Genomic DNA, 72,089 nt, shown 5'->3' on the forward strand with positions numbered 1-72,089 from the left:
GTCAAGATAAGGTAGGCTATGTGTTTCTATGGGGTGGGTATTTATACTCGCAGTCCATGCTCAAGTCTAGGGATTTTGGACAGTCAACAGGTTCTGGTCACAAAAGATTCTGGTCACCGGATGCGGACTCTGCTGGTGGCAAAAGACAGCTGGGCAACATCTGGTCACCAGATGCTAAGGTTCAGCAGGCATGCAGGTAGTGGCAAGAAGCCGGTCTGGTTTCAGGATGCTTAAGGTACCACAGCTTTCCCCTTTTTAATGGGATTCAGTGGGTTTTTCTGGATCAGTGGCCTTGCTGGGAGAAAATCAGCTATGCGTTGGTCTTGCTGGAGTAGGGTCAGCAATGCTTTGGCCTTGTAGGGAAATCTGGAATCAGCAGGATGAAAGGAGCAGATCAGGAACGCTGGCACAGGAAATTCTGGAGAGAGTGTCTGTAGAGTCCTGTCTAGGACTCTTATTTATAATGCATAGTGACATCATAGAAGTATATGGTAGGGCAGGCTTAGCTAAGCACGCCTCTAAACCACTGGATGGTCACGGGTGATAGTCCTCACCTCACTCTCAGATGGTTAGATTTCAAGGGCAGGATGCCAGATTTATGATGTGAGTTTTACAATGTTCAAAACCTCCCACAGTTACTTTAGATAAAATTCAGTTTTGCCACAAATGGTACATTTATACAGTTGAAGCATCTTAACAAATTACATAAGCAGGTTACATATTGTATTGACAGCATAGCATTCCAATCCCCACGATGGTAGGACCTTGTTTCGCCCTTCTACCAGTTTTCTGCCCTTTTCAGTGAGAATTATATTACTTAAAATTCTACAACTTTACACATGTATATCGATTATTATTAGACATCTTTGTATTAAATTTTACAATGGCACCCTGCACCCTTTACTCAGAATATCCACTTCTTTGCCATTTCTATTTCCAACATGGCAGTGAAGGCTACCATGTCTTAAATGAAAACCAACAAAATTACATTAAAGCTGTTAATTTTTTACATTTCTGCAAAGTCTGATTGCAAAGATAAAAATCTTACAAGTTTTATTTATAAAATAGTCTTTGGAAACAGATGTTCAGTATTGTTCCCCATATACGGGCATAGCTTCCAAGCTACCCTCTCAATCCAGGGTTGGCACAGAGATTTTCTTTGAAGCTTCCTTTGGAAGTCACGAGTAGGTGTGATTATTCACTTTGCACATCCGTGTCCTGGAAGTTCCATTGTATGATGGCTCAGCCCAGACCCAAGTCTGATTAGTATGTGAAGTTTTATTGTCTTGGTCAGTCAAAGTTTTCCAACGTAGCAATTATCACTTTCGTGTCCTGAAAGTTTATGGTGGCTCCATTTGGGGGAAGCCTTAGCTCTGACCAACAGGAAAAACCTGTTTGTGTAGCTTGCAAAATCCAGCCCATGCAGTTTAACAGTTTTATTTTCTTTTATTTTGTCCTGGATCAAAACAAACCAGTTGGATAAAACATCCCCTATATATTGCACAACAACAAACCCCTTTACATTGCTAGGCACAAACACATTTTTGTTCATGTTCAACATGGTACTGTTTAAAACAGGCATTTTCGTTACTGCTTTGCAGAAGCTCATTTTTGACACATGGTAATTGTTGCTGGGATTTCTCTTCCATCTACTTCCCAATGTTGTTCTGTAGCTGTAGTCAGCTTATTTTACACAAGAGTCTGTACAAGGCAAAGGTCTCCTGAAATTGACATGCGCACAGAGCTATGATTTCTTTTGCAGGGTTTATTTTTGACACTTTGTAGCACAAAGTCAAGCGCTTTTCCGTATGGCCGAAGGAAAGCTCTTGTTATTTTCCCAGCCTTGGTCTGACACAGCCTGACATTCAGGGGTCATGTTTTTTTTCTGCTGAAGCACCATGGGGATATGAATGGGCATGGCAGGGCCTTATTAATAACAGTAGTGTGATGTGGAATCAGAGGAAAAGAGTATCAAAGAGACACATAGCCCTGGATGCGCACTGGGGCGGGGGGCTTGGGTTGCAGCAAAGTAAGACATAGGGGGAGAAAGAACACCCGAGGTCTGAGGCACTTTATAAATGAATAAAATAAAATAAATAAACAACAGTAAACGGCAAGCGGATGGTGGTAAAATGGCTGATTCCATGTGTGAATAACATATCACAATGTTACTAAGCCAGGAACATTCACTAGGTTTTCATATAGAACCTCTGCACTAAGAACTATGCATACACAAATGTATACTTACATAATTACTAACAGATTAGACCAAATAATGCCCTATCTTGTAGACTGTGAGCAATCAGTGTTTTTGCATCAAAAGGCACGTGTTTTATTATACAATGCTTACTCTGTTTGACAAGGCTATCAGAATGCCCAGTACAACCATGGTTCATGCGATAGATTTGAAGAAGGCATTCAATGCGGTAGATAGGGCATACCCTAAAGTGGGTCTAGAGAAATGTACTTGTGCCCTAAGAGGATAATCATGTTTCTGGCTAATTATAGGGACTCCAAAGTGATTGTGGGTAAGGTATGCACCACAACAAATCAGTTTATTTGCTGATTATGTCATGGTGTCATTAACACACCAATAACAATTATTGAAAAAATTACTGGCAGGACTTCATGATTTTGAAGCTGTCTCCAGACTTAAAGTCACTGCTAATAAATCAAAAAGTGCTAAACTTAACAGTCCCAAAATACATGAAAATGAGATTGGAGTCACACAATCCATTCCATCGGGCGAAGAAATCTATAATATATCTCAGAAAAAATATTACCACAAAAATAATACAGATTTATAATGAAAATTATCCTAAGCTCGTACTGTGCATAAATTCGGACATGGCCAAGTGGAGTGGGCTGTATTTGCCCTGAGTAGGTGGCATTTCTGTAGTTAGAAAGCACATTTCATCTGGTCGTCTCTACTTCTTTCAGGCGATTCCCGTGATTAGACCACACACAACACTTCCATAGAGGTACATTTCATGAAATTCATTTGAAGAGGCTTGAATGTAAAAATAAACAAGTAATATGATGAATATTTTTTCCCCAAGGGTAAAGGTGGCTTGGCCTGCCAGATTTTTACAGATGCTACCAAGCATCTAAAATTAGAGTGATATCTGAATTGGAAAGAACTGTGGATGAAGAGACACCAAAGAGCCTCGAATTTGTCAGTGAAGCCAGTATTGAAAGACACACTAGAAGATGTGGTGACTGGGTCTTCTGCCTCATCCTTTCTGTCAGACCAAACCAAGCAAATAGTTGATTCACCTATGCTATGGTAGATTCGAGCATTAACGTGTAGGCAGAGTGAGCACACTTTATCAGGTAACCTGTTTACAAATGATGTCAGATCATTTGAGGCATGTAGGAGGGACTTTGGTCTAGCAGAACAGGAAAGATTTCAGTATTGGTAAATTCAACTTTGGGTATTATATCCCACGGAAGGAGTGGTAGAGGGCCCTCCTGCTCTAGAACGTGCTCTGCAGCACAACAGGTAGTAGAAAGGCCTAATTTATGACTATATAAGACGTTAGTAAGATGGGCGGCTCATATGAGCTGGTCATATAAATCAGCATGGCAAAAAGAACTTAAGCTTGATATTACTGATGGGGAGTGGGGACCTATTTGCAATCAACGTGCACACTACATAAAGAAATGCAATTTAAAATAGGGTGCTGTAGGAATTACACCACAACTAGGCTTTAGAAGATATCTCATGCCCATAGAGTTAGGTGCTGGAGGAGATCCAGGGGTTGGGGGGAGGCTACCCATTGCCATGTATTATGCAGTGTCCCTTTACATAAGGTATTCTAGCTTGAGTTCAGATTTATCATAAAGGAATAGCTGGGTTTGACGTTTCAAATGTTCCAATCTATATTCTACTGGGGGTATCCCATGATCATTACCTCCCTCAATCCCCAGAAGAGGGAATATTAGCCACTCCTTTACTGTTATAAGATATGCTTGCACATAGCTCAAATATTGAACACAGCTCCATCCTAACTACTCAGGTGTGGTGGACAAAGGAAAGGAAGACACGAGCAATGGAGAGATTAACTCCAAGTGCAAGAGAGTGCAATAAGAGTTTCTACGCAGTATTGTATCCATTCTTGGATTATATGAAAAACGAGTATTATGCACAAATGTATTGACAGCCTTAAGCATGCTTGGATAAAGGAATTAAAACAACATAAACAACATAAATGCATGTCGTTTTGTGAAAGTACTATTGCCCTGGATAGTGGAATATGCCATTTTAGCTAACAAGCCGCACACACACAGCACCATCTAGTAACTATTATGGCAAATTCACCTCTGGATTAAAATCACACAGCAATGCACTAGGGGTAAGCAAATGAGTTGTATAAGCTTCATTTGTACCCCATATGAGAAAATTGCCACTTTGTCACAAGGCTTAGCTTTAACAAGTTAAGGCTGACAGCTCTCAATAACACAACAACCAAACACATACACATATGCTACTTTTAAGAGAGAGATTGGAGTATTAGGGAACATTTACCATTAACTATCAATATTATGGTGGATTTTTTTTTAAAAAAAGCAAGAATAAATCCCTTCTACCTGCAATCTGAGAGCAAAATAGTTTATTTCAGCACAAATGGCACACATTTCCAGCTCTACCTACTAGCCAGTGGTGTAACACAAAATGTGGGTGCCTACCTGCTGGCCATGCTGTGGGCCTGCCCCCAAGCTCCTCAACAAAGCATGGGATGTGCCACACTCCAGGCTAGCCTGGAATAGTACACGTGTGCAGTCTCAACGATGATCATGCTACTGCAGGAGCACACGTGCACTGCGCTAGGTGAAAGATGTAAATATGTTTTTAATCACTTAAATCTTTCACCTAACACAGAAACAGGGTGGATATGCCAGGCCGCTGGCAGCCAAATGTACAGCCACCATTGGTGGCTGGTGATTTTTTTAATTGGAGGAGCTTAAATATTTGCCACAAATATATAAGAGCGACCTAGGGAAACGAGGGTGCCCAAACTAACAAAAAGTGGTATTGGCAGAGGGTTCACCATCTATTTCTGTTTGTTTGTTTTTTTTTTTTTTTTTAAATAATGGGTTAAAATTGTACTTTATACAGAACACTTTCTGTAAAAACAAATGGTTAAAATCCAGACAGTTTGCAACTGGTTTGAAGGGTAACTCATGAAAAAATCCAATATATGGAAGACCCCAAATTTGCACACTAGCATTTCCCAACACATGTTTATTCTTTTCCCTAAAACATGTGCCATTTCCATGCTGGTTGTGCCATGATATTGTAGTATTCCCCTATCAGAACACACTTATGTTTGCTTTGCATATTATGCATATTATGCTAATAATGATACTACAAACAAAATGCCCAACCTGACTCACCCAGTATATGTCAGTACCCCCACATAAAAACATGCTTCTGTTGCCTTTACCATTAATATTTCCATGCTGCAATAAGAATACATTTCCAAACTTACTCCAATTTAGGCCAGTCTAGACACATAAGAACACTTATCATGTTTGGCTTAGCATAGATACTCAGAATACAATGTCATGGCGCAGTAAGACACGGCTAGGCTGGCTTCACCAAATTGCCACTCTAACCACGTAATAACATATCCTATGCTTGCTGTATCATGGAAGAACATTAATGATATGATATGATATTATATGATATGGCATTTATAACGCGCCTATACACAAGTGTTTCAAGGAGCGACGAGGCAAGGGAGGGGAAAGATAGGGAGGACAGAAAACGATCCTACTGGGCCAGGTGTCATTCAGATTGTGCAAGTGCGTGGGAAGGGGGGCAGGGAAAGTGCAGTACATGGCAAGATAACAATAAGTAAGTAGCTGCACCCGAAAGTGTCACGCAAGTGGGCTGTTGGGCTAAGACTCTACGTTGAGGACGTCGGATCCCTTCATTCGAGCGAAGTCCAGTCTGTTTTTTGTGTCTACCCCTGAGATCCCGCCTCCCGCCTCTCACCTGCTTATTATTCCTAGTGCTAGCGCACCCGCGCGCGCACCCAGAAGTGGCACGCAAGTGGGCTGTTGAGAACGTCAGATCCCTTCATTCAAGCGAAGTCTGTGAGTTGAGTCGAGTCGCCAAGAGTTAGCACAGTTGCCCCTTTTTCCAGCGTAACGTGCTGCTCTCTGAACTGACATTGCCAAAGCACCACTGTTCAGTGCTGTGTATAGTGACTTGGGGAATTGGGGACTTGTCCTGCGAGCTGTGCTGGGGCCTGGGACCTGGGACCTGGGACTTGGGACTTGAGACTTGGGTTTTGGGACTTGGGTACCTGGGAACCTGCTGCATGTTGCGTGAGACGTGAGATGTGAGGGGCTGTATAATGTATCACTGACCTCCCCTGTCTCTATTATTTGCAGTGTCCGTTTTTTGTGTCTACCCCTGAGATCCCGCCTCCCGCCTCTCACCTGCTTATTATTCCTAGTGCTAGCGCACCCGCACGCGCACCCGGAAATGCCACGCAAGTTGGCTGTTGGACTGTTTCGGTGTGTGGGGGTGCGGGGCGGTAGGGTCGCGGGTTGGAATATCTCGTTTGTGATTAGTAATTTCTTATACTGACTTTGTGGAAGTCTATTGTAACAGCGTGTTTGTGTACGAGCCCTGTGTACTTACTGTATTGAGTGCCGGACAGTCAGCAGCTGGCAGTCGGTGGCCGGCTGACACAAATGAGTAATTGATAGCTGCTAATTGTTTTTAGAGGCTGCTTGGAATTTGTCTCACTGTTTTAATTGTTCTAAGGTTTAAATGTCTTAACTGCTTGGATTTGCTAAATGTTACCTATAACTAGGTGCTTGGTGACTGCGCGCTGTCTGCTTATTCAGAGGCTGTAGTAGTCTGCGCAACAGTTGGCTAATAGATGTTGACTCTAATCTCCTATTAGTGCCCTCATTTTTATCACACAATGGAGATTGTGTTGTATTGTTGCATTGAGTTGTCCATCCCATTCCATCCCTTTGCATCTTACTTCGGACATTTATGTCAAGGTCAGTCCCGGAAGTTGTTTAGTGATGGATGAGTATAAGCGAGAGATTGCGGTTCATAAAAATCTCAGAAATCGCAGGATATGCATACCGAAAATTATATCCCATCCTAAGAAACAGTTACCAATGTCCAAACAAATAACAGAATATTATAGTAAAAAGAATTGTACACCCATGGATGTCAGCTCAATTGAATCAGCAAAAGATACCCTTATTACGGAACTGACATCTGACCTGGGATGTCTTAGTACCAAATTATTGAGTGATATGCTATGTAGTGCAGATGTCATCACTACCATTTCAAATAACGTGGGCTGTAGCAAACCTTTAGATATTGTAAGTGTGCCCTTACCTCAAATCAAGTCCTGTGATACCAGCACTCACCTTAATCTGAGCGCAAAAAATGATATACCAGCACAAGATGTTAAAAATAAAATTGCTTATGGGCATGAACACACTCCTACTACAGCCTTAATTCATGATATTCCAGCAACAGGAGTTAAATTTAGTATTGTCTTGGCTGCCTCCTCCATGGATGATCCTGAGGTAGAATATATGGGCCTTGATCCCGATCAATCCCTAATGGAGGTAGTATCCACCCCAATGTTTTTCACACCACCGACTAAACCATCTTGCACATTGGGCAATGTGAATCATTCTACCTGGCTGGCAACAAATTTAACTCCAGTGAAGATCGAACGCCCAGAGCATGTCTCCTTCCTCCCGATCTATCCCAATGATATCAAGGCGGACTCTATTTTTCACTTTCCCATGACAAAGCCTATTGATGAACACGATACCACTCAGCCAAAAAGCTTAAACAACACTAGTATGAATTCCGATGATATGTTCTATGCTATGGAAAACCTATTGACACTACTCATCTCTAAATGTGAAAATTTAGAAAACAAAATCAATATTCAGTCACTGATAATCCATAAAAATATGCGTGGATGTTGTCATACCATTCAGAATCGCCCTATTAGTGATCCCCAGAAAAAAGTATGTACATCATCACAACAAGTGCCCAAAAAACGTAAGAAAAAGGCACAAACTTATTTGCCTCCTCTAGTCCATCATGCCTTCATGTATCGTACCCGTAAATCGAGTAGACGTATGTCCCATCACAAAGATAAGCATGTTGCAGTGAATCGAAGCAGTGGGAAAAGTATTAGTCTAGCTACTGACTCTCAGCACCTTAATATTGTAACAATAAATTAATTACTAGATGAGTCATTAGTAGTCGTTGAACACACCACTTATCCTGTAATCGATATCTCAGAAAAATTGCCAGTCACTAACATCACTAATAAACCAAAAAAAATACAAAATAAAAGCCCTTACGAAATCAGCGAAACAAGTAGCCTGTATTTCTAAAGACTCGAACAACCAACCGACTCTACCGACCGTGTGGGCACTGCTTAAAGCAGGTTGGTTGAACCCACTGTGCCAACAATCGGAACTTGCTCTGAAGAAACTAAGAAGATGGCACCTGCTCTCCAATTGGTGCAATTATACCAAGAATTGATCCCCATTCCTTTGAACCGTTCAGTGGTGCTGTGTATATTTAAATCTATTGTTCCACTAAGAGTTATTACATCTAGTGACATACGCATTGTTGACCAAGTTGAAGCTAGGAACCAATTTATAACCAATATCTGGTTTGAAACAGAAGCTTCCTTAAATTATGTCTTGAGTTTTGAAGAAGATTTCTTGTGCCTGGGTTATAATATTTACCGTGCTGAAATTCCATTACCGAAAGCTGCCATCGTCACCCCGGTAAAACCTAAAAATAAGATCCAACAAGGTGCCCCGACACCGGTAACCGATGACAAATCTTCCCCTTCAAATATATTGGAGGAGACAATCACAGAGGCGTTCAAAGGGCCGTGTAGCTTCCCATCCGAACCCACTCTACCATCCACTGAACCGCAGCCCAATCAATGTCTGGATGGTTATTGGCAGTGGCCCCAGTAGCGTTTAAGCCTCATTTTAGTACTAAACAACAGTGATGTTCTAAGGTGGATATGCTCTATTCCTGGAATACCAGAGGGCATACCCGCCTCTTTGAGAATGATGGCATGGTGAGCATTTTGGACATATTTAGTTTGGTTGCATTGCAAGAAACCTGGTTGCTGGCTGAAGTGCAACTAGATGGTCGATGTACCGTGCACCAGAAGGCCACTAAAGGTCCATTGGGTAATCCAAAGGGAGGCCTTTTAGTGTCTGTCTTACCTCCATGGCAGATTGTAAAACTCGAATATTCTTCTGAAAACATCCTGGCTACGCGGTTATCCATACCCACAATGGATATTGTACTAATAAATGTGTACAATCCACCTAACATGGCAATGTCAATGGTTAACATAGGGATTGTTAACACATTATTATTACAATATAACCATGAACTACCGGTATGGATTGTAGGTGACTTCAACGGTCTCATTGGAAATCTCCCTTTAGGGAATGATGGTAACTGCAATTTCTTCCCCTTAGCTGCACCTGCGCGGAAGGTTAACCATCAGGGATCAAAATGGCACTCCATGTTAGCCTCACATGGGATTGTGAAATTGAATGGTATCACGCCTAGTGATCGCGATATGGCATTCACTAGAGTCGAGGGTCGCTCTGCATCCACTATTGACTTTGCTCTCTCTAACAATTGTGGACTTGCCTACATTAAAGACATTGGTATAGTAGTTAGAGATGAGAGCGATCACCTCCCTATGTGTTGGCTCCTAAAGTTACCTATTTCAAAGGAGTTGGAAATCGATCATGACGAAAATGGGCAGCTATTAATGAATGAAGGTAGAAATCGTATTCTTTGGCACCCGCGAAATATCGATAAAGCCAACAATGTTGCAGTTACTCTACTACCTGGTTTTATAAAGACCACATATGGTGGTGATGACATCTCTGTAGACATGTTTCTGATTTCTCTAAGATCATGTCGACAATCTCATCAGAAGTAGCCGAGAAACGCAGACACATCGGCATGAGTGAACAATCGAATATGCCGTTTAAGCGACGTGTCAGTTTTGATGCCGCAATCAGCGCGGCAAAAACAAGGATGAGAAACGAGATCTAAACTGCGTTAATAGAGAACACAACTTGTCCTCAATCAGAGTGTGTTTCCTCCCAAATTAAAACTGCTAAAAGGAAATACAAAAAATGGCTATCTGCACACAGGTTGGCATGTGGTGCCCACCTATGGCAGCAGATTGCCGTAAAGGCTAAATCTAGTGACTCTGTTGGCATATGGCAATTACTCCGACAGGCTAAACAGCGCCCACTAGCCATTAATTGTATCACTGAAATACAATGGCAATGTCACATTAGTAACACCCTAGGTTGGGCTATCTCATCTGAGACTTTAATATCCATTCCTACTGAGCTTTGGGTTTGTCTAGCAACGATTTATGATATAATGGAGATCATACCTAGCTGAAGAACTCAAGAGCTACTGGCCCTGACAGGGTCTGCAACATATTAATAAAACAACAACCCGAACTATGGACCGCTGCTTTGCACAAATTATTCACCCATATAGGCACTTCAGGTGTAATACCCCTGTCGTGGCAATCCAGTCACATATTAACTGTCCACAAAAAAGGAGCATGGGAATGTCCAGGTAATTTCAGGATGCTTGCAATGTTGGACACCTCATCGAAAATATTTGCAAAAGTCCTATTACAAGAACTGAATATGTGGATTACCGAGAAAAAAATATTACCACCCAATCAAATTGGCTTCCGTGCAAATTCAAGAACGCTGCACAGGCTCCTGCTTTTATCCACTGCAATTGGACTAGGCATAAACTTAATGTGTACTGTGCATACATCGATTTCTCTGCAGCGTTCGATACTGTGCAGAGGACCGATTATGGAAAAAGCTGTCAGACTGGGGTATACCATTAGGTATTTTGAGTGAGGATGTTGATGCTGTTGCATTCAGACACAACCGTACGCATTCGTCTGAATGCTGCTGGTAGATTGTCAGTACCAATGATGACATCCAGCGGAATCAAACAAGGGTGCATGGTTGCGGCAATACTATTCAATCTGTATTTGGCTGATATGGATAATGTATTTAGTATTGCCGCAGCAAATCCCGTAAAGATCTCAGAAGTGATCATTGGATGGTTGGCCTATGCCAATGACCTCATTTTGCTCGATTATACACCTGCAGGTCTCCAGTTAATGTTAGATGCACTCAACAGCTATTGTATTCTTAATGGCCTGCTGATCAACATCGATAAGAGCAAAGTGATGGTCTTCACAAAGAAACTCTGCCCTAAAAAAATATGTGTGGTCTATGAACGGCAAGACATTAGAACAAGTCAAAACCTATAAATATCTAGGCATCATTGTAGATGACCGCCTAACATGGCACGCTCGTTGGTCTGCACTACAGGCCCGTTGTTTGGTTGCCACCAACGCTTTGAGTATCTTCATTGGAAGAAATAGTGGCTACTCGGTATCAGCGGTATTGACTATCTATATCGCTAAGATTAGAGCAATATTACTGTATGCCATAATTAAATGGGGGCATAATTTTACCAAATTGGTTGTGCGATTCGAAGCCTCTCTACTTCGGAAATTGTTCCGCTTCCCACAATGTGTAAGTGTGGAATATATGTACCTAGAATTTAATCTGATAGGTCTATCTCATCTATTCGTTAACCATTGTGTACTAAACTTTGAGAAGCTGTTACGTCTCAAGACTGAAACAATTACTAGTGTTTATGTGTCAGCATACATGAAAATTATGAGCAGCACTGCGTTTGGAATAATGGGTGAGTTGAAACAACTACATAATAAGTGAACTTGTCCAATTCCTTCATATAGTCAATTGAGTCTGTATTCTGTGAAGTCTACTCTGAAAAATATATTGAAAGATGTAAGTTATGAACAGCAGATTATTGACCTATCGACTAAAATCAACAGTGGGATATACTGTAATTAGCGTATATCCCGAGGGCAGATTCCAAATTACATCAATGCTTATCCCAGCCCACAAACAGTGTGGCAATACCTCTTATTGAAATTCAATATATCCAAGGCATTGGAAGTAAAAGGATCCCAACTGGGTATCCCACGTGATAAGCGATACTATCGTCTGTGTGGTAATAACGTTACTGAGACGCTACATCACTTGTTAATTGTGTGTGAAAGCCTACAAGCACTTCGGTATCGACATATGAAATCATATAATAACATCTTCAAGCCTGATGAAATTGAGACATTATGGTCAGTATTTATGAGTGGAAATGATATAAACCTAATGTATTTTATGGCGTTATTCTACAACAAAATTGCACTAATCCTACAGTGTATTGAATGATTATGTGAGACAATTCTAAGCGACACCTTATGAATTATGCGCCATTTTATGAATTATTGAATGAGTAATGTAATAGTAAATTATATGTTTTTATTGTAATAGAGTCTTACTAATTCTGTGTTTTTAAAATTGCTTAGAATTGTTTGTTTTTTGAGACTGTAATATGCGAAAGCAAAGATATATAAAACATTTGTTTTGTTATATGTATATCAATAAAAAACTATGAAACTATGTAAGTAGCTGCCAGCAAGTGGCAAGAGCATGAGTAAGTGCGGACATGAGGTATCAAGGCTGGGAGGGGGACTGTAGGGATACAGAGACAGTCCCCAAGTGCAGGGGTTGCCAGGTAGGCAGTGCAGTAGTGAAACTCTGCCGGGGGAGGACCTGGTCCCGAGATCAGTGGGAGTCCAGGTAGCCGGTGCAGTTTCCAGTTGCATTAAGAGGTCAGCAGAGGAGGGGAGGAGAAAAAGCAGAAGCAAACAAAAAGTTTTGAGGAGCTTCTGGAACTGGAGGTAGTTCTCCTCGAGTTTAAGGGAGGCAGGGAGGCTGTTCAATAGAGAGGCACCAGCCAAGGAAAGAGATCTACCACCAACTGGATGCTTGGAGACGCGACTGACCCTGAGGGAGTTGGAGGCGGATGAGCGAAGAGCTGGAGAAGGGAAATATTTAGTAAGAGAGAGTTGAAGGTATTGAGGCCCCTGGCCCCAGAAGGCCTTGTGGATGATGCAGAGGGTTTTGAACTTAATCCTCGCAGCCACTGGAAGCCAGTGCAGAGATTTCAGTCCTGGAGAGATACGAACTTGCAGTCCTGTTCTGGATAAGTTGCAGAGGTCGGAGAGTGGAAGCAGGCAGATTTATAAAGAGGCTGTTGCAATAGTCCAGCCTAGAGAGAACCAGAGCTCTAGAAACAGTGAGCTTCTGGGGGAAGGAGATGTAAGGTAGAATATCTCTAAGGAGGTGCAGCTGGTAGTGTGACTTCTTAGAGACGTCAGAGATGTGAGGAGAGAAGGAGAGTGTGGAGTCGAAGATGACCCCAAGGTTCTTAGCCTTGCAGGTGGGAGCAGGAATAGGGCTAAGCGAGGCCGGCCAGGGAGCTGCAGGGAAGGAGGGAGTGGCTGTGCCAAGGTGGAGAATCTCAGTCTTACCGGCATTAAGGCAGAGGTCATTGGTGGCACACCACTCCTGGATAGCACACAGACAGTCAGAGATGAGAGAGGGAGCGGAGGATGCCGAGGGTAGCCTGAAAATGAGCTGGGTGTCGTCGGCATAGCACTGAAAGTTGGGGCAGAGCGGCGATGCGGTGGGCGAGGAGTGCCAGGCATTGACTGAACAGCCAGGGAGAGAGGTTATACCCCTGGGGGAGACCATAGGCAGAGAAAAAGATAGCAGAGAGAAAGGACCCAAGTTGGACCTGGGAGGGTCGGTCAGAGACTAAAGAAGTCAGCCAAGCCAGAGCCTGACCAGTGTTACCCAGGTTATCACAGAGACGGTTGAGCAGGATGGCATGGTTGACCGTGTCAAAGGCAGAAGAGAGATCAAGCAAGATGAGGACATGGGGGTGTTTGTGTCAAGGTTGGAGAGCAGGTCTTCGCGGATGTTCAGGAGAGCAGTTTCTGTGCTTCTGGTAGCTCTGAAGCCAGACTGATGGTCATGTAGACAACCAACAGATTCAGTGTGGAGATTAAGCTGGGAGATGGCCAGTTTCTCCAGGAGCTTGCACAGGAAGGGAATGATGGCCATTGGGTGATAGTTGGCCGGGCAGGAGGGGTTGGCAGAGGGTTTCTTAAGAAGAGGGTGCACAAGGGAGTGCTTCAAGGCAGATGGGAAGCTTCCAGTGGTGAAGGAATGATTGCAGAAATCAGCCAGGGCAGGATCCAGGGAGTCAGTGTGGTCCTTGATAGTTTTGGAGGAACAGGGGTGAAGCTGTTTCGATAAGACTTTCATAGATCAGACTTGTCTAGAAACCTCATCTGCAGAGAAAAGGGGAAAGGCAGAGAAGGAGGGAGGGGTGGTTGCAGAGGGGCCAGAGGAAGAGCAGGGAGTAGGGGGAGGGAGGGTATAGGAGGAGAGTGATGACAGGATGTCCTGAGCTTTAGAGATGAAGTGAGAAGCCAGAGCCATACAGAAGGCCTAGGAAGGGACAGGAGAGGTAGAGGCCGTGGAAGGATTGGCCAATTCCTTGCAGATTTTAAAGAGTTCAGCTGAGTTGTTAGGTGCCAGAGAGACACAGGCTTGGATATGTGCTCTCTTCTTGGTGATGACAGAGAGCCGGTATTGCCTTTGGAACAGGCGGCAGGCCAGTTTGTCAGAGGATGTACATGAAGCACGCCATTTCCTCTCGCCCACCCTGCACTTGAGTTTTAGGGTGACAAGGTCAGAGCCATACCAGGAGTTACACTTGGCTTTTGGCTTCAGGCGGATTCTCATGACAGGGGCAATGATATCAAGAGTATCAGATATTGCAGAGTGGAGGGTGGAGAGTGCTGTGTCAGGGTGAGAGTCAGCCAATGGGGGAGGGGGATGAGATGGTGGCGGCGAAAGCCTCAGCTGACATGCGCTTCATGGGTTGGATGACCGAGAATGTGGGTGGCAGTGATGGAGGTGGCTTGGCATGAGTGATAGGGAGGGTGAGATGGGAAGAAAGGAGAAAGTGATCACTCCAGGAGAGAGGAGTGGTGAGAGGGACAGAAAGTGGAGATGAGGACATCCAGAGTGTGCCCTGCAGAGTGAGTTGGGCCAGAGGGGAGAATAGTGAGTGAGAGAGAGTCGCAGAGGTCGCGGAAGAGCCCAGAGGGAGGACAGGTGGCATCCAGGTGGATGTTGAAGTCTCCAAGAAGGAGGAGTTGAGTGGTTGAGGCCAGGAGTGAGGAGAAGAGATCAGCCCACTTGGAGAGAAAGGAGGAGATCTGACCAGGTGACTGATAGATTGTAGCCACCGTAAGGGAATGGCTAGGGGGGAGAGAGAGAGCCTGCAGACAAGGCATTCAAAAGCGGAGTAGGCCTGCGTAGGAGTGACAGAGGCAGGAATCCACTCTGGGAAGATCAGGGCTACCCCCACACCAGAGCGGTAGGACCTGGGCGTAGAGAGGATCTTGTAGCCATCATGTAGGAGCGTGTCAAAGCTGGTGACAGAACTGGCCGTGAACCATGTCTCGGTGACACCAAGGATATTGAGGTCAAGTTCTTCCAGAAGGCAGCAGATATCAGAGGAGTGTTTGATAGCAGAGCAAGAGTTAAGAGTGGCAATGTGGAGAAGGTTGCCATCCTTAAAGGAATTCTGGGGAGGGGTACAGATCAGAGGTGCACCTTGCGCAGGTGTAGAAGGAGCCCAAGAGGGAGGGGGAAGGCGAGGTAGCCAAGGAAAGAGGAGAGGGGGCAGCTGGAGAAAAAAGGACGTTGATTAGGCGCGGGAATCATCTATCAAAGAGGTGAAGGTTGGCCTGAGGGCTTTGGACCAAAACGGTCCCATTAGAGCAGACATTAATGATGACCTTAGAGTAATGGAAGGAGGCCAGGAGGGTGTCCCAAAGGGTGCCACCATTAATGGGAGAAGAGGAGAAAGGAGAGAGAACAGAGACCATACGAAGGGTCCATAAATCAGGTGAAGACATGACAAAGAGGATGTCGGTGAGAGTTTCCTTGGAGGAGGCACTGGTGTAGGTATCAGTGATAGGGAGGCCTGGGTTGGAGACCAGCATGTCCTTTTTAAACTTCTTCCTACCAGATTTAGTGAGGAGAGCAGGATAGTCAATAGAGAAGCAGTTAGAAAAGATAGGAGAGACAAAGAGCAGCATAGAGTAGGTGGGAGAGGAGGGGGTGGAAGGAGAGGGGGAGACACTAGAGTAGGCAGCGAGGACAGCGAGAGGCAAGTAAGTTGAGCAATAGGGAGAAGACACACCTAAATTAGAGAATCCTGAAAGGGGAGAAAAAGGCCTAGTTTTAACAGTGGAATTTTTATTATTATTTATTTACTTGATTTAATCAAATTCATTGATTTTTACAAAACATTGTAGAAAAGAAGAAGACGAAAAGGAGATGAAGAAGACAAGGAGAGAACGGAGAGAAGTGGAGTAGAAGGGGAGAAAAAAGAGTAGAAAGTAGAGGAGGAGAAGAGAAGGTAGATTAGATAAGATAAGATAAGTGGTCAGAAAAGTGGTCAGATAAGGCAGCGCAGCGAAGAAGCTGTAGAACAATTTCAATTTCATTTTTGGTTTCAAACCCGAACAGGGCGATTCTCAGAGAATCAGTATATTAGCATCTTTTCGAAGCAAGTTTCTGCTGACTTAGTTTTGCTGTTTCACATTGCAAGTCTACAAGGTTTAAATTTCTGAGGCTTCTGACCACGTTGACAAAATAGATTACAAAATAGATTTAAGCACTTGTGTTGTGGCAATAGTCCAGGTTGTTTTTTCCCCGCTCATCAGGCGGCTCCATCATACTTCCTCTTCCTTTGTGTAGGACGCCAACAGGTGTGGTAACAAACATTTCTCACCTGCTGCTCTTCTGGCTTGGCAGTTTAGTAACAGATGACGTATCGTTTCCATCTCTTGTTCATTTTTGCAAAAACGACATGTATTCGTAGTGCTTTGTCCTCTCAATTTTAGAATCTCGTTTGTTGCCAGCAAGTTAAGGCGTGCTCTCAAAAACAGATTTCTGGCCGGTCTGCTAGGGAACTTGGCCAGATAGTTCGGGACCAAGTTCAGTTTGGTTTGATAGGGCGGGAGATGGCTGACTGATTTTGCCTTAGTAGCAATGTCCAAGGTTTTGATCCAATCAAGCTCAGCCATTCTCCTTTTTATTTTTTGCGGGTGACAAACCAGGTCTTTCTCAGACGACTGAATTTCTGACAGTTTTGTTTTGCACGCAGCTTCCCAGGTGTTTAGGACTTTGCAGCGCTCCGATGTAGTTTCTGCGCGTATTATGCCGAGTAACTGAGAAAAACCAGGGAGCAACGTTTTCCTATAGAGTGCCATTGCTTTGATCTCTGTGGTTCGTCCCAGAGATAAAAGACCTTACTCTCTTCTGATTAAAGGCATCGATGTAGTCTTTGGGAGACCTAGTACCGTACGCCAGAAAAGACCTTCTAGCTACAACCAAAAGTTCGCAGGAGTATGCGGCAGGGCTTCCGCTGCTTAGGTGAGAGAAGGCACCACTTTTGCACGATAGAATTTGAGCACCGGAAGCAGCGAGAAGCGGCCAAATTTGTTGTCCAGAGTGCGGGCTTGGGCCGCCAGTTTAGTCGTTTTGGCCAACAGCGATCTTTGTAGAGTAGAGTTTATGCTTGAACAGTCGAATATTATTCCCAAGTATTTGAAGTTTTATACTTGTTCTAAGACGCTCCCCTCCAAATACCAATGCAGTTTTTCTTTGGGTCGCTTCCTTTTTTCTAGGACCAGAATTTTTGTCTTTGATGCATTTATTGTGAGATCATTTCCTCTGATGTATGTTGCCAGATTATTAAACTGGCGCTGAAGGCCAATCGGCGTCAAGTCCATTAATATAAGGTCATCAGCGTAGAGAAGTCTTGTAGCTTTCTGGGATCCCATGGACGGTGGAAAAGAGCGAATGGCTAGTTCAGATTGTTTAAAGTCGCCAAGATAGGCGATAAAGAGGGCTAGGGCTAATGGACAGCCCTGTTTTACCCCTCTTTCCACAGGGATTTCTGCTGAAAGGAGCCCGGCTTGATTTAGCCTTACGCGTAGCTTAGTGTCTTTTTGGAGCGCTTGAATAGGTTGAAGAATGTCCGATGGACAATTCCAAAGACTCAGCTTTTTCCACAAGGTTGCTTGGTTTACCTGATCGAAAGCTTGCGCTAAATCGACAAACGCGAGGAAGACTCGAGATCCCCCTCCAAGGACTTTGTCTTTCAAAGCACTAAGGAACAGGATGTTAGTTGCCGTTCCATTGTCTTTCGTAAAACCCATTTGGAACAGGTCGGCACACACCGCTTGTTTAGCCCATTGCTGGAAATGTTGGAGAAGAAGAGACCCAAAGACCTTGCCGATGGTATCAAGCAGCGCTATGGGGCGATAGTTTTTCGGTTCTGCCTTTTGGCATTTTTTGTAGATTGGTACCACAATAGATGTGGTCCATGACGCCGGAATTTGCCTAGAGTGTTTGCAACTTTTCAAAATCTCACTAATTAGTGGTGCCCATTCTTTTACATTTTGTTTTAAGTCCAGATTAGTGATACCATCTGGACCCGGTGCTCTTGATGGTTTGAGCCTTAGGAGGACCTTTGTTATTCTAGCTGTGTCACTCAAATCAACCCAGGGCTTCAATTTGGTGTCAGGTTCCAGAGGGGATTGTGCCCATGGAGCCTGGAACAGGCTTTTGTAGAAGTTAGTCCACTCTGTTTCACTTATAGGGTTGATTTGACTTATTTCTAAAGGGATAGATGAGGACCTTAACAAGGCCGAAAAAACTCCTGTGGATGGTGTCCGCATACCAACTTTAACATTTTTTCCGCGTCCTGTTGATACAGCTGAAGCCTGTGATGTCGAATCCAGGCTTTGTAAGCTTTCGTGATCTTCACTAGACAATCTTGAGTCTGTGGCGAGGTAAACTTTCGCTTTGCTTGTCTCACAAGTTGACTCTGCTCCACAAGTTCACGACTGTAATCATGCAAGTGTGCTTGATTTCTGCGTCCTAAACTGTTAGGTTTTCGTAGAAAAGGTATCAATAAAGGTTGATAGTCTGGCGCAGTTGGTGCTTCCCATCCACTGGAACCCATTCCTTTCCTTTGATAGTTGTTGTCTTTGATTTTTAATATTGAGGCTGCCGAAAGCTTTAGGAGGGTTTGCTGATTGTTTGTTCCTACTTGCGCAATCATGTGCAAGTTTTCCTTTGGGGCCGTTTTCCACTTTAACATCAATAAGTTATGGTCACTGGCTGTGGACTTTAAGATATCGAACGAAATGGTTTGAGTTACCAGTTGTCTGCTTATAAAGATGTGATGTATGTCTGCTTTCGAGTTTCCTCGTTCCCAGGTCGAGGTTCTATTTTCACTGGGAAAAAGTTCTTCAACACAGAGCAGGTCTCTCGAAGACATTAGGGTCAGCCACTTTGATCGACGTCTTTTCCTGGCAATTGAGATGTAGTTGAGGAAACTGCCCCCAGCGGGGCCCAGGTGGCATTTAGGTCCCCGCAGAGGATCAACAAGGCCTCTGGCGACTTTATGCGTGCTTCATCAATAGTCTCTCCGATCAAGGCTATAAAATCCGAGTCCTTCTGAGCGGCAGGGTTCCAGTAGACGTTCATGATCATCAGGAGCTGTGGGGATGGAACATCTTCTTTTCCCACTACGCGATCCCAATTTATCTTGGTGGCTAAAAGGTAAGTGGTCGATCTAAATGTGGTTATTAGCTGTAATCCACAACCTTCTCGAATAGCTGTTATAAAACCGGAAGATGGTCGCCCAAAAATTCCTTTAATAGCTGGTGCACAGGCAATAACGTATACATCCATGACTGGACGTGTTGTCATCCACGACTCCTGTAAGCAGAGTATGTCGAACCCTCCAAGGTTGAAATCTCCTTTTTTTGTGAGATGTAAAAAACCCAGCGTGTTCCATGACCCCAAGGACAGCTCTTCTTTCTCGGGGATTGATCTGGTGGAGAGTGGAACATCCCGATGTCTGATGGATTGCTATTGTTTCTTGTTGAGCGTCAGGGCCTTCGGTAACCAGGCCCAAAGTTGCGATAATGAAGCAGATTTAAGAGGTTTTTGGAGCTCCAAGTCGTTGGTTCTAGTAGGTTGAGTAACAATACGTTGAATTTTTAACGTGGGACCTGTAGGAACTCTTCCAATTCCCAAAGGATCTTTATAAACAGATTTACTTTGTTGTTCTTTTTTCAGTGGTCGCGGGGTAGCTGATTCGGATCCCGAACTCAGAGAGATGGTTTGTATATTTCTGGCCATGGAGGGTGGATCGTTCAAACAAGGTTTTAAATTACCACACATTTGCTCCGAAGATCTCGCAGTCTGTTCCCGTTTGTCGCTTTCTTTCGTATGACACAAGAAGTTGCTTGGCTTTGCCGTCGTTGGAATGTTCCTTTTTGAAGAGGCGTTGAGACTATCTTCCAGTTCAAACAGATCAAACCCTAACTCCAGAAGGTTCTCTGCTGCTTCCAAAATCTGGATTTTCGCCCAGTTTGTCTTTACATAGAGGTAAGCACTGGCGGTTTTTCCTTCATGAAACGGTTCAACTCGAGCAAGGTATTTAGTTTCCACGTGTCTAAGTGACGGGACACACTTGAGGAGTTGAAGCAGATAGCCTCTGTCTAAGACCACGTATTTCTTATTGTCTGGGAGTTGTTCAATCTTGAAGCTTCGAGCTGTTTTTGGTAGACGGATCATTGTCCGGGAGGTTTCCCTTGAATTGTGACTTGGGGAATTTCTGGTCTTTTTGTCCTTTTTTTGATGTTCGGATAAGGTCTGCCTGCCTAATGGACCTTTGGCCTGGGTTGCATGAACCCATCGTGTTTTACAACCCGTATCAGCGTCTGGAGGAAAAGCGGGACTTGAGTTTCTCCTACAAGGGGAGACAGAAGGGCTACGCTGGGCTCTTTTGCTTCCTTTATCGACGTTATATTTATATTCCTTTTCTTGATTTTTGTGTTGACCCTGCCCCCAACAAGGCTTATTTGTGAGCTTCTTACATCTGCTTTCTAGAGTGTGAAAGGGTGAAGACCTCTCCTTGTCAGAAAGTGGTTGGCTGTTGGCTTCCTGGTCATCGGGTAACGAATAGACGCTGAGATTTAGCAATTCTTCATCCACCTCGGTATCTGTGTCTTTAGCTCTTTTAGGACTGGGTCGAGATGGTTCTTCTCTTTTACTGTGTAAGCTGTCGTGGGGAGCTGATGTTTCCAATGCTTTCGGGCATGAGTGGTTCTCAGTCCAAATGCGAGGAGCCGCTTTCTTTGTAGAGGGCGCCTCGTATAAGATGTTTGGTTGAGTAGAAGTAAAGCTTACTGCTTTCGCCGATTGCAGATGCCCCTGCCCTTTCTGTACAGGGATTTTTTCATACCCCAAAGTTTTTTGAGGCGTGTCCGTCTCTTGCAAGATTATGATGTTATCATTGCAGACGGCACCGTTTGTAGTGATAGTTTTCTTTTTTGGGTTTATCCCCGAGATACTTGTCGCAGGGGAACCTGCCCCTGTGGTGTCCATGTGGCTCTTAAGTGGCACGGTCGGTCGCTCTTTTGGAGTATGGGCGCAAAGGTCAAGTGGCGGTGCTTGTTTCGATCTGTTTGGGCTCAGACTTCTAGAAATTTCCAGGCCGTCTTGCACTAATGTAGCCTGCTCGTCCATAGAACGTTTTTCCATTTTGTTGTTGAGTGCTTTTATATACCCTTCAAGAAAAATAAGACGACTGTTCATCATGGCTATAATTGAAGTATGGTCTTTCAAAGTGGTTGCTCGAGACCCCTGTTTCCTGGTGGAGACGAGAGGAGCGGTGGTTTTTCCCAGGGTGCGAGGGAGGCACCCCTGAACTCCCTCACTTGCAGATTTAAATTAGATGCGCCCCTTCCAGAGTTGATGGAGTCTCTCGAAGTGGGGTAATTGGTTTTCTCATTCCCGTTGTTGTGGCTGTTTGAGGGTTGTCTAGGCAGAGTGGATGGTCTAAGTTGTGGCAAACCGAAATGCCATCTGACTCTAGCATCAGGTTCCATGTCGGAGAATCGAAAGCGGGCAGGATCCAACGGCAAAGTTGGACCCTGGGCCGAAGTTTTCTCCAGTGGTTTTTGCACAGACATTTGATTTGAGACAGCGCTAAGCATCTCCGCATCTGAAAGTTCATCCGTTTGCGATTGCCTCTTTTTTAAGAAGTTGGCAAAGAATTTATTGCTAGTCGCTGGCAAAATCGAGACCCCCTTTTGAGGGGATTTTGATGCACTTTCTGATGTTTTTAGCGATCTTGGACGTAGATTAGATAGTGCTTTGAGAACTGGCTTCTGACGCTGGTGTGCGCACCGTCTTCTACGCGCAGGTGCAGCCTTTTTCTTCTGAAGGAGGGCATTCATAGAGACATGCGATGGTTTGCTGGTTTTGCCCTTACCTGGGTTAGTTACAGGTGCTTTTGGGTGAACAGGGACTTTTTGAACCATTTGTTCGAGATTCTGGGGAGCTACTTCCTGCTCCCCCCCCATTTCTCTGGTCATGTAAAGGTGACGCGCCCCCCTTTAAGTTGATCCCCGGCGGAGAACTAGGGAGGTGCAGCATTGGTGCCACTGTAATAATGTTTCGGTCTGCACTTTGGGGTGCGAAAGCTGGCAAAGTGGGGTGCCCCACCGCCCCGTCACAAGCGGGAAGTTCCCCCAATACAGCGGGGGAAATTGGCGAGCTGGCCGCTGATTCCAACGTCAGGTCCGCGCCCACACATGCAGGTAATGATACATCAGGCTGTACGTCCCCGACTGGCTCGCTTCGTCCACCCACACTCCCCCCATCCCCCGAGCGCCAACTCACCATTTGCAGGCGGCGTCTCCTCTCCTCCAAGAAGCGACACAAAAACGGTCTCACACGGCGAGAGGCTGCAAGCGGGAGAGAGGAGCTCTGGCGGGACTGAATGGCCAGTGTCGGTAAGAGAGTCCAGCTGCTCCAGATTGATCGTAAGATTTTTAGGGCGGGGACAAAGTTCAATTGTGGTGCGAGGCCCATGTCGCGCTGCCGAGTGATACCCTTCTCAACCTCGAGGCGATGAGCTTGTCTCTGAGTGGGCCATTTCTTTTATAGCACTTCTTGAACTTCGTGAACTTCGTAGACGCGGGCCCTTCACCTCGGGCTGTGAGAAGACTAAGTTTGCCTTAGTTGCCTTAGCTGCCATAGACTGCAGAGACTGCCACTCTGCAGCCACTCTGCGGCCGCTCTGCGGGAAAAGAGGGATTTTGAAGAAAGTCCGCCCTCAATTCAGCAGCCACAGTAGAAAGACTACAAAACACACAGTCACCAGGAAACAGGTAGATAACACGTTGAAGGCACTGCAGAGACTGCCACTCTGCAGCCACTCCGCGGCCGCTCCGCTGGAAAAGAGGGATTTTGAAGGAAGTCCGCCCTCAATTCAGCAGCCACAGTAGAAAGACTGCAAAACACACAGTCACCGGGAAACAGGTAGAGAACACGTTTAAGGCACTGCAGAGACTGCCACTCTGCAGCCACTCCGCAGTGCAATTTTTTAAATACTGATGCAGTAGAAGCACACCCTCTCCCCCCGCCCCCCATCATCCCACTCTATACCCTCTGCCTGCCAAAATCAGCTTCCCAGCCCTGCACAAGCTCACAAACCTTCACTCAATATTCACTTCCTCATTTACACACACCATACACGTGCTCATTCACACGTGCACCTAGCCACACATCTATCATATACTCACTCATTCACACACATCTATAACATACACAATTAACAACTTTGCATGTACGCAAGCATAAACACATACAAACATAAATCATACACATGAAACACATTTACATGCACTTACATTGTATTTCTTATGTTTCCAATCATCTGACTTCCAAGGGACCTCTCCAGCAGGCCTCTGGCTCTGTGCTCCTCCATGCAGACATGAGGGAGAGCCCCCTGGTTCCTGACATGCACAGTTGAGCCCGGGGTTCTGCTTCTCGGGCTGCAGAAGAAATCATTTTTATTTTCTTTGAGGCTCGAGGTGGAGGCAATCTGTGGCCTCTCCATCTCCCGCTGCAAAAGGAATAATAATTTCCTTTTTGGTGCAAGATGGAGGAGGCGTAGTGCCTCCATCTCGCGTCACAAAGGCAATAATTACATATGTAACAATCTAATATGCACAAAAAAGCTCCTAGTTGGCAAAGTGTTTGTCCCGTTCATGTGGCTGACACCAGCTTTGAACCCTAGTCCCTGATCTGTCACGGGTGAGTGAGGTAGGCTTTGAGCTGTGCAATCATTAATGCAACAGAACAGAGAGCAATGGGTGCCTGCACACCTACGTTCTTAAAAAGAAGCTTACATCACACACTCCTCCCCCTCACAGCACACTTAGGGCCGGAGTCAGCGCATGAAAGTGCAGGTGCTTGCACTCCCTTTACGGGTAAAGAGCCACCTAGTGGTGAAAGGATGAACATCATCTCAAATTGCTGTGTTGTACATCTATCGGAGATACTTTGGGGGCAAAATAAAGTTGTGATATGAGAGTAATGACGACAGTTTGCATGATAGAGAAAAAGTGGTATGTACAAACATAACTGAAACATGCTATTTTTAAAACTTTAAAATGCAGCAGTGAAACCCAGATGCAATGTTTTAGGTTAACACCAATTAGTGTTCTGGTACTAGTGTACTTACCTATGGCGAAAAGAAAGCTGGAAGTGGTCTCCTTTTTCATAACATGTTTCTATAACGCTTTTTATTTGACCTCACTGTACTCACCATATCATGCATCAACTTAGCACTCTCGCTGCCGCCCCTGTAGTTTTGAGAGTGTCTATCCTAATGGACAATGAAAATGCACCTTCATGGAGGCTCTATTTGGCAACTGTTAAATACCCCAACCTAACAGAAAACCTAAGCGAGAAGATTGAGGGCTTCTGGCTGATAACGTGACAGAGGGTTTGATACCCTCAGATGCTGGGATATTTTAAGGCATCTCTGAGAGGCCAATGCCTCTCACTATGGGCTAAAAAAAAGTCTGTAATGGCGCTCAGACGAAACATGACAGACAGCAGGGCTTCAGCAAATAGAGAACATACTACACAAGAAGATGCGAGATGCTACACCTCCTCCATCAGTAGTTAAGCTTAGACGGGATCTTAAAGGGTTTAGAAATATTTCTCAATGTGAGCACAAACCTTCTTCGATGAAGGAAATAGACCCCTTAAATTATTTAATTTATCCCTAAAATGTTAACAACGATCCAGGAGTATCAGAATAATTCAAAACAAAGAAGAAATTAGGCTCATCAGTGGTAAATAGATCAGCGGCTGCTTTGTAGATTTGTAAACCAATCCATATGCTGCTCCACTGCAGTCTGGAACCTGCCCATAGATAGAGACCTTTCTATGAAATATTGACCTACCCCGTATCACAAAAGAGGAACTGCAAGCCTTAAATGTTCTGCTAACAGAGGCCGAGATAGGAGACGCCATCAACGGCAAGGCCACTGTTCTGGTTGACCTACCGATTGATCTTTACAAGGCTTTTCAGGAATCCTTGGCACCCAGAATGGTAGTGATGCATGCTGAAGCAGGGGAAATAGGACAACTTCCGTTATCTATGATGGAGGCCAACAGTCTTTCATAAGCCTCCAAGAGATCGTTCAAGGTTCAACTCTTATTGAGCAATATCATTGAATCCAGTAGAGAGTTCCGACAATTGGCGGGTTATAAAATCACTTTCACACATTGGAAATAATGCAGCTTTGGACCCATGTACCATGGTACCTGTGAGGGGTTCTGTTCAGTTTACAACTTTGTCCAATTACCTATCTGGTTTAATTAGTTGGCGCTGACTTTGGGGGGCTAATAACAACTATCCTCGAACAGTGTCTAAAATCCATCTAAATATGGACAGAGGAAATGTGGTCCCGCTTTCACCGAAATGATGCATTAATGCTGTAAAAATGAATACCCTACCCACACTGGTATATTTAGCCCAAATGATCCTGATAGCTCTGCCCATGAACATGGTCTGTGCTCTGGAAACACAGATTGGGAAATTCATATGGCAAGAACCTATGGGTTAACTTGAGGATAATGCAAGGTAGTCAAAGAGATGGGGGGACTGGCCCCTCCGACATGGAAGTCCTTGTTGCTAGCGGCACAACTATATTGGGTCAAGAGATAGCTTAACAATGAGAGCAATGTGAGCTGGAAAACCACAGAGCTAACTACATTCCACCCTTACACACAACAAGAAATGGTTACCTTACCCCACTACATACCTCTAAACAGGTAAATGATCACCCATCATGTGTAGTATGCTCAATGGTTGGCACCAGGTACTTAAATTCACCTCATTTATCATTGGAAGTATTTCACCATGGCTTGCTGAAAGGGTGACACTCTTGCTGTATTCTAGGAGATTTGTGAGATGTAAACCAGAAAGAGAGTGGGGCAACAAACGTATATCATATTTGTATGAGGACTATGTCCAGTGTCCCTTCTTGGAGGTTCAGGAGCTTGGTTTTAAGAGCAGGCAATGGTTATCACATAGGGCTCTTCTCTCTTATATAGAAAGAGTAACCACGGATGACACGCATGACAGAGAGCAATAAACATGAGAAACTGAGATGTTTTGAGACACCGATCTTTATCCATGGTGGAGGATTTTTTACATTCTGTGCATACCACACAACGCTCAATGAAATTCGACATCGGCGACTTTATGTTCCACAGATGTAGACATCTCTATTGGTAGTGCGGATATATATATTCATGTTCCACATCTATACTTCACGTCTATTGCAATCTAAAGAATAGGAAAATCGCTTTAAAATAATTCACCACACTCCATCTAAACTTTATTAAATGCGCTTAGCGTGAAACAGCAGATGCTGGAAGGGCTGACGGGTACATTGGCAAGCTAGACCACATGCTGTGGGCACTCCTGCGCATACAATGCTGGAGCTCTGTTCCTTCCACTATCAGGAAGATCCAGACTAGTACTGCAAAACTTCAACCTACGTCTCTTCTATTTGGTAAAGATGTTGAGATGGTGCATGAGGGAGTACCCAAAACAACGCTTATATGCAACATGCTTTTTACTACACACACAGCCATCCTAGTACATTGGAGGGGAAAGTTCCTCAGAGAGTGTGAGGTAGGGTAACATTGTTATATCAGACTTGTGAAAAATAAGCTGCACGACAAGACGCTAATCGCCTGTGGCAGACAAAGTGTGGTTATTCTTTGAAGAACACATATGAGAAACTATGGTGACCATTGTTCTTGCTATACCATATATTGGCTTGTGTAATAAGTCAAAAGGTAAAGATCTAACTTGGTTATATGAACATGCTTATTTCTAGGTAAATATATGATTCTGAGTCTAATGGACTGCCCCCCTTGGCAACAAAGAGGATAAGTCAGTCAAGACCTAATTTTGTTCTTATTGATCCTCTTCAAACCTCTCGATTGGGTCCCAAGATCATCAAATACTATGATAAACAATATGCAATACAAACCCTCTTTCAAAACCTTTTTGGCATTATGACGTGGTTTTGGGTAGCAAAACGATCCTGATTAGACTGAACATTGTCTTAATTTCCGCTCTGATTTCCCTCAATGATGTTGATGAACTTAAATGAACGTAAAATCTTGGTTTTATGAAATGATAGTGACATGATTCATTCATTACCTATGTGACCCTTGCTTCTATTTCTTTCTATTCTCTTTGCTGTCATGTTGTTCATTGTTTATCTCTAACGGGATATGGGTGAATATGTACATTCTGATTTCCCATAAGAAAAGCATGTATGCTGTCCCCACTCCCGCACTTAAGAGGTTTAATACAAATAATAATTTAAAAAAGAGTGAGCCATAGTTACTCATAATAACTGCTTTGTGACTCAGACCCTTCATTTTTGGATATTGGCGAATGCCTCCTGATATTTCTTTAGCAAATAATTATCACATTGGTTCATCAAAGTTCTAAGGGGATATGATTATTTGTAGAAACTATCTGCACAATTCTGTCAACCCTAATAATGATCTCAACAAGTCTTTGCTAGTGGAATCGGAAGCCCCTCCTAAGGCACATAGCAATCTATCATCGGATGTCATAGGCATACATGTAATCTAATTATTCAAGTATGTAAATGAATACATCCTTAATTTCCACTTCCAATATTCAATATTTTAGATTTTGAGAAAATATTTCTATGAGCTGTCTTACATCAGTGCAGTAGAGAAATTGAATGAAAACGCCCAAAGGGGAAAAGGAAGCAAAGAAAGAGATTTATCATACATGTGTTCAGCTTAGCTACTGATCAAACACACTATATTGGTATGAATAGCATGTTTTCTAAAGGCTAGATATCGCGTATATGTTTACAATTAGATGATGATTAAATAATTATGGGAGTTTAAAAGAGATTGACTAAATTGCGGGGGGTGAAGTAGCTGGGAAAGCGGCCTGATGTTTAATACTACTATCTTCAATGAAAACATTAATCTATTTAAGAAAAGTAACTCTCACCTATGTTCTTAAAAGCCTTGAGTTCCTAGAGTCGTAAATGCCTCTTCTTTCTGGTCCTTTTAGTTTAAGAAAATATGCAGTTTTTTCCACAGTGATCTACAGAGCAGTTTCTCAGTCTCACCCTTAGTAGCAGATCTTTCCATCCATTGTACATTAGAAATCATGTTCCAGCATCTTATGTAACAAATTGGACATATCTCCTTCCATCTACTGATGGTTGTTCTTATTGTGGTTGCAATCAGTAAGTCTATATTGCAATGATATTCCCCTGTTCTGTAGTATTTCCAAAAGAACATGTACCCTTAATGTAAATGTTTATGTCAGTTTGAAAATAATGTATTAGTCATATCCTGCATCAATTAGCACAGAAGACCTTGCAATAAAAGCACTGCTTCGGAGGACAGGCTGAACCGCGTTTTCTTGGTGCCTGAAACGGCCTTCAGGAGTGATTAAGGCAGTTTTCAGAGTGTATCTTTATTTGATTGTGGGCAGCAGCTCAAACATTTGCTGGGGAGGTTTGGGGGAATGCTGCTGTCTGAAACCTATCCTTCTCTTCTGATCCTTATCTTTTCCATGGGTAACAACATTGACCCATCTTTATTTCCTGCCTGCTATCACAGTCTACTATGCTGGAAGGAAAAGTATCTGGCCATCTGAAAATGAGTTTCTAGGTTATCTTTTTGATAATCTCTTGGATCCATGGTTTTGGGTGCCCCGACTCTAGACCTGTATGCATTGCATTGTCCCTGTGTGACTCAGATTGCGGGTGCCGTCCCCATCAGAGGGAACATGCCCTGCAATATGGAGTTGTACCCAGACTCACCATGAGCACTCTGTAGCCTTTTAATGTGCCCCTGAGTGTGGTTGATTTGCCGTAAGAGCCACAGAAGTACTGTGCACATCTGTGCTATGGTTGGTTGATCTAGCACAGAGGGCACTCACAGTCGGAGCTGGGGTGACATCCCAATATATGTGTATGACCTATGTTGCAAAAGCACCCTATGTTGCCTCAAAGTGGGAGCTAAAGAGGTGCCCCATTCAACAGGTGTGCCCCAGAGTATCAATGTGACTGTGGATCTGCTACACCGTACATTGGGTATTATGGAGCCCCTGTACTCCGAGACCCCCGGCCGGCCTATAGAGCCGAGGTTTGCTCAGAAGTACTTTAAGATGAGATAGCTGCACCCTTGAGATGTATGGGGGTGCAGATTCATTACTCCAACACCAATCAATAAGGACAACTCAATGGTTTGGCAAAGGGAGTCAGTTTAATGACAAGTACAAAAAACGTGGAGACATGTATATCAGCAGTGAGGCGATCATCCTTCTCACTTCAACTCCAACAAACTTCATACAAGTTGTAACATTTATAGTCAAAACTCTTCATAATTGACGTGTAACACTAAAGAGTTAACATGCAATTCAATTGGTTAGGAAAAGGTAACTTTACTATAGGTACTATATCTGTATATGGTTATGGAGTGAGGGGATTGGGTAAACACTGTCAGGTGGGCGTCTAAGCCCTTCCTTCAAATTGACTACTGCAGACGTCACTAAAAGTATGACGTCTCATTGGTTGTACTAACTATAGGACCCTAGATTATTTGTTCCATTGTAATGGGTTGGCACCAACCCCATGCATACTTTTCGCTTAGCAGCACGCAGATTGGTCGGCCAGGTGCGGGGTGCCCCTTAGTTACCGGGCCTTCCTCCATTTATGGTTACAATCAATCATCACTTTAGTAGCCATATGTCAATTAGTTCAATGTAGTCGGCCTCGAAACTGCATCTTCTGTCTGGAAAAGTGCTGATATCTCTGCTTGGTCCGGTGCCAAGCGTAGGTGTGAACCCTAGCTTCTTCTTGCTTGGCTGGACATGTGATTCCCACACTGTGAATTTGTCTCTTTTCTCTCAATTTGTGTATTTGATTTCGTTTCACCCGCCACCTGCCTTCGCCTTCTTATCTCAACCTTTCAGAGACAGGATATTCTGTTCTTAGTTTCAATTAAATGTAGCTACTGTTCACCTCGTCTATTGGTATCACCTTGGCTTCCCAGACACGAGTTGCTCCTGCCAAGTTTCTATTCAGCCGTCTCTTCTCGTTTTGCTAAATATTAATCTCTGCTCATTTGGCCTTTAGTAACCTGAGTTGATTCTGCTTCATTTGCAAAGTGGAAATATACTTATAAGAAAGTACTTAGTTTGAGGTAGATGTATGTATAATGGTGCTTGCCGCACTACTCTTCTACTTAGCATAGCAAGCAGCACTGTTTCCTTAGCTTTCTTGCGGTTCCAAGCATATTTACAGTTGTTAACTGGTCGACTGTTTTCGTATTGCTTACAGCTTAATTTTCTTACATTTGGACATCATTCTTTTGTTTTAAGTTCACAATATCCTTACTCATGGCGTTTTGTCTCTTTGTGTCATTCCCGAGTGGTCATTTCTTCTATCTGTGAGTCTTTCCGGGTCCTCGTGTCGTCACCATTTGTTTTCCATTAAGGCCTTCTTTGTTTCTTCCGGGACAGTACTTCGCCAATCTTCATTTCGTTTCATTTGCTGGTAGAGTTTCCTTAATGGATACCTTACTGTCCATGGTTTTCTGGGTATCAGTACTTCAATAGGCGTTGCTCTTCTGATAGGCACTGGACAGAGCCCTACTGCGGCTCTCTGCTGGTTTATTTGCTCATCATAAATCACATATTTTGGTGTGAACATTCCTAGTACTTCAAAATGGGCGACTGGAGTGCATGTTTTTATTTGGGACCTCCTCTACACTCCCCCCGCTGTCCGATTCATCGACCACTTTCACTTCCGTCTTTGGACTCATTTTACTTGGTTCTTCTATATTCATTTTCACTCCATCTCCTGGGTGAATTCCTTCTTAATCCTCTGGATCTCTACATGATGGTTTGAAGAAGTGTCTCTTTGGAGTCCATATTTGTATTACTCCTTTCAGGCTTCCTGCGGTCTTTACATGTTCATCTTTATTCCATGTCATTAGTTGACATTGTCCATTTGGGCTGCAATAAACCCATCTTCCCACATAATTTCTTTGTTTTCTAGGATAGAGAAACTTTGTTCCTACTGGTGCATGAATGCTTGCCTTCACAAAGTCTCTTATTGCTTCAACAGTCAGGTCTTTGGGCTTCCATCCTGACTTGACATCAATAATGATCTTCATCCCTATGGCCTTTTTCGCAGTTTTCTGACATTGAGAGATTTTTATCTTGATAACACAAAATCCTAGTAATATCATCACTAGCAGGGCTCCCAGGAACTTGAATGCATCTGCCATCCATTTTGGGACCCATGAGAATAGTGATCCAAACCAGCTGTCATCATCAACTTCGTCAGTTTCATCGATCATCTGGTTCTGTCGTTTTTTCAGCATACCTAGGGCTTCTGTTAAAGTTCCATTTTCCTCATCGTGAGAAGGTATAAATGTGCAACATGATTCTCTGATTTCTTTTAAAAACTTCTCCATCCATAGCTGTGATCATGTCAAGGACATATTTGTTCTGGAGAGTCATCAGTCGGATGGCTCTTAACTCTTGCTTGATTGCATTGAATCCTTTTATTGTCGTTTTGATGGTCTGCAGTAACTCCCACCTGGTTATCTGTAACCATTTAGTATTTGCTCCAACTTGGAATCTTGGCATGAGGATTGTCGCGAACACTGATGAGGTGAGGCTGAACAGCCTCTGTTCATATGGGATTGCATGAAAGGCTTCTTCTGATTTGGCAGAAAAGTCGTTTTCTCTCTTCATTCGAGTCAGCAGTTCCACAGATCTCATCTTCCTCAGGTGAGCATCTGCTTTCGGGAATCTGTCAATATTCAGGTCACTTTTCGGGATCACTAAAGCTGGAACATGGACATTCACTATTGTGCATATACCTCCCCAGTCTCTTGGCAGTCTGATGTATGCTCTGGATCCACATGCCCAATAATGATCCATAATTACAGCAGTTCCGTGCTCCATGACTGGGGCATCAAAGATTCATCCACAATTCTGATTCTCTCCCATCTTTCTTGTGCCATTATTCCTGAAGCACAATTTTGAGCTTTCCAGTGGTACTATCTGCAAGGGTCCTCCTCCTCCTCTGTCTTCGACCCATGTCAGTAGTTTTGCAAGTTTTTGCCACAATGGTTGGCATAGCCTTTGTGAATTTTCAATTGCTTCTTTGCAGGCTCGAAGGACCGTCCATGCCCTGCAAATCACTACTCCGTTTTCCCATCCATCTGGTGAAAGCACTGTACCCCAAATCTGCATTTGGCCTCTGTTCTTCCAACTTCGAGCCTCTTCTGGAGTTTTTCCTTGGAGATTTAGTTTCGGGTTCACTTGCCATCTGATGTTTGCTCCTTTAACTCCATGTTTCTCGTACCAAATCACATGGTTCCTAGTACGAGCTCTGTTTTTTGTCTTTATGTCTTGAACATAATCATCTTCATCGGGATAGGCTGTTTTAGTTGCCCCCTCAGTTAGGCACCACTACACATGATCTGGCCTCTGGTCTTGCACATGGCTACGAAGATCTTGGACTTCCCCATGCTGTATGGTAGGAGTGCACAAACAAAGCATTCTCCCTCTGAATTTTATCTTCCAACTTCTTTCATGTGCTGGTAAAAAATGTTGTTTCCCAAATGTGCTGTGCTGTCCAAGTAATCATTTAATTCACTATCATCCCCATGCATGGTTCTCTTGATTCTTAATGTTTTCCTGTAGTTTGCTATAACTACATCCCTGAATGCATCTGTATGGCTCCTTCTTACTGGAGGGTTCTCGTGTATCCTGGTTCATGGTGCAGGCTTCTTTATCTGCACCATTTGAGTAGACCAAATTCTGGCAGTTCTTTCCTGGTCCTCATACAACTTTTTCTTTCTGGCTAGGAAGGTTCATATCCATACTGACATTGGTCCGGTTATGGTCGTACTGTGGAACTTGTACTTGTCCCTTTCGTTGGAACATATATGTTCGTCAATCTTGTCTCTGTGGGATTCTTCGTCAGCTCCTCTAATCTTTTCCTTTCTCTGGCTATGAATGGCCATAATAAATCTATTATCAGTTGTGCCCGTGCAGAGATCTTCTCTGAGTTTGATTCTGCCTTTCCTGGTGTTGGATTAAAGGTTTCTAATACAGCTGTCTCTGTTGGCTTTCTTTCCAATTCCTCTTGTCTCCTCTGGAGGTCAGCTGTTTCCGATTGTCTTTTCAGCTCACTTGTAGTGGAACTTTTCATAGTAGGTAGTCTCTTCTTCGCCCATGCTTCGGATTGTGGTTCTGCAGTCATTGACACTTGGCCTGTTGCGTGTGCATTCAGTGTTTGCATGCGTGTGGTTGTCCAAAATCTTGTCACATTCATGCTTTGCCGACCCTGTCTCTGGCTTTTCAATTCATCTGTTACCACAAGTGTGTGTGTGTCATTGTTAATCACATCCATTTCAAGTTCATTCATTCCACCATCCGATCTTCTAGGGACGGGAATGACTAGTTAAGGTCTGGGTGCCTTTGTAGGCTTTGTGCGTGCATCATTAGGCGGGTGCACTGGAATTGGGATGCTTTGTGCAATAAAAAATGCAGTTCTGATCGTTAATGACAGTAAAACAATAATGAATATGATACACAAATACATTATGCCCCTGTAGGTCAGGCGGCAGCATTTACTTCCAGAGAAACGTGGAAGTCTTTCCTCCTGCAGAAGGACAAGGTTGCTGCTTTGGATCCCCATTTCGATCATTCGCCAAAATGTCTACCTTTTACTATATTTCTTTAAACAATATTGTCTTTCGGATTCTCTGTTGTGAGTTTCAGGTGTTCCACAATTGTCCCCCCTCTTGCGGGCAGTGAATTGTCTCTTATCTCAGGATACAGTTCTTTTGCTAAACTATGGGAAAAATCAAATCAAATAACACTTTGACAAGTCCTTTTACTGTGCATGTTCAAAGTAGGTCAGCTCCCACTCCACGCCTCAGATTTGTTTCAATCCAGAAGACATGTTGTATCCTGGTCAGTATGAAGAATAGAGACAAAATAACAACAAATGGAATAATGTGAAACCCTTGACACTGCTTCCTCGATCTGTCCCTCGGCGGAAAGCTTTTAGAATATCCTCAGATAGTTCTGTTGATGGTTAGAGAGTTCTACTTGCAGTATGATTCCATGCAAGAGCATGCCCATCTGTGCAACATTAGCTGGATCTCTGATGAATGTGAGGACGTCAACATCGATTGGTCTCCCCACTAGCCGTGGAAAGTCAGTGACTAGACGAAAGAGGATGTTGTGGGCCAACATGCTATCTTCTGGTGACAGGGACATCTGTCCTGTCGTGCTGAGTTTCAGGATTGTATGCTTTCTTCTTAATGTAAACAATGTCTGCACTGTCCGTTCGTGTGGAGTGCAACTAAGATCACAATTTTATTTAGGAGTTGGCTTAGATGTTCTGTATTTGCTGGGTCTTGAAGAAACGTGAGTGTGTCTGTCGTTCTTCCGACAAGATTTGGACAGTCTTCGATTATGCAAAAGAATAATGTATTGACAAACTCATTTATTTCCTTCTCTGCTTAAGACATTTGGTTTCTCCTCAGTGTAGTCAGGAAGTAGGAGAAAATGTTTGGCAATTACAGTAAGCAGCCTTCTTATTGTCTTTTCATTTTTGGGATCTTGAAGAAAGTCAGTGACACTGGTGAGTCTCCCCACCAATGACGGGTACGATCTGAGCACTAGATTAAAATATGCCACCACGTCTTCGGTGATGCTGCTACTGTGGGACATCATAAGTGATTCCGAATAGGGTCTAAATGTGGATTGAGTCTGGATAGTGTATTTTCTTCCAATGTATGTGTCCTCAATCAAAATTTGGCATGTTATTTCCTCGTCACAGTTTTAATGTGTCTCGATCCAAAGTTGAAGTTCAACTGACTATGTTGTGGCTTATACATAAAATGTTCTTCTTCACCCTGCAACTAGGATGCACAGAGTATTCTTTGTTTATCCCCTTTTTTGCTCAGAGGAAGTATCCAATTTTAAGCCACAATTTACAAAACGTTCTTTATCTTTGTCTGACTGGTCATGCATCCTTCCTCCGCGTCATGGATCTCGTCTGCACGGGATGTGTTTCTTCCCCGTCACTCGTAGACTCCTCTTGTTGGGGTGCAGGCAGGGGCCTTCTCCAATGTAGGGTTTGATATCACGCAGAAAAATCCAAGCTCTTCTGCCTGGCAGTTTTATGCAGATGGATTGCAGTCCTCCACTGTGAAGGGACCATTAAATCTTGGCTCATCCCACTTTTTCCTTGATTGGTTCCTTATAAGGACGGTGTCTCCAGGGAAAACGGATGGTACACAAAGTCCTTGATCTGTGCAGGTAGTAGTATCTCCTTTGTGTTCCATGCTGCTCTGCACCCCTTTCCTCGTCGCTGCAGCTGGTCTGAAATTACAGTAAGGCAAGATGTCATGCAATTCAGGTAATTTTGCATTTCAGACCATAACATTTCTCCTGTTGACTGGGCATCACATCTATCTCTATCTCGGGGTGTCAGAGGAGTACGCATTCCTCTTCCTGTGTCTATCTCGTGTGGTGTAATATGAAGGTCGGAACTGGGTTGGTTCCTAAGTGCGTACAGTGCCAAAGGAAGGCACTGCAACCATCCCTTTCTTAGAGTAAGCTTCAACTTGGCTATCCTTTCCTTTAATAAGCCGTTGAGCTTCTCATAGATTCTGTTACCTTTCGGATGATACGCCAACGAGAACTTGTGCTTTATACCAAGCAGCAAGCTAATCTGTTCAAATGCCTTGTTTACAAAGTGAGCTCCGTTATCTGATCTCATGACCTCGCACACCCCCACCTGGGGAACACTTCTCTCACTAAAAATCTGCCCGCACAGGTAGAGTCTGGGTGTGTACAGGGACCTTCCTCAATCCATCTAGAGAATGGTCACACCACAACAATTAAGTATCTGTACCCGTTACATACTTGAATCATGTCGACATAATCAACATGCAAGTGCTGAAAAGGCCCATTTGGCCTGGGGATGACTACTCTCATTTAATGTGTGCCCAGCTGTGAATTGTTGGCAGATTATACAGTTTACTATAAAAAATGCAACGTGCTTGGTTAAATTCGGTATGAACCAGTCTTCTGCGGGCATTGCCGCTAGATTCTCTTTTGTCATATTTGCCAGATAATGTAGCTGCTCCAGCACTAATTTTAACAAGGCTATTGGCATCACCAGTTTACCAGTGCTGACTTGTCGCCACAAACCATCAGAAGGGTTTAAAGAACACCCTCGTCGTTTCCATAGATTTTTCTCTTCCTGTGGTGCCTCTCCTTGGAGTTCCATCAACTGAGTTTGCCCAAGATTGTTACAGCCTACAGGTGTATGTCGTGCACCCATCATTCTCTCATTGGTATGGGTGACTTCCACTTCCGTGATCATCTCACTTTTGGATGCCATACGTTTGGCTTCCGTGTTTGCTGCTTGGTTTCCGCGTGAGATAAATTCTGTCCCTTACGTGAGGGCGGTGCATTTCACGAGTGCTATGCCCAATGGGAGCTGTAGTGCCTTAATCAGCCTGTCCAATAAAGCTGCATGCTGCACTGGCATGCCGTCTGCTCAGAGGTAGCCCCTCCTTTTCCAGCGCACTAGGCCTGCGTGCACTGTCAACGTCACATAGGCAGAGTACTGTACACCGTTACTTCCTGGTCTGCGCGCTTCTCAATAGCGAGTATCAACGCCAATAATTCTGCAGCCTGTGTTGAATAATGAGATGGTATTTGTGCACTAATAAGTACTCGGAATTCTCCATTTTCTGTGTGCTTCATTACAGCAACGCCTGTATATCTTTGTCCATCATTTTGATAGATTCTCAAAGAACTGTCAATAAAAACACTTTCTTTTTCTGCCAAGGCATTTTCTTTCACCCTGGGAATTTCGTCATAGAATTCTTCATAGCTTGCACAGTCATGTATTGGCTCTCTTTCAGTGACTGGCTCTGCTATACACGTAGCTGGGTTCACTATTTTACATCGGACTACCTTGATCAATGGATTTGATATGATCACTTCAAAAGCAGAAGCTCTCTGAGACGTGTCCTTTGGTTTCTCTAGAATGGCAAAAAGCAAGTGCTCGACGTATAACGTTATTGAGCAATCCATTACAATAGTTGTAGCCTTCTCTATGTGAACACTGCAGCGGCTAAACTCTGTTCACCCGGGAAATTACCTCTCATTACTGGGTCTAAATTTCCACTATAGTGTGCCAGAGGCTTTTACCCCAATGTGGTTCTTTGTGTGAGCACTGCCGTCATAACGCTGCCATTCGTGTGTGAAAACAGGTAAAATTCCTCTGCATAATTGGGAATCCCTAGAACTGGTGCTGTGCAAATAGCTTTCTTGAGTTTGGCAAATCCTTCCTCAATGGTCTCAGCCAATTATTTTTTTCCTTTTGTCACTTGGGCCTTCTTTAGGGCCTGAAGTAAAGGCTTAGTGTAAGAGCTATAGTCAAAGACCCATGGCCTAACATAGTTGCACAAGCCTAAGAAGCTCTGCATCTGTTTTATCATGTGTGGCTTAGCCATGTTCAATATGGCTTCAGCCCTTTCTGGGGTCACTCTTTTTCCCTCATGTGAGATCAGCTGGCCTATGTACAGCACTTCTTGTTGACAATATTGGAACTTTTCCTTGTCAACTTTATATCCCTTCTCAGCTAGTATAGTCAATAGCTGAACAGAATCTTGCCTGCATTGCTCCTCTGTAATGCTGCAAATTAAGATGTCATCCACATATTGCAGGACAACACTTTCCAAGGCAATATTGCACAGGTCCATCTGCAGCACTCTGTTAAAAATAGAAGGAGACTCACAGTACCCCTGGGGTAGCCTCGTGCTTTTCAGACACATCTGCCTGAATGTGAATGACGTTAGATCTTGTGAGTCATGGTGAAACGGGATTGAGAAAAATGCATTTTTCAAGTCAATTACTGTGCAATATTTTGCCTCAACAGGTATATTACATAGGATTGTAGCCAGGTTAGGAACTAAAGGGAACTCGGCCTCAACAATATCATTTATTGGGCATAAATTGTGAATTAGCCTCCAAGAACCTCCATTTGATTTTTTGATCGGATAAACCATGGTATTGCATGACGACTCTGACATCACTAAGATACCTTGCTCCATCATAGCCAAAATTGTCTTAAAAATAAATCCCTTATCTGCCTCTCTGGACATGGGATATTGTTGGGCTTTTGGTAGAATTGTTCCTGGTTTCAGTTTAATTTTCACTTCTTCAACCCCTTTCAAGAGGCCTAATTCATAGGGTCCTGTAGTCCGTACTGAGACAGGTACCTGGGCCATGTTTTCATAAAAATACTCTGGACGGTTTCTTGCTTACATCATTCTCTGAGGCACTTCTCTTTTGATCATTCTCACCCAAAAAGTGAGACTCACTTCCACCATTGTCTCTCCCCTCTCTGCTTGCTCTTCAAACAGATTGTCATCGTTGATGTCAGTCAATTGATATCCTTCTTCAATGGCGATCGCTGCGCACCATTGTCAGCCTTCGTCATCATAACCATCAATCAATGCCATCCTCCCTCGTACTGCAGCTGTGTTTATCATCAAGGGAAATACCTGTCCCTTCTCCTTGTGCATCGGTATTCTTGGTCTAAATAGAAAATCATCTGGGGTTCTCATGCTTCTTTCTGAAAGGCCTGGCAGCCCTGCCATTAGTACATGCATGCCATACGCAAATATTTCTGGCTCTAATGGTATAGCCCTCATGGATGTGTGTCCTGCGCATGCTCTAATCATTTCCCACATGTTTGAATAGTGCATTCCTGGAGTTGAACATACTATGCCCTCCTCCGTGAATGAGATCGTCATATTTAACTTTGTCATTAAATCTCGACCCAAAATGTTTACTGAGGTCTGTCGTGAATATAATAAAGGCACATTCTTTTCACGTTCTCCTATAGAGACTGGAAGTGTGTTTGTGAAGGGAACACGACTTGTAGCTCCTGTGGAACTCTCAGTATCAATGGCCTCGCCAGACAAGGAACACTTGCCTTCACATATACACGAGTGTGTTGCACCCGTGTAAACTGAGAAGGAATATTCTTTGTCCCCCTATAACGACATCCACCCTAGGTTCCCGGTGAGGGTCTGGTGTCACTGATAGGATAGAACACATCAGGGTTCCCAGTGAGCAGGTCCTAGTCCATATACAATTTTGGGCCACTGTGTACTGGTGGATTCCCCCCATTCCCATTGTTACTTCCCATTCCAGAGTTTATGGTCTGTCCTGAGCTCATCGTTTGTGACAATTGCAGCAGTGACTGTTGGGACTGCCCTTGTGGAAAACTCCCCATATTCTGAGGTTGCCCGCCTTGTTGGGCTCATGACGCTTGTTGTTGCATTGTGTGATTGTGTGACACCTTGTTGTATGAATGCAGGTGGATTCATTGTACCTGCTCCTGTCCCTTGGCTGTTCTGCATCATGCCTTGGTTTCTGCATGTGCGCGCTAAATGTCCTGTCATTCCACACAACCACCATACTGCCGGTGGTCGGATCATTTGCCCATTTGACATATCTTGATTGCCATTTTGCATGTTTTGGAAACCTCCTTGATTATTCTGGAAACCTCCCTGATTGCTCTGCCATCATCTTTCTCTAAATCCTCTTCCCCTGGGGTAAAACCCAGTACTGCCCTGATTATTCTGCTGCGGATTATTGACCTTCTGCATGCTCGATTCAGTTGTGCTAGTTATCATGGCTCCCTCAAGAGCATATTTTGACAATTTCTTCTGCACCAATTTCACTTCCTCACCCTTTCGTGTAACTTCCATTTTGCGATTCTTTTCTTGCAGCGATCTACAATAGTGTGCGATGGTCTGTTGTATTTCTGCCCAAGCTTTAGCCTCGATTCCTACCAATTTCTTGAGCTGTTTCTGCACCGGCTCTGGCAGCCCTTGGCACAATATATGGTAGAACACAGGTATAGATTTCGTCCAAGATTCATGAGTCTCGAGCACCCATGCGTCTTGAAAATTCTGTATGTAAGTCGACGGATCCTCAGACTCCTTCATTTTACGTGTCATTATGCTCCCATATCAGAAGTGTCCGGGTGAAGCACTCGTAGTGCTTTCCATACCGCGGCTTTGCAATTTTTAAATGGAGGTCCATCATGTACAGTGTTAATTGGGGCCACACATGGGTAGCCTGCCCATGTCCAGACATCATCTGCTCTCTCACCAAGTATGGTGATTAGGTGACCCTTGATATCCCCTATAGCTAACATGTTCCCTTCTGTCATTTTTTCTAACTCGTGCACCCACTTTCCGGCTCCCGATGTCAACATTGGAAGTTTGTTTTTCAAATTCTCCCGATCTATGTCTGGCCATGCAATATATTGTGGTCTTGCTCCCACTTTCTCGAGTATGGGATGGGATGTATAGCTCTCTCTCTCTCTTCTCTCATTGTTCTTCTGTCTATTGCAGGGGTAATATTCCCGCATCTCCGCCTGCCTGGCAATGTTCTTAGCCTGTCCACATAGGGCCCCCTCTGACCGTGAGATACTTCTTCATGTCGGTCTGACTGTGTGGCTGACTCTGATGCCCTCGGTGCAGACTCACTAGTGTCTGACCACCTTATCCTGAAAGGGGCCCCTAGGGGTCCCTAATGTCTATGGAAACAAGGCGAGTCACCACACACGATAGATACGCCAGACACGAGGTTGTATTCCCAAAGCTAGGGTTTATTGCAAAGCAAAAGTCTCAGTTGGCCAACTCGGTCTCACGCCCCGCGACGTGTATCTCTAGACCCCGAGGGATGCAAGAGAGTGAATTACGTACATCAGTTACATATATACAAAATGGGTTTCTTTGAACTTGGTGTGATGATGGACATTTTCGACAACTGTGACAAATTCAAACATCTATTCTAGTAACAATTTGCAATTTGTGAGTGCAGAGGCATCTTTCAGCTGTTGATCAGAACACAGCGCTTCTGTTCTTGGAAGCGAGCTACATACGGGGGGAGAGTTGCATTCCAGACCTTGCTATCTATGAGGTGCTATTCGTGTCCTGGGAGCCGACACGCTCTAACGGGGCTCAGCAAAGGGGGGCCGTAAGAAGAGCATAATTCAAGCCTTTAGCTGCTTTATTCTAACATATTCTACCATATAACGAGGCTGGCTGGCAGCTGCGAAATGATTAAATGCCCTGCAGCTCTGTGTCAAGGCTACATTCGAGAGGGAGCCGGGCATTCTTCCTGATGCTGCCTACTCTTGTTATCCTCGCGGCCCTGTGGTCTTGTCCGTTTACGTGCAGACAACAATGTTTTACAGTCGAGCAGTGTAAGCGGAAAATGTACTGCGAAGCAATAAGAACAGAAAGCAATGAGCAATGATTAGAAAACAAAATGGTGATTCTTGTTACATCAAAATGGCCGTTCATTGGCAAACTCGAAAACCTATATTCTGTCATATCGTGCATGAGACGGTTGGCCCACGGCCATCAAAATACATTTGCGGTCACAGAAGTAGAGGTATCCATTTTTCTAGACTGACAAACCCTCCTTTGGCCGTATGCCAAACGTCTCATCTATTTATTGAAACCTCCTCTAGTGATGATGAGTCTGAAGTACTTATATCTGAATTTTGCATGCTATCGTAAACATCATCGTCTTCATCAATATCTATAGCCATCAATTCTTTTACTGTTTCCATCTCATTTGTGTCTTGGTCAGCCCGACCATGAGGTTGTTTTTTCTTTGTCATCATATGCATACATCCCTCCGTATATCCCGCAGTTACCTCAGCGCAAACTATTGGTAGGCAATGTATGCAACAACAGCACGTTAGGAATATTCCAAACACCACTACTAATATCGAAATCAACTTCCATCCCCAAGAATGCAGTATTGCCCAAAACCAAGACCCTATTCCCCAGCTTCCTTCTTCAGTAGGGAGTTCGGAGCTTAGGACATGCATTTTCTTTATCGCTTCAAAGATCGTAGGGGAATAGTCATCGACATATACACAACACGCTGATCCCACTATTTTGCAAATTCCCCCATGATCAACCAGGATTACATCGAGAGCCATTCTATTTTGCAGCGTCATTAACCTGATTCCTCTTTCTTCCAACGTCATGTTAAATAGTATATCTGTCATTGTGTTTATGGTATTTTTTAGTATTCTGGAGAGCTGCCTTATATTATAGGAGTTCACTATCTGCCCTAAGAATGGAATGAATGATTTTGCTACATCAGTTGCTATCAAAACACCCTCGTAAGTCCTTTTGACTCTAGTTCTGGATACTCTGGCCATGTCTGCTGTTTCTAAGAGGAATACTCCTGGGAACAGTAGACCTAGGTAACATGAACCTCCCCAGTTCTGGGCAACCAAGGATATGCTTTCTCTCGACATATAAAATAGACTGGATCTTCCACATATACTGGTTCTATTTCCCATTTCAATACCACTGTATTCATGCACCCAGTATATGTTCCGACTGAAAAAGAGCCTTTCTTTTTTAGACAAAAAACGACAGTTCTTGGGCTATAATTCACCGTGTAAAATGGGGGGATTGCATCTTTTTCCCCTTCTGTTCTTACACGAAACGTCATTACAGATGTTTTCTCTGGTGGGGACAATCTATCTCGTCTATTTTGTCGTGTTATCTTTCGCATACATTTCCGCGTGGGCTCTGGGGCCATTACTTGTGCTTTATGGAATATGGAAGAACCCACAAGCTTCATTATTATTTCCTCAAACTCATTCATGTTGGTTCTGTATAATTGACCCGTACTACTCTCATTCCATTTCCCATAGAACATTGCACCTAACGATGCACTACATGCTGAACTTAATGGTAATGGCTGTACATACCACCCTATTCCTTTCCCAGCATGATGTGGTAAATGGGCACATACCCAGCAATTTGTTTTCTTCAGAATTGCATGTGTCATGTTCATTATTAATAACAAAGTGTTGTTCCCAAACCCTTCCCTGTGTATTTCTTCCATTGGGGGCAGGGTATAAGTAATCACCTGAACGGGGCTTTCAGTAGTGGATATATTAACTATTGGTAAAAACATTTCTAATGGGTGTATCGATTCCACATACCATAATATTAGGGCTGTCGTTATTGGTGCTACCACGCTCATAAAGCACATAATTATTGTCAGTGCCAGCATACAATTCGTTTTACCATGCATTTTTCTTAAGCTTACAGTCTTTATAATTGACTCATTCTCAGCAGCGGTGCAGGAGGAGGCTGGAGCCGGACCCGACATGTTTCTCATCGTCCTTCTTCTTCCTTATTAAAGTTTGTCGTGGGTATCTCTCTCCGTCGCGCTTGCTCTGATGTCAGTAAGTTCAATGGAATTGTCACAGTTCAGTTCTGCCAGTCCTTTATAGCCTGGATTTGCTTATTTATTTTTAGGCAAGATCACTTGTCCTTTCTCATACTGCTCAGAGGACTCTTCATCAGTTATCTTTTGCCTTAGTACCATGTGCGCCCAGCTTGTCCGCCCTGGTTCCTGACACATGTACTTTTTATGATCACACCGTCGAGCCGCGAGTCTTGAATTGTCCGACTTGCACAATTCTCACGCTTCTCTCCTCTACACTACTAGTTCCTTCTCCATCCATGAGCAGAACCAGAGGTTGACATAAACACCAAAGAACTGTGGATCACTTTGTCTTTTTCGAAGCCGCAAGTTGTATCGCCTCACTCCTAGTATCGTGTGATCCGTGAACAGTGCGGGTGCACTTCAGATTCAGGCTCAAAGTCAGCCTGTGGCACTACTGCAGGTGCTGGTGTGTGCCACGCCAGTGATGCAGATTCGGTCTTTGGCGGGCTGGCAAGTGCTGGTGGGCACCAAAGGGGTACACGGTTTGTTTCTGCTGGTATTTGCAAGGCAGATTTCGTGTCGGCCAACAGTGATGTCGATTCTGCTGGGCAACGTTGGGGCACTCTTTGCCCTTCCCCCTTTTTGGCAATCGTCTCAGGCTTTGTTTCGAGTTTCACTTCTCGTTTTGGCAGACTTGGTGGCTGCTTACTGGCAACAATTTCTTCTGTTTCTGGGACCGCTGTCTCCTTCCGGTCATCTGGGTCAGGCAAGTCTTTCAGTGAAGTTGGAATCTTTGTGGCATGGGTGGCATGGATCCACGACTTCCGTGCATCCACCTGTATCGCCGTCTGCATTGCCAAGAGTACTTGATAGGACCCACGCCACCTGGGTGCTAACGATGACTTTCTTTCAAAATTCTTTAGCAGCACCCAGTTTCCTGGCTCAGTGCGTGCCCCGGACCGGTGTATCTCAATGGTAATGCCTCCTGTACCTGCTGATGAATCAAACGCAATTTCTGCATTAAAAGGCCACAATAAGTACTAAGCACAGGATGTTCTACCTCACTAAGTCGTTTTGGCTGTAGTGCGCACCATATATTTGCCGGCCTCCCCATTACAATCTCGTAGGGGGAGAGCCCATTTTTAGCCTGTACAGATGTACGCATGCATAATAGTGCTATTGTTAATGCATCCACCCAACTCAACTTGCTTCCCGCACATATTTTACTGATTTTTGATTTGAGAATCCCGTTGTGCCTCTCCACAAGACCGGCTGAACTCGGATGCCTTGAACTATGGAATCTCTTATCAATCTGAAGGCCCGCACATATCTGTAACACCACTGCGCCCACAAAATGTGGGCCATTATCGGACCATAAGACACGGGGCAAGCCAAATCTGGAAAAATATTCCTTAAGCATTACTTTTGCCGTGCTCATTGCTGTGCAGTCCTTCAAGGGATATGCCTCCACCCACTTACTGAATGCACAGATCACCACTAAGATGTATTTTAAGTTTTGGCATCCCTCCATCTCTATGAAATCAAAATGGATCACCTCAAATGGCATAGATGGTGTGCCAAAACTGCCTATTGGAGTCACTGTTCCGTTTCCTACATTGTGTTGTAAACACGTGATACAGTTCTGCACCAACCTCTCTGCATTCTTCTTTATGTTTACATTCTGCCATACTGTAGATAGGTGCTGTATTATCTTTTTCGCACAGATGTGGGTAGGGCTGTGGGCCATTGTGACGATTGCAGTCACATAGGAATTTGGCAACATCCAGTTTCTAGTTCCCTTGTCCACCCAACAACCTTCCAGAGCTAACTCAGCAGAGCCCTCTGCCCACCCTTGTATTTCATCGGCCGTAGCTTCGGCCTGCATTTCTTTGACAGTGGCAACTCCATTTTCTATCATGCAGGGTACTTCCTCAGTCTGAACCGTCATCATTTTGGTATTTAAATCAGTGGCAGTTTGTTTCGCATTTCTGTCTGCAAACGTGTTTCCCTCTCCTACTTTGCATGTTACCTTTTTATGTGCCTCGCATTTCACTATTGCTAGGCGTTTTGGAAGCGTGAGTGCAGACAGCAATCGTACAATCAAAGGGCCATGTTGAATTCTGGCACCATGTGATGTCAAGAAACTTCTCTCAGCCCAGAGTTGACCAAAGTTATGAACCACCCCAAAAGCATACGGGCTATCAGTATATATATTCACATTCAAATTTTCAGAAATATCGCAGGCTCTGGTTAATCCTATTATCTCGGCGGCTTGTGATGAATTGTAGGGGATTCTTTTGCTTTCTACAACGCTCTCTAGGGTAGTGATAGCATATGCGGCAGTTGTCGTGCCATCTGGTAATTTAAAACATGAGCCGTCACAAAATAACTCTCAATCTGGCTCTTTCTGTGGGTTATCACTTAAATCAACTCTCCCCTTGGTTTCTTCCTCAGTGACCATTAAGCAATCGTGGGGGGGTGATTCATCCTCCCCAATTTCTTTTATGGGTAGTGGCATTCATTCTGCAGGATTCAAAGCACTACACCTCATAATTTGGATATGGGGCGCGAACAAGATAATCTCATAGCTTGTCAATCTAGCAGAGGTGAGGTGTTGCGTCTGTGTCCTATTTAATAGAACGTCTATGGCATGTGGCACCATCAGAATTAAAGTGTGCCCCAATACCATCCCTTCCGTTTGTTTCACTGACGCAGCAGCCGCCGCCAAAGATCGCAAACATTGTGGTAGTGCGCACGCTACAGGGTCCAGCGCAGAAAAAAATAGCTGCATGGCCTATTTCTTCCACCTTGTTCCTGCGTCAAAACCGGCAATGCGTATCCTTCACTTTCACACACAAACAGTCTAAAAACCTTCTCATAATTCGGCGTGCTCAAAACTGGAGCCGAGCATAATGCAGTTTTCAATTGATCAAATGCTTTCTGACATTCCTCATCCCACTGTAACGGCATAACCGCATTTTGTTTAGTCAAATTCACCATCGGTTTCACAATTAACGCAAAATTACCAATCCATTGTCGGCAATATGAAGCCATGCCTATTATGGCTCTGACTCCTTTTTGTGTCTTTGGAATAGGCATACAAGAAATACTTTCTATGCGTTCTGGCGTTAGCCTTCTCCCTTCTTTCGAAAGTAGGTAGCCCAAATAGGCCACCTCCTTTCGATTATATTGAAATTTCTTCAAACTAGCTTTATGACCATGTGCCGCTAGGTGTGTCAGTAGTAATACAGTGCTTTCTTTACAAATCTCCTCTGTGTCTGCAGCTAACAATAGATCGTCTATGTATTGCAAGAGTACACAACCCACTGGTAATTCTAGCATGTCTAGCTGCTCTTTTAATGCTCGACTGTAAATACTTGGACTTTCCGTGTAACCTTGAGGAATCCGCGTGAATGTAAATGATCGTCCTCCTAATGTGAACGCGAACAAATATCTGCTGTCCTTGTCCACTGGAATGCTGAAGAACGCATTTTTCAAATCCACTACACTAAAATATTCTGCGGAAACAGGTATCATTGTCAATATTGTAGTAACATGTAGCACTAAAGGAAATTGTGGATCTACTACCTTGTTTAATGCTCACAAATCAATTATAAAACGATATGGTACTTCATTGCCTCCTTTTTTATAAACTGGAAGAATCGTGCTGTTGCATGTACTGCCTGTAATTTCTTTAATTACCCCTAATTTCACCAAATCTGTAACAATACTCTTGAATACTTTCTCACCTTCAGCCGAAATTCTGTATTGGGGAATTCGCGGTAGGGTAACACCTTCTTTCAAAATAATCTTTACTGGCTCTATTTTCAAGCATCCTACATCGTTGTCATGCATTGTCCATATACAGGTTGGCACTTTACTTAGTTCTCCTGGTAAAGTTTTGGACATGAATTCTGACACAGGGGCATTGTGTGGCCAAATCGTTAGGAACACCCCGTCTGCCGTGCAATGTATAACGGAACCAAATTCTTTCAACAAATTTAATCCCAACAGGTTCTCCCCACAATTTTCTGTTAAAAGGAAAGGACAATGTTCAGTGAATGGTCCTATAGTAACTGGGACTGGTTTGACCACTGGGTTTATGACTGGTGTACCTGCGAACCCTACGGAAACATTCTTTTGCCCTAACAGTGGTATATCCGGAACCAAGTGGTGGTCTATTGAACACTTCTGCGCTCCTGTGTCTACAAGAAAGCGGTGCTCCTCATTCCCGACTCTCATTTCTGCGTAGGGTACTCTCTGATTCACGGGAATAGACACTGGTTCCGACCCCTGTCCTGGGTTGTCCTATTGGGGAAATAACACATCGTCCGATGTATAATCATTGCTGTTACTGTAATACGTGTTTTCCTGTGTGTCGAAAAAGTTCCCACTCTTTCCTCTATTTCCCCCACTCTGGTTTCCATACTGTTGGTTTTGCTGTCCCTGGCTCTGGTTAGGGGCATTTTGGTTTTGGCTTTGGTTTTGATTACCTCTGTTATTGTGGTGCTGCTGCATACTATTCCTATTTGGTCCATTCGCTCATTGGTGTCCTCTATGCTGTCTCCTCTGACCAGACCCATTTCTGTTCTGCAGATGCGGACATTGCGCTCGCCAATGTCCTTCCTCCTTACAATACGCACACTGATTTGGTCCCACTGTTCCTCCATGCATATTCTAATTACTCCTTCCTTGTGCGTTCCCTCTCCCTCTATTGTGTCCTACTACTTGCTGCATTAGTACCTGCGTTTTCAATAGGCATACTTTCAAGTCTGCCCCCATGTGTTGTAGCAACGATAATTCGTCCACCATTTCCTTCTGCCCCGGTGATGGTAACTGCTGCCGTTTATTATGTTACCCTTTTGTTTACTTCCGATGTCTCCCGATATCCCTACTCCTGTACCCAGGTGTAGTAAACATTTCAGCATAATCATCATCTAATTCATCTTTAAGTTCAAAAAGTCCATATACATGTTCTCTCACTTCTTCATCCCTCTCCCTACAGCATGCTAATGCATTCAAATCTAACAATCGCTGCAGTGGTAATTTCCCAATTAACTGTTTCCATTTCTCCACCAAATATTCACCCATGCATTCCAACACTACCTGTCTTTTGTTGCTTCTTCGGAAGTCATACATCGAGGCCAATGCTGCCGTCCCATCATTCCCTTCTATATACATCTCTGCCTGTTGCTGCAATTCCACCTTCCTTTCTTTGCTGATCGCGCTGCGAGTTACCCTCGTGCATCCCCGTTGATCAGTCCCGCCTCTTGCCCCCGTGGTTTCAACTTCAACCCCGGGAGCAACGGACGGTACCGAGTCCGTGTCTGAGACGGGAGGTGCGGATGGGACAATGGGAACAGGGAGTGTCTGTTGTGGGCCTGGTTGGCTAATAGGAAGTGTTACTTGCGTGGTCTGTGGCTGTATGAGGGCTTGAGCTACCAGAGGGAGAGCTTGGGCTACGGGCGGGGTTTGGGCACTAGCTATTGACGTGTCTGGCCTCACTTCTGATCTTGGGCCTTGTTTTGTATGGATCAATATGTTTTCTATCAATTCATCTGCTATATGTAATTCTCGTTGTGGATATATTTATTCTATATTCAACTGGTCACGCCTACCTGCCCTTCTTAGACTCTCAGTCCACTCCTCCTCTTCTTTCTCTTCTGCTACTTCACCTTTCGATTTATGCCTGCGTGCATGCTTCGTTCTACTTCTAAATCGGAGCATTGCTTCCCTTCTCCAGTCTTTAATAGTCTCAAATTCTGCAGGACGCGCTTTCTTATCAACACCCTTTCCAAGTTATCTATTCTCTCTATCTCAAAACTATCATTAATCGGCCACTGATGGTCTTGTTGCTTTCTGGTTTGCATATGCCAAGTCTCACAGAATATTATCGCAACCACTCCATACTTCACATACATCTCATACGCCAGCGTTCCCCCAGGTGGTAAAATTTGGCCATCTTCCAAAGATTGTCTACCACAGCGGAAAAACCCTGCTAGGGTGGACAATACCCCAGGCATGTTTCAACCTTCCCCCTGGTTAATCAACCTTACCTAGGGCATTTGATTTTGCAAAGTCAACTCTCAACCAATATCAGGATTACTTTGAATCGGTTAATGACTCACCTGATAAATTAAGTCGTCCGTTACTGACGCACCAAATGATGTCGTGTCTGCGTTTCTTGGCTTCCGCCTTGTTTTGGGACCCTCGCCTCCTTGTTCTCTAGCCAGGCACGTCAATCAGGGATCAGATGTGTACAGATCTGCAAAGGAGTCTCTCATCACTTCTACCGGGCGCCCCGAACACCTCTTGATCCCGGCTCGATCGTCCCGTCCTCGTCGTTCTCCGCCTTACTCAATTACAACGTTATGCGATGGAACAAGTGGGGGAGAGTCCCTATTCAGGCGCCATCTTGAAAGGGGCCCCTAGGGGTCCCTAACGTCTATGGAAACAAGGCGAGTCACCACACACAATAGATACGCCAGACACAAGGTTGTATTCCCAAAGTTAGGGTTTATTGCAAAGCAAAAGTCTCAGTTGGCCAACTCGGTCTCACGCCCCGTGACTTGTATCTCTAGACCTTGAGGGATGCAAGAGAGTGAATTACGTACATCAGTTACATATATACAAAATGCATATCAAACAATCAGCTATGACATTTTTAAAACCCCCCTTTATTGGGTTTCTTTGAACTTGGTGTGATGATGGACATTTTCGACAACTATGACATCTTCAAACATCTATTCTAGTAACAATTTGCAATTTGTGAGTGTGGAGGCATCTTTCAGTTGTTGATCAGAACACAGCGCTTCTGTTCTTGGAAGCGAGCTACATACGGGGGGGAGAGTTGCATTCCAGACCTTGCTATCTATGAGGTGCTATTCGTGTCCTGGGAGCCGACACGCTGTAACGGGGCTCAGCAAAGGGGGGCCGTAAGAAGAGCATAATTCAAGCCGTTAGCTGCTTTATTCTAACATATTCTACCATATAACAAGACTGGCTGGCAGCTGCGAAATGATTAAATACCCTGCAGCTCTGCTTCAAGGCTACATTTGGGAGGGAGCCGGGCATTCTTCCTGGCGCTGCCTACGTTGTGTTTCAATGAACTCTTGTTATCCTCGCGGCCCTGCGGCCTTGTCCTATTACGTGCAGACAACAATGTTTTACAGTCTAGCAGTGTAAGTGGAAAATGTACTGTGAAGCAATAAGAACAGAAAGCAATGAGCAATGGTTAGAAAACAAAATGGCGATTCTTGTTACATCAAAATGGCCGTTCATTGGCAAACTCGAAAACCTATATTCTGTCATATCGTGCATGAGACGGTTGGCCCACGGCCATCAAAATACATTTGCGGTCACAGAAGTAGAGGTATCCATTTTTCTAGACTGACAATCCCTTTCTCCCTTGCGGGTCATCTTTCGCGCCTTCTCTCTTCCTCTTTTTCCTTGCGCTCTTACCTTTCTGAGTCGGACATTGTCTGTGCCCAACTCGTGCCACTTCTTGTGTCATCTTTGTTCCTGCTTATTTCTAGTCTAACCAGGGAAAGTTCTCTATTCCCACTAATTCAGGAGAAATCCTCAGTGTCATAAAGTTGAGTGCTCTCCAGGTGCTCATCTTCCCCCTCCCCTTGAGGTGTTTGTTCTAGCCCAATTTCATCATATATTCTATCGATTGTTTCTCCGATGCCTCTGGTGTCAAAGTCATCCTAGATATTCGCCCTCGACGTGTCTGGTACTGAATCGTACGCAGGGAAGAATTCTTCTATGTCTTCCCAATCTACCACTGGAGTGGTTTTTTTAACCCCGCTCTCCAAATATTCAAGATCGCATGCTCTCTGTCTTCTCTTGCATTCACCATCGTCATCGAATTCTTTGCGCTTCCTCGCCTCTTGTCTGACCCTATCTTCTTCTTTTTTCTTTTCATTTCTACGTTCATCTGCTCATCGAATTTCCTCATCCCTTCATCTCTTTATTCTCTTCTCTCGTATTCCTTGCTCTTCCTCTGACCTTTGCTGCTTCTGTCTGTCTTGATCATAGGCTGCTCTCTGTTTGTGATCGAGCAGTCTTTCTTGCTCTTCGCGATATAGCTGTTCTCGTCTTTGTCTATCTGTCTTTCTTATTCTTTCGTCTCTTAATTCTTTCTCTTTCCCCTTTCTCTGTACCTCGTCTAGCCTCTCTTTTTGTTTCACATCATCAATGCCTTTGCCATCAAGTTTCAATAGAATTTGCCCTCCCATCCATTCGTTTTTTGCAAATGCTATCTCATCAGTTCTATCTTCGTTTCCCTTCCATCCTTTCCCTTCTCTCTCCTTGTCGAGAGAAGCACTTGTCTATGTCTGGTCCCTTCTTTCATCATCATGTTTCTTCCTGTCCCTTGGGACTGTGGAGGTGATATCCTTGTCTTTTTCTTTACCTTGATTTTCATCACTACTTTGCGTAGGTGACTCATATGCCGGTTTGCTATACCCTGTAGCTGCTTTAAGTTCTCTCAGCGGGTATAACTCCTCATCTTTATTTTCTTCAATCTTTGTTTTGGCTGGGGCTGGTGGCACATTAGGCATCTCACCCCCCTCTGTGCATACATTAAGTATCCAATCTATTGGCGGCTCCCATTCCTTTCCATGGTCATACATCTTCCAAAGTTCTAGAACAGCTAGGCGTTTGTCTAATTTCTTGCCCGTGTATATGGCGTGCAAATATGTCATCATGTGTTGCAAGACAGCTTTAGATAAGGACCCGCCCTGTGGCCATGGCATAAACCTTTTGTGGTGGTCCCTTTAACCCACTCTGTATTTTTTCAGTTTAGGTGCATGTTTCGGCAATTGCTTGCATAGGTGGGACGATGGAGTTATGTCCCCCATGCTTAAATCTGTTCCCTTTCCCTTTATATAACACTTGTCAAAGCTTCACGTGACTTCAACAGTTCCAACAATATGAGCATGCATCAATCACTGCAAGCTCCAATCCTGATTTTTTCTACAACATTTTATATCTTCTATTTTACTCAAAAAACATCAATTTGTATACTATATTATCTCGGCTATTCAATCGCTTAAAATTTAAAACAGTTTTCCTAAGGAAAATGTTCAATTTATGACGTCACAACAAACAACATGTAAGACAGACGTTTAACAGACTAGACAAACACCAGCCGGTCACATGTATCTCTGCCTCTAAATATTACCCCGAAATGGAGTTTAAACATATCCCTTTCACGGCGTCCTTAATCGCCGTGGTAGTCTATTTGTTCCCCTTTGACTGGGACTATGGATACACGTTTCTTCTAGCCGCTTGTATTAAAAGCGTAGGAATAAGGCGAATCCTCTCAAATCTCGGGTGTCCTCCCCAGTAACCTCTCTCTTCTCGGGTGTCCTCCCGGGTATCTTCTCTCTATTTACTTAAATTACTTAATTATTCTCGAGTCATTATTCCCTTCCCCTTAGATATATACATTCTTCTCTACTTCTAACTATATTTTGTTTCCCCCTCCCCCATTACCTTTTCCCTTTACTTGTTCTAAAGCATGCACTTTTGCCAAAACACTCTTTTTCACTCACTGTTCGCATTTTTCCTCTGTGGACCCTCGGGATCATCGCCTTTGTTACCTCCTTCTTCGGCTTTTCTCCCGCTCAGCTGCCCGTGGGAATGGGAAGGGGTTGCATGGGGAAACACAGGTTCCTTCAGACCTTGTCCTGCAGGTTTCGCTCTCTTACACTACCACTGTCCATGGGGAGATTCACGGTCTGAAGGATGGCAAAGGACTTGTGATATTGCCGAAGATCTAGAGTTACTTTATGTTGACGGTAACTGGGTGTCTTTTTCTAATCGATAATCGATAACCATCCTCTGCTACCAAGTGTACTCCGGAAACCCTTGGCCGGCCCATAGAGCTGAGGTTTGCTCAGAAGTACTTTAAGACAGGATAGCTGCCCCCTTGAGATGGATGGGGGTGCAGATTCATTACTCCAACACCAATCAATAAGGATAACTCAATGGTTTGGCAAAGGGAGTCCGTTTAATAACAAGTACAAAAAACCGGGAGCCATGGATATCAGCAGTGATGCGATCGTCCTTCTCGCTTCAACTCCAATGAACTTCATACAAGTTGTAACATGTATACTCAAAACTCGTCATAATTGACGTGTAACACTCAAAAGTTAACATGCAATTTGATTGGTTAGCAAAAGGTAACTTTACTATAGGTACTATATCTGCATATGGTAATGTGGTGAGGGGATTGGGTAAACACTGTCAGGTGGGCGTCTAAGCCCTTCCTTCAAAATGACTACTGCAGACGTCACTAAAAGTACGATGTCTCATTGGTTCTACTAACTATAGGATCCTAGATTATTTGGTCCATTGTGATTGGGTTGGCACCAACCTCATGCATACTTTTCCACTTCGCCTAGCAGCATGCAGAATGGTCGGCCAGGTGCAGGTTGCCCCTTAGTTACCCGGCCTTCCTCCGATTATGGTTATAATCAATCATCACTTTAGTAGCCATGCGTCAATTAGTTCACTGTGGTTAGCCTCGAAACTGCATCTTCTGTCTGGAAATGTTCTGATATCTCTGCTTGGTCCGGTGCCAAGCGTAGGTGTGAACCCTAGCTTCTTCTTGCTTGGGTGGTCACGTGATTCCCACACCGTGAATTTGTCTCTTTTCTCTCATTTTTTTCGTTTCACCCGCCACCTGCATTTGCATTCTTATCTCGACCTTTCAGAGGCAGTATATTCTGTTCTTAGTTTCAATTAAATGTAGCTACTGTCTCCTCCTCTATCGGTATGACCTTGGCTTCCCAGGCATGAGTTGCTTCTGCTGAGTTTCAATTCAGCTGTCTCTTCACGTTTTGCTAAATATGAATCTCTGCTCATTTGGCCTTCAGTAACCTGAGTTGATTCTGCTTCGTTTGCAAATGGAAATATACTTATAGTAAAGTACTTCGTTTGGGGTAGATTTATGTATAATGGTGCTTGCCGCACTGCTCTTCTACTTAGCATAGAAAGCAGCACTGTTTCCTTAGCTTTCTTGTGGTTCCAAGCATATTTACAGGTGTAAACTGGTCAATTGTCTTCGTATTGCTTACAGCTTAATTTTCTTACATTTGGACATCATTCTTTTGTTTTAAGCTCACGATATCCATACTCATGGCATTTTGTCTCTTTGTGTCATTCTCGGGTCGTCATTTCTTCTATCTGTGAGTCTGTCCGGGTCCTCGTGACGTCACCATTCGTCTTCCATTAAGGCCTCTTTGGTTTCTTCCAGGACAGTACTTAGGAAATCTTCATTTCGTTTCATTTGCTGGTAGGGTTTCCTTAATGGATACCTTACTGTCCATGATTTTCCGGATATCGGTACTTCAATAGGCGTTGCTCTTCTGATAGGCACTGGGAAGAGCCCTACTGTGGCTCTCTACTGGTTTATTTGCTCATCATACGTCACATATTTTGGTGTGAACATTCCTGTTACTTCAAAATGGGTGACTGAAGTGCAGGTTTTATTTGGGACCTCATCTACACCCCCCCCCCCCGCACCGCTTACAGGTCAAATTGCCTCCGAGCGCTGGTTTTGTGGTTCTCAGAACACATGGGTTTTTTATACTTTCTGAGGACTGTTTAGGTTTGTCACCTACACACATCCTGGTAAGTATAACATCATGTGCCTAAAACATGACATGTTCTTCCCCATACCAAGCTATAGTATCACTCCAACACTGCCCAAAGTCCATCTGAACACGCAAGCCTATATAATCAGGTCAATTTTCAGGTGTCCTCAAAGATCAAGAAAGAGCTTGCAATGTAGGTGCATGAAGTGTGAGGAAGGTTGGAGATTGGGTTAACCAGGAAAGTCTTTTCTTTCTTCTTGTGGCATTGATGCTGTCGGCTTCCTCTTTATAGCAAGTTGGTGAATGGTTGGTCTTTTTGATGATGATATTATGAGGTCACTCCACTTCTTCTCTTCTTCCTCTCATCTTTCTCCCCCCCTGCTTCTCCTCTATCAAATCTTTGAATGCTAAACTATGACATCCTTAGGCATCAAATCATCTTTACCTTCACATGACAATCATCCTTTTAAAATAGAATGTTTGAGAAAGCAACTGTGAAGTAATTCTTAAGTTCGTAGGAAGAGCATGTTTAAACATTGGTGCAATTGAACAATACTGCATGACATATTCCAATAAATATACATCCAACGATGACTTTTAGGAGTCCATCTATGCTCACAAAGTAATTAAGGGGTCCCAGAAAAGTGAAGTTCTCATACCAACACCCATAGATAGGTTTTTCTCTCATCTAGAGCAAAAACAGCTGGATGGACTTACATTAAATGTGGGCCCATCCACATTATTTGCCTGGTTTGTTGAAAATCCACCCGACTTTTTTTTTTTACATACACCAAAAAGAGGCTAACAATGAAAACACAATACTTAGTGATATTATATGTTTGCGGATCAAGTTGAAGGCCAGCATGGCATTTTAGAGGCACATGATAGGTCCAGGGGGTTAGTTCCGCAGACTTCATTAAATCCCAATCTGGATGGCAATTTATGAGAAAGACATTCAGTTCCATTGGGTCCATGGGAAAATGTGTTAGCTGTTGCCATTATAACCCACAGGTTTTAAGGACCTGTGGAAACTATAATGAAAATTACAAAAATAGACGTATTGCAGGCTTTTGCCCGCTGACTCTTAGCAAGGTCATGGGGCATCAGAGTGCAATAATTCCACCAAAATACTAGCTGTTTTGGCTGATGAACCCAGATCCTGGTTCATTACACCCCTTCAACCCAGGATGCAACAGGCCATATCGGGTTGACACAATGGGTGACTAAGAGGTGCTTAGGGCATGTAGAGGCAGCGTGCCTGTGACCATTCAAAACAGACATCTGGTTGCTTTAGAGGAGTCCAGGACTTGGTTGAAGGATGTGCCCCTGGCAAAGGTTTTACAGGGAAACACCTGGTATGACCCATAGGAGGGTAACGTGGGGATAACTGGTGATTTTGGTGTCACAGATCATGCAGAAGAAAGCACCATCCTTCCCTTAATCATTGGAGAGGGAGGGAAAATCACCCACACTTCCCCCTGGACACCAGATCCACATTGGCTCTACCATGGTATAACACAAAGGAAAATCTACAAAATCAGATTACCCCTCCTGAACTATTTAGAGTTAAAGGATGATCAGCCTCAAATCAACTCATCTGATTGGAAGAAGTTACAGAATATTGGATCTGAAAAAAGACAGCAACCGGGACCCAAAAGTAATGGCATAGCAAAGAACTTCCCAAATGGGAGAGTCAAAGAAATCAATCGACGATAAGAGGATCTGGTAGTCATTGTCAATTCCAAAAATGTTATTTATTTATTTATTTATTTATTTCATTTTTGATAGCACCCAGGACCTGGAGGTATCACAGCGCTAGTAATTACGTTACAAACAGGCAGATGAGACACGTGGTGTCTTGATGGTAGCAGATAGCAAGTTATGTTACAGACAAAGCAATGCTGGTGAACATGCGTCAGACATATTTGTTGAAAAGTTTTGTTTTGATGTTTTTGCGAAAGGCCTGGTAGGGGGGATCTTCTCTGATGATGGGTGGGAGAGTGTTCCAGAGGGAGGCAGCGATACCCATGAAGCTTATTTCTGAGGCTCTTTTTGTGGTGGGTCTGGGGTGATTAGAGAGGTGGAGGAGGAGGGACGTAGGCTAGGTATGTTTGGCTCTTTGGACATATATAAGGTGGGTGAGATAGGGGAGGCAGTGTTATGTAGATAGCAATGGGTGATGGAGAGGATTTTGAAATCAATATGCACCTTGATTGGTAACTAGTGAGCTTTGCGTCCCACTTTGGAGATGTGATCAGATCGTTTCAAACCCCACACTGCTCTGAGTGTGTTGTTTTGGATCAGCTGCAGTTTCTTGAGGTTTTTAACTGAGGACCCTGGGAGAATGGCATTGCAGTAGTTGTGTTTACCGCCTATGATGGCTCTGGCTAGTGTGAGGCAGTTGTTGGTGGTGAGGAACTTCCTGGATAGGTTGATGAGTTTAGTGGAATATCCCACGGACGAGGCGACAGCCTTAATGTGTTTGTGCATATTTAGCTCAGTGTCAAGGTAGACACCCAATGTTTTGACATGGGATGAGACAGGAGTGGTGTTACCATCGATGCAAAAGGGTCATGGGGTGTGAGGTAATGCGGAGAGCCAACAATGAGAAAATCCATCTTATTATTAAGGCAGAGGTGGTTGTTGGCCAACCAGGTTTGGATGATGTTCTAAATCCAGTTGATATTATCAGTGTCAAGTTTGTGGTTGCCAGTGAGTTTGAGGAGGACTTGCATGTCATCGGCAAAGTTCGTGTAAGGAATGTTTAAGTTGTCTAGGTGGTCTCTCTTTCAGAGAGATGACTAATCATCATTAGTCATCTCTCCAAAAGAGTCCTAAATCGAGTCAGATTGAACGTTTTATAAACTGATAATAGCTACCACCGAAATGGATTTACAAATGTTCAGTCCTCTTGAATATTCAAAGTTACCTCAGAGTTGTTGTCTCGTAACTCTGTACTTTAAATGTATTTGCATGATGGACCCAATATTAAAGATTTCTACTGATTAATACATTCTCCTTTATGGAAAAACGTGACAACAAAAGTAACTCTGATAGACACTGCTGCATTTTCAGAAAAAACTTGCCGTTCTTTATCAAAGTAAAGGATAGAAAAAGTTTTCCATAGATGAAACTTCCTTATGAAATACATTTTCCCCTGATTCCCAGATACTGCCCCCTTAGTGCATATAGTATTTATGACGGAAAGCAGAGTGATGGTCTCTTGCTTGACTCTCCAAGCTGTCAATCGTGCTTTGCAGGTCCATCAATGATTGGTGCAAACTAACGAAGTGGAAAGAACAAATACAAGGATTTGGCGTTTAGACGATTGTGCCGTTTTCGACACTTTATTTTGTACTTTGCCTGGTAAATGTAGAAACATTCTTGGAGTGCACCCAAAAGCACATCCTTGCAAACATTCGATGTCCACTCCATGCAATTAGCACGTTTAAGAACAATGAGCACCAATGTATGTTTGCCTATGTTATTTGTTGACTCTGTCTTTCCCATGAGACTACATTGTTAAACATTGGAAAATCATTTTATCTCAGTGTGCATCCATTTTCTATCAGACAAAGCTATTTGCTTTTACCTAGAGCTGACCGTTATCATGAACAACAGCAGCATGAATTGGAAAGCCGAGTTTAGCCTCAAATGCCCCGATATTTTCATGCTATGACTCGAAACACATCATTACAAATGATAACACTCAGTACATTATGTAACACAAAATAGGCTCACACTTCACACACAGAGTAAAGCAAATCGGATATTACTCTTTCAAGTCTATACCTGTGGGACCCTTTCCATTAAACTGACCACCAAGGTACCAATGTGCAGGCAGCACATACATGGAATGGAATGCTCATGTTCCGACACATCACAATCCCAACAATGCGCAGAAGGTGTGAATAATGATACAAAGCTGATGCTTATGACATGTGCCTATTAGGAATGTCAGTTGCCTATTTCTGTTTGCTTAACTTCTCACCCTCCCTGCATTGGCGCGCTTTGAAATGCTTGTTGGTGTATAGGCGCTATAAAACTGACCAATAAATAAATAAATATCTACCTGCATCCACAGCAGCCGTCTGTGCTGCAGTGGATGCCACTACACCCACTCCGACGATTCAAACCGTACACATCCACGTTGATAATTGGTTCAATGACAATCGTTTTTTTTCCTCCATAATTATGATCCATTCCATGTTTTTCTGGGTTTTTGTCACTGTCTGTATATCCCATCTGCCTGACCGCCTTACCTATCAATGCATTGCTCTATCTCAGTGCCACTAATATTCATATATATATATATATATATATATATATATATATATATATATATATATATATATATATATATCTGCGTTTTGACCATCCCCACTCCCGTTCTCCCTCGTTGCCCTTTCGCCCTCCAGCCCTCTCTGTCTCCCTCACCTTGGAACTTTCTCACTTTAGCAATGGCGGGCGCTTGGGTTTTTCCTCCACCTCACGTCACTGAAGAAAGCGCGCCTCAGCGTTTCCCTTTGATCGGCAGACGGCGCGAGGGGGTCATCCAGCGAGATAAGTGGGTCCTCATTGTATGTGACTGGAGTTCGATAAAGTTGTGCAGATACAGCTGTCGAAGGCCGGAAGGCTGTTAAGATTTCATGAAGGCGAAGGCCCGGGGAGATGAGAGGCAGCTCGAGGGGACTATAACATTACAAACAGCGGAGACAAAGGGCATTGATCACTGCTGTCATTTAATTGGTTTGTCTGCACCTATTAGTTTTCCCTGAGCTGCACCAGTAGAAAAATAATAACTTCTTTCTCCAATTTTCATCCCATGGATTCCAGAAGAGATGCAGTAACATGTTCCTCTGAGGCTTTTTTTTATGGCATTTTTTTTAATGACAACATGCTTGACTGGGCTGTAGGGGACCGAAGATAATTTTGCCTGGGTGTGATGTTTTATAAATGAGTGATCGATTTGAGAGAGATCGTGACTGGTCTCTGCTCTTGTGTTACACTCATAGCAGCGACAGACCTGGGCATATGTTTGTCGCTGAGCCTGGATGTTCTTGAGCTGGGGGAGGGGGGGATGGGTGGGACTTGGGTGGAAGGAAACTACTGTCTGGAATCTTGGTGTGGTAATGTCATGGGAAGTAGTCATGCACTGTGCCATTATCGGCCGTTTTAGTGCACTCCTTGCACATGATGTACACCAGTAGGACTAAGCAAGCATTGCAAAGCCAATAGTTTTGCCATGTTCGGTTTATTGCATTTCATATGTATAGCCATTAATGCAGTACAAGTGTCAGAAAGAAGATGCAGTGGGTGTTAGTAGCAGGACCATCTTAACAGTTTTGGGGGCCCGGGGCACAGACAGCCTTGGGCCCCCCACCCCGAAACCCATGTTGCGTCCCGAAACCCATGTCCTTCTCCCACCCCCCTGCAAACCCATGTCGCCCCCACGACAAGACACCCATGCCCCCTCCATATCTAGAGTCTAATTCAACAGATACTCCTCTAAGCTTTAAATGGATTATCTAGTTGTTAATAAAATATAAATATTACACATCTGTGATCTGTTTCCCCAAGAGGATGCTATATTAAGGACATTTCACTTTGTTTTTGTTTCAAATAATATATTTAGTAAGAAAATAAAGGAAAAGGATTTTAAGCAATCATTTATTAAACAAAATGAAAACCTAACAGTTCAAGATGCACTTTTTTGCCTGTATGAATGTGTCCAAAGTACAAGCACTTGGAAAAACATGAAATAAGTAAGACAGTACAGAAATGACAAAAGCATGTAAGAAAACATCAAAATTCACTTGCCATTTCAGTTCATGCCTGCACGGCAAACAAATTCAAGTAATCCTAGAAAGAATGAGATGACAGGGAGGATATGCTTTCTACACCACCGACATTAAACTATGTGTATTGCAGAATCCTTAATTATGTCTGAAAATGTGATCTCTTGAACCATTTCAGATTCAATGCTTAACAGAGCCAAAGAATTCAGCCTGGCTTGAAGCATACGATTTCGTAGCTCACTTTTTATCAACTTCATTTTTGAAAATGAACGCTCCCCGCTGCAATTTGTCACCATCGTAGAGAGGAATATTCTTAATGCAATTTCTAGATTTGGGAATGCAGTGCCAAGCTTATCATTGTTTATTATCTTGTAAATACATGAAATTGACATGGTTTCTTTCTTTTCAAATGTATAATGCTTAAATTGTTGGCATTCAGAAATTAGGTCCGATTTCTCAAGATCTTAGTGGTAGTAAGAGGCCAGCTTTATACAATGTTCACTCATTTCTTTTCCATCCATGTCTCTCAGGTTCACAAGTAATCCAAATCTATTGCTGATATCTTTGTATGCGTCACCTCGTCTTGTTAACCCATTAATTATTGAGTCCATGATTGGCAAGTATGTTTCTATGTGAAATTTCTGCCGTCCTTGAAGGACTGTGTCACTAGCAGCTCCTTCAAAGCCAGTTAGACGAGAGCTTCGCTATTTCAAACTTTTACCTTGGTCACTGTAATCTGCTTCTGGCGCTTTTGCCTTTGCCTTGACTTCATATTCCATAAATTTGTCTCTTATTTCTTGTACATACAACTTCAATGACTGGATGATATAAACTGCAACAGAGAGGCTGATGGCTTCTTTCTGAACAGTTTTGCTTGTTTCATTGAAACATAACAGAATGTCATTCCAAACAATGGTTAGAAAAATGGTTTCCAGCTTCTCCATTTTATTAAGAAGACTTAGTGCATCATGTGTGGTGTATTTTGTTTGTGTGTTATCACTACTCAGTGAATCAAGAGCAGCTTGAATTCTTTCATAGCCATCACACAGAGCATTAACTGCATCTGCATGAGCTGACCATCTAGTGTCAGACAAGCGCTTCACAGTCTTGTGAGCTGGACCTACAGAAGACACCCAACACATTCCAGCGATGAGTAGAAGCAGAAAAAAATGTGTACAAATGTTGAAGAAAGTCAAAATAAGAAACTACCTGCATGTTGTACTCGGCAGCCTTGACACCAACTGGTTTCAAGGAATGTCCTGCACAGGGAACATAAACAGCAAATTCGTTGATCTGTTTTATCCTTGCCTGCCAGCCTGAGTATTGTCCTGCCATATTGGATGCATTATCATATGACTGGCCACGACATACTGATATGGGGATCCCTGCCCCTTCCAAGAACTGAACGACAACATCTGCAAGGTACTCTGCTCCATGGCCATGAATTGGGAGAAACTCCAGAAATCTCTCCTTTGGAACATCATCCTTTACATATCGCACCGTAAAAGTCAACTGGTCAATGTGACACACATCTGGACTGGGGTCGACGCTAAGTGAATAATACTTTGCTTCTCTCAGTTCTGAAATAATAGCAGAGAAAACCGTTTTGCTCATCAGTGTGATGAATTCTTCACAAATATTTGCTGACAGATAGGATGGATTTCCCTTACCAGCATTTCCATATTTTTTGATGTGTTGTCCAGGAAGGGATCAAATTGGCTGATCAGCTCCAAAATCCCTAAATAATTTCCATTGTGCTGTGATCCTATAATCTGATTTTATCCTCAGAATGCTAGACCCCGCGATGACATGAACTTTACAACTGCTACAACTCTTTTAAGCACATCCTGCCAGTAGGTTTGTCCATGTTTTAACTGTTCAGCTAATGCTGAGTCAATGTGGCCAGTTTCGTTTTGACGTTTCCAAAGTATTACATTGCACCTTTCATGTTCAGGAGCATGTTCATGTTCATGAATGCGGGAAGATGCATGCTTCCAGTCATTAAAACCAGTTGTACTGAATGCAGAATCAGTACTAGAAAACAAACGGTAGACAAAGCAGTAAAATGAACCTTGTGATGGGGAGTATACCAACCATTCACGGTTTACAAATTCGCCATTCCGCATTTTTCGCTTAAATAATGCTTGTGCTAAGCATCTTTTTATTCTTTTGTCACCAAGTACATAAACACAGGTTGACTTGGAAAAATTGCTGTTGAGGTTTTGACAGGCTGCCAAACCTTTTTTAATCCAATAGTACCGCAATTTGTTTGTGATAGGATCCCATAATGCGGGATCTGTGGAAGAACATGTGAAGCTCACTGATGCAGTTTCCAATATTTCTGCAGGCTGGTTGTCATCTTCTTCTCCTCCTGGCGCAGGGGAATGTTGCTTAGCCACTATTTGTAGATGACCACTGCTAGGTGAAGTTGGGAACAGCAAATAACCCCTCGGACTCATCATGAGCCTCAGTGTGCGCGCTTTCGCTTTGTGGTTGCTCCTCAATAGATGTATCACTAGTAGATGGTTTTGGCGGTACAGAGAAAAAGGAAGACAGTTTTTGTTGATTACCATGCTTCTCTTTTCTTTCTACTTTTTTCCTTTTGGCAGCTCCACTTTCATATGAACGCCTCATTGTGAGATCATGTAGTGATTGGCTTTTTTTTCTTTGCTAAAACTTAACTTAGCAGGAGCAGAGCCTTTCATTCAGAGCATTTCATTCAGATAGACTTGAAAAACGCTGGCTTGTGGCATCCTCTTTTCGTGGATTGTGATCCTGAAAAGGCAGAGTACAAGGAAATCATTTTAGTACTGTACCTTTGAAGTTTAAAACATGCCATGAATTAGAATATGGCAATTCTGGGGTACATTGGCACAGCCAGCATTAAAACACCTTGAAGTGGTGGTATATGCATTTTATTCAGGGTCCACTCCACAGGCAGTGCAGATAGTGCATCAGAGCACAGGGAGGGGAGCCCTTCCTCTGTGCACTGCTAGGTGATCAAATGTGTGAAGGCAGAACCTGCGGATATCCGTTATCAAAGCAGGTACCAGCCCTGTGCATTGGCTGACATGCGGTCAATGTGGGGTATTAGCCAAGGCCCAAGGGTGGACAGGCCTGGCCAGCCACCCGAGTACAAAGATGTCCTAGGTGCCACTGTGAAATGGCCCCTCTGCGATTCCCAGGGCTTTTAATCTGGCAATATATTGGGGATTAATCATGCCCAGTGATATATTGGGTGTGAAATGTGCCAAATCCATGAACTCATCCCATAGCCATTAATGTATCTTTCGGGGGGCACCGTCGAGTGCCAGCTGCGAAGAGGAACAAACACCAGAGTCCCCCCACCCCGTAGAAAAGCTTGTGGGTAAAGCCCTGTCTCCTTTGCGCGACGCCGACCGACGCGCCCAGTCGCGTTCTGCCGCCTGCCTGTGGGAGTGAATGATACTAAATAATTCCTGAAGCAAGCGGCCTGGTAGCAGCTAGCTATCTCGCTAGGTCTGGGATATACCTATAAGCAAACCTCCCCTTGCACCCAGTAGCAGAGTCAGGTTTTGGTGCGGGGTGGGGGTCGATAATAGGGCACCAGTGGGAGACTGCGGGTGCCCTCGGCAGCAGGGGAGGGCAAATTTGGGCAGCAGCCCCTACTGCCCCCCCACACACAAACCGCCCCTCCCTGGCCAACTGGCTCTACGATCGCTTGCACCTTATTTGTAATCCAACTGGTGCAGATCATATCATCTGGGAAGTGTGCTGGCCTGAGTTACTTCGCAGTGGTGCACTTCAGCCCATTTCCTGCTAGGTGTATCTGCTTGCCGTGCGTGGCTTTGTCTGCGGAGGTGTGCAGACATCATAGAATGATCGGGCTGCAGTACCTGAACCAGTCGATGTACTCATCCCTCTCACATGTACATGACAACATGTGGTTGCTGGTGACTGTGTCAACAATTAGCCAAAACAAAAAATAGTATAGAAGGGGAAATCCATATAATAGCATATTCAAAACTGAAACACTTTGATCAGCAATTCTTCAAAACACTTTACACGTACATGCTGTAAACATGCATGCACCATGTGTCCCAACTCCCATGCTTTTTAATAACCAGGAGAGCAGACTATAAATGATGCAAGAAATACTGGTCCTACGCCATCCAGGGATCGTCTCTCTTCTTGATTAAAAAAGGCTTATTCCAACAAAGCACTACGTTAAGTACAGCAGGGCAATCACTCTCTTGGCAGCTAAACAGCACTTTCTCTGAAAATAGGAATTCTGCTAATCCTGCATGCCCCAGATATTGCTGGAACGTAAGACTAGACAAGTTACTAGATAACATGTTACAGGCTAGTTCAGGGCAGCAAAGCCATATTCACTAACATCTGGGATTCATTTGTAGAATGCATTTCAAATAATTGTTCGTTAGGTTGTGGAACTACCCTTCGGCTATGGCATAATCAGTATAATTGTAAATACATGTGTTTTTGCAGAATTTCAAATACAAATAAGACTTTTCAATTTTAGAAAACATATAGGCCCTCATTATCAGCATTGCGATTTGACATGCAATAATTATCTTACTGCATGTGGTAATGGTGCATTAATATCGTATGTGCCGGAAATGCCATTACTGTCTGCAAAATACCTAAATGCATCAAGAATACTTCTGCATGCAGTTTATGACATGCAGTAACAATAATTCCAGAGTTGTGCATTATACGGTATTGTGGTGGCCATTTTGGAAACGCAGTCCATTGGAAATCTTCCATTTAACAACTGCCTACAATGTAAATGAGCCAGATAACTTGAGGCGTGGACACTGTGGGAATGGCAACGGTGGCAGAACATGTTTTAAAGCAGGAGCTCACAGTCCTTGAGGAGATGTTTGTCATGGAGGCACCCAGGCTTCTAGGCAACCGAATGACCACAACCTCAAACCATAAGCGGGCCAGAGATGAGAGAAGGCGGTTAAGTTGTCATGACCATTTCAACCCAGTACCAGTGCTTGAAAGTGGTCAAGAGACATTGATAGGTATGAAGCAGTGAGTGTTCATCCTTCTGGCACACAGGCTGCCAGGAACTACTGCCAGCGAGCCCCGGCCGGAATAGCACCCAGAGCCAAACCTCCTTTGCTTTCGAGGCTAAACGCTTGGAGTTTATGTGCAGCCGAAATGTGTCCATAATGCTAAATTCCACCCCCTAATTCACCACACAGACACACCAGCACCCGTTTGCCCATGCCCACTACTAACAGTAGTTATCGGTAGCCACTGGCAATGTGTAGTCCTACTTTTGAATTTTAGAAAATCAGTCAATCTGGTACAATCAGGCCTGCTTCCGCCTCTCTCTCCCCTTCTACAATCAGGTGTAGATTTTCAGAAAAAAGTGAAGCGCGACAAGTCAACCAGGGGAGCCTCTGCTGTCTATAAGCATGGAGCACAGCAAGCCGGGAGAGGCAATTCCCAACAACCCTGGGATTCGCTATATGTGAAGTTGCCATTGATTCCCAAAAGGCCATTCTTACTTTCCGATCAAGAGCCCACACACACACACACTGCAATTAAAGTTAAGACCACTCCCAGTCCCGCCGCGAGAAACCTTTTGAAAAATGGTTTCCAAAATGTGCAGTTTACTGACCAAACCCAAATAAATATGATATAAAAAGCATTAGGTTTTACATACTAATGGTGGTACATTATTCTTATGTGTGTAAGTGTGATGTATTTTACAGCAGCTTGTATTTGAGAATAGTTGGTACCATGTTGTATGCAACATAGTACCAGCTATTCTCAAATACAGGCTTGTATGCATAAAGAAAAAAAGAAATGAATTATATAGATTTCCAGTAATGATGGAAACATATAATTTTGTCATGCTGTTACTGCCACTCATGTGTTCATCCTCTTACTAAGGTGGGATTGTAGGCATTATCTGAAAGGGGAGAAACTAAGCTACAAAATTATGTTTTAACCACTTAATTTGCAACATTTGTATTTGTTTTATTTGTATAGCGCAACCAGGCCCGAAGGCAACCGGGCGCATATCTTAACAGTAAATTACAGGCATGACATATAATCACAGTATTAATAACATTTATGGCAGAGTTACAGGTAAAGTTACCGACATCATATGCATCAACAAGAGCAGTAGCGTGCGGGAGCAATACAGAGTCGCAGCAGGCACGCAGAGAGTCATATTATACATAATCAAGAGGATAATTGCACGTGTGAGGTGGCTAACCAGTGCTTAGCTTTGTGTTTGAATAGGTTGAAAGAGGGTAGATTTCTAATGGTAAGTCGTAGGGTGTTCCAGAGCTTGGCAGCTACGACTGGGAAGCTAACGCCTCCAGCTGTTTGGACCTTGTATCTAGGGACCATGGGACCTTGAGTTTGTGCGGATCTAAGTGCCCGCGATGGGATGTAATGAGTGAAGCGAGAGGCTAGATAGATGGGGGCCTGATTGTTTAAGAATTTGTAGGTAAGCGCCAATGCTTTCAGAGAGATCCTTTGGGCGACTGAAAGCCAGTGAAAGTTCTTCTTGGTTTCTGAGATGTGAGCTGATCTGGGGATGTTGAGGGCCGCTCTAATGGGATTGTTTTGGGTAATCTGAAGTTTGTTGAGGTTGCGCTGATTGGTGCTCTGGTAAATTGCATTACAATGGTCCAGTTTGGACATAACCAGAGTCCTAGCCAGGGTGATGCAGTTCTGAGTGGTGAGGAATGGGCGACAGGCGGTGATCAGCTTGCAGGTGTAAGCCGAGGCGGCAACAACTGCATTAGTTTGTCGAGTAAAGGTGAGTGTGAAGTCTAGGTAGATTCGTAGGGTTTTGGTATCTCTGGATACTTTAATGGAATTCTCATCAATGAGTTCAGTTTGCTAAGTCTCTGTTGCGTACACAAGATTAGGAGCTCAGTCTTGTCATCGTTGAGGCACAACTCGTGTTGGGCCATCCAGGCTTGGATGACTTGGTAAATGTCATTAAGGGCTTTGGAGTCGACAATGTAGTCACCAGAGATGGGAATGAGTATCTGGGTGTCATCTGCATAATTAGTGTAGGTGACGCCCAGATAGTCAAGCACATCAAACAATGGTTTGGTGAATACATTGTAGAGTGTGGGGGAAACACAGGAACCTTGTGGGACTCCGCAGGGGACTGGTGTAGGATCTGCGGAGGAAGTAGGTGAAAAAACTCTCATGTGCCTATAGTCAAGGAAAGACCTAATCCAATTAGTGCCATTGTCAGAGAAGTGGGCAGCGGATTTCAAGTGTTGACAAAGAATTTGGTGATTGACCAAATCGAAGGCAGCAGAGAAGTCCAGTAGGAGTAGGAGGGCCAGTTTGTCGTTATCTTTTAGATCCTCAATTTGAGTTTTGACGTCTAAAAGAGCTGTTTCCGTCCCGTACTTGGGTCTAAAGCCGGATTGTCTTGTGCCAAAGAGGTTATTTATTTCCAGATAGTTTTGTATCTGTAGATATGCTGCTCTGTCTAATATTTTTAGGAGGAAAGGGATGTTGGTGATAGATCTGTAGTTAGTTGGTGTTTCAGGGTCTAAAGTTGTTTTTTTTAGAAGAGGGATGACCCAGGCGTCCTTCAAGTTGTTGGGTACCGTTCCATATAGGAATGAGGAGTTGATGAAGGTGGTTATAAACGGAGCAAGGTCATGTGCGGATTCCTTGATGATAGGTGCCGGACAGGAGTCACCTTGGCAGTTAGATGGTTTTAAGTTGCGAATAATGTTTTTGACCTCAGAAATGGTGAGTGGAGTGAAGCTGAAAGGGGTGTTTGAGAAGGAGGCCTTAGTGGTTGTGACAGGTTTAGTTAATGGGGAGGTGAGTAGGGTGGTTTGTTTTACATTGATTTTCAATTGCAGGGTGGTTATTTTGTTAAGTAGTGCGTTTTGGATATTATTATATCACGTGCTGTCTTCACTGCAGGTATCGGGTGCAGGTGAAGGGGATTCTAATTCTTTAAGGATTTTAAATAACTCCTTCGTGTTGGATTGCGCTTGGGAAATCCGCTGGTTGTAGGTCTCTTTTTTGGCTTTTAAGATCGCTTCCTTGTAGTTGAGGGAGGTGATGAGGAGGTGGTCTTTATTGGAATCGCAAGGGCGGCTTTTCCCGAGAGCTTCAGCCTTGCACTTTTCTTTGCGCAGAACTCTTAACTGCGGGGTGAACCAAGAGTTCAAGTGGGCTTGTTGTTTGGCTTTCCGGAGTTTGAGCGGTGCTATGGTATCAATGGCTTTGAGCAGTGTTTGATTGAAGGTGTCTACTAAGACAGTAGGGTCATTATGTTGAGATGTGCAGTTGTTCAGGATAGGGAGGATGAGAGGGAGTAGTTTGTCCCTAGTGATGTCTTTTTTGTTCCTCGTGGTAATAGCCGGAGCTATAGTAGGTTTGGTGTGAGGGTTGGTGGCAGGTAAGTGGAAGATAATGATGTGGTGGTCTGACCAAGCACAGGCGTAATTGGAGTTTATAGTGGTGTTGCAGTTAAAATCAGTGATCCAGTCAAGCGTCCTGCCCTTGATGTGGGTAGGTTCGCAAATGCGTTGCTTGAAGCCTAGGTTGGCCAGGGTGGTAGCAACCTCGGTGGCCATGTGGTCCTTAGGATCGGATAAGCCAAGGTTAAGGTCACCTAGTAGCAGCACCTGAGAGTTGGGTTTAGTATTGTCAGTCAGGATGGACGTGATATCATCTGTGAAAGAGCCAAGAGGTCCAGGCGGTCTATAGATGAGGTGCAAAGATGCAGTATTAGTCGGAGAGAGGGTGAGTTTCACAGAGAGAGATTCTGCAGAACTAAGTTCAATGTTAGGGATAGTTCTCAAAGTAATATTGTATCTGTGTATAAATGCAACTCCGCCTCCTTTGGAGGTGGACTGTCGGTCGATTCTGCTGATAGAATATCCATTCGGGATGGCGAGGGCGAGATGTGGGCCCGAGGCTGCATGTAGCCAGGTTTCGGTAATGGCAATGAAATCAAGGTTTTGGACGGTGATGAGGTCAGAGATATCCAGGCGTGGGCCGTGAGGGATCTGGCATTGATGAGGGCACCTTTGAGTTCTGTGGTGGAGGGGGGATATCAAGGAGGTGAGATGGTGTCTTCTGTGTAGTAGACTGTGTGAAGGTGGTGTGGATGCGCTGAGTGCAGGGGGTACGGGACAGTCGGGATCTGAGTCTGAGATTCGTAGAGTGGAGAGTGCAAGGTTGATTGGGTGTGGGTTTATTGGCATAATGTTGAAGCCACAAGGCCGCGTCATTGAGGTATGGGTTATCTGAGATGTTGGTGCTGTGGAGCATGATGGGGGGATGTAAAGTAGAGTAGTAGTAGTTAGTCTTGGCAGTGCTAATAGGGAGGGTGCAGTGGGTAACAGTTAGGTACCCTACGATGATAACGTAAGTAAGGTAGCTGATAAAAGGCTGCAGCCGCATGTCGTGATGGGAGTGTCCTAACCGTCTGTAAGGTGTGGTGCGACTGCACTGACATGTTCAAGGTGAGGTTTTATGCAAGTTGGCAATGGAATTAGCCAAGAGGTAGCTGCTTTGATGTGGCTAACTAGGTCGGTGCATATGTGAGTTGCAATCAAATTACTCAAGGCTATTGCTAAAATATGGCCGTCTAGGTAGGTACATGTGCAGATGGCAATCAGTTAATCAAGGCAGTTGCTCAAATAAGTCTGACTAGGTAGGTGCATGTGCATATAGCAATCAATTACTCAAGGCAGTTGCTCAAATATGGCCAACTAGGTAGGACATTGGGCAGATAGCAATCAACTACTCAAAGCAGTTGCTCAAATATGGCCGACTAAGTAGGTACATGTGCAAAAAGGCAATCAGTTACTTAGGCAGTTGCTCAAATACGGCCGACTAAGTAGGTACATGTGCAAAAAGGCAATCAAATTACTCAAGGCTGTTGCTAAGATATGGCCGACTAAGTAGGTACATGTGCAAAAAGGCAATCAAATTACTCAAGGCTGTTGGTCAAATAAGGCCGACTAGGTAGGTACATGTGCAGATAGCAATCAATTACTCAAGGCAGTTGCACAAATATGGCCAACTAGGTAGGTACATGTGCAGATAGCAATCAATTACTCAAAGGAGTTGCTCAAATATGGCCGACTAAGTAGGTACATGTGCAAAAAGGCAATCAGTTACTTAGGCAGTTGCTCAAATATGGTCGACTAAGTAGGTACATATGCAAAAAGGCAATCAAATTACTCAAGGCTGTTGCTAAGATATGGCCGACTAAGTAGGTACATGTGCAAAAAGGCAATCAGTTACTTAGGCAGTTGCTCAGATATGGCTGACTAGGTGGGTACATGTGCAGATAGCAATCAATTACTCAAGGCAGTTGCTCAAATATGGCCGACTTGGTAGGTACATGTGCAAAAAGGCAATCAGTTACTTAGGCAGTTGCTCAAATATGGCCGACTAAGCAGGTACATGTGCAAAAAGGCAATCAAATTACTCAAGGCTGTTGGTCAAATAAGGCCGACTTGGTAGGTACATGTGCACATAGCAATCAATTACTCAAGGTAGTTGCTCAAATATGGCTGACTAAGTAGGTACATGTGCAAAAAGGCAATCCGTTACTTAGGCAGTTGCTCAGATATGGCCGACTAGGTAGGTACGTGTGCATGCTGGCAGGGCTAAATGCAGCATAACATCTAGATCTAGCAATCAATAGGCAAGGCGGCTATGGCGAGGTGCAGCAGTTGACTGGCAGGGCTAAATGCAACATGAATGCTAGATGTGGCAATCAAAAGACAATGCAAAGATAGTGCAAAGATAGTGCAATTAGAGGTAAAATGC

The sequence above is a fragment of the Ambystoma mexicanum genome, chromosome 10, assembly GCF_040938575.1.
Source record: "Ambystoma mexicanum isolate Mex_15411 chromosome 10, UKY_AmexF1_1, whole genome shotgun sequence".
Classification (NCBI taxonomy): Eukaryota; Metazoa; Chordata; class Amphibia; order Caudata; family Ambystomatidae; genus Ambystoma; species Ambystoma mexicanum.